Source organism: Malus domestica, chromosome 01 (genome assembly GCF_042453785.1).
Source record: "Malus domestica chromosome 01, GDT2T_hap1".
Lineage (NCBI taxonomy): Eukaryota > Viridiplantae > Streptophyta > Magnoliopsida > Rosales > Rosaceae > Malus > Malus domestica.
The window spans coordinates 14,282,509-14,354,597 of record NC_091661.1 but is presented as its reverse complement, the minus strand read 5'-3'; the positions used below and the strand labels follow the sequence as shown (position 1 = coordinate 14,354,597).

Here is a 72,089-nt window from a genome sequence, read left to right as displayed (position 1 = left end):
GGTAACTATTAAAGCGATCTCACTAAGATTGTTCAAGAACTAGATCAACCAAGTCCTAGACGTACTCCTAGCAACATAAAGGATCCAGATGATATCTGAACCACACAAATCTCATATTGCTGGAATCTATATTACACATATCAAGCTTTGTTTTTGTTTTCCAAACACTTATAGGTTTTTGGGGCTTGCGTATTCAAAGTGTAAATAAATTGAGACTTGTTATTATAATTTACATATGCAGTGTCCTAAACATCTGACTTAAAGCTTTTGGAACTTTAACGAAAAGCACCCGGTACTGTTCACTTTAACGAAAAACCACATTTTTACACTAAAAAGTCAATCCTGGTACTATTCACTTTACTCTTTATTTTGTCCTTATTATTAAAACTCAAAGTTTTCAAGCCCTTTTCATTAGTTTTCCTTTTATTGTAAGCTGAATATCTATTTATCCCTTCCCCTAGTTGACAAAGCTAATTTGCCAAACTCAGGTAAAAAAACATTGCTAAACTTAACATCAATTGGGAATCAATAGATGGGTGTTGGAACTTGAATTTTGATGGATCTGTTAAACATTCTAGTCTCACAGCTGCCGGATTTGTTATCCATGTTTCCAACAGTGTTGTTAAAATTGCAGGAGCTATTCCTATAGGTTTTTCTTCAGTTCTTAAACCTGAGCCTATGTGATTAAAGTTTGGTCTTATGTGCACTAAACGGCTTCGATTAAATAATATTTTTGCTGAAAGATATTCTAGACTTTTTATTGTATGATTAAAGGCTCGCATCAATCTGTGGAGAATTTTTTCTATAATGATACATGTTTGATCCCTTCTCAGAGAATTCAATGTTCAAGGAGTTCAACATATTTACCGAGAATCAAATTTTGATGCGGATGCTCTAGCTATCCATGAACATACTATTCCGAATATTTTCATATGTTCATCCATATAATGTAGAAATTACTAGAAAATGTGCCCGCACGTTGTTGCGGGACTTGAATGCATCACATTGAACTCCATAAATATGATACATTTTACCTGAATAATTCAATACAATTATGAATGAAGTGAGGGATAGATGAGTAAATGGGTTGGTAAGATATGTAGCTTTATTTTTATATACATGCAACTGAGCTGGTTTAGAAAGACAGTGTACGATGAATAGGATGAAAAAAAAAAAGTTTTGGTTTCCTAATAAAAAGAAGTAACATGTAGTTAACACAAATCTTTCCCCTGTAGTCAAGGTGAGAAAATATATATCTTGTAGGTTAGGCACATGTTTGAACAATTGACAAAAAACATAAAAACTGTTTTGTTCTTAGTTTAGCATCTAAGTTTTCAACGACAAACGTGCAAAGCTAAAAACATACAGGACACCAGTTTCCGTAATAAACATATGTAACATGCAGTCGATACATATTTTCCCTTGCAGTTAAGATGGCAAAATATATGACTTGCAGGTGAGTTATTTGTTTCAGCAGTGAACAAAAAAAAAAAAAAAAAAACCTAGTGTTTCGTTCTTGTTCAAACAGCTAAGTCTTGAAGCAAAAATGTTGGAAGCTAAAAACATGAACTACGCCCTGCAGCAATCGATCACGGAGATTGTGGCGTTAACTTTTTGTGAGAGAGGACATCTTCCGCACTATAGCAAAGAATATAAATAATAGTTTAAAAATTGCTAGTATGATGTTTGTTATGTAGGTGTATGCGTGAAAAACATATAGTAATTTACCTTTCTTTGGTTTTTTTTGGTTTGAGATTTTGTTCTGAGTGTGGCTATCGGCACTTTGTCTGCTATTTCAATTTTGGGGACAACCAGATTGTGAAATTCTCTAGCGATTCTAGCAGAATTGGTCGTCTCTATTTGGTCGTTGCGAGGCTTTTTGTTGTGAATCAAGGTATAAATTTATAAGGTTAGAGAGGAATGTAAGAGTGACAAAAGAGTGCGAAATAGTGGTGTGAAGGTTTTTAATGAGTAGCAATACATTCTTGTATACCCAAGAGAAGCATAGTTTGTAAGATTTACACATGAGATCATTAAGCAAGCGGAAAACTTTACTTGTCAGATTTGTTTGCTTGATCAGGAAACAACGCTCTCTTTGAAGTATTTGTGGGTGTAACTGAATGGGGTTGTTGATATAGTCGCTGGGAAAGTGTCAATGGGTTGGGGTTGCTTCAGTCATAATTTGTTTTCCTGCGGTGGTAGCAGGTTTTTGTGGTGTGACTAAGGCAATTGTTGGGCTTGAGAGCGGTTGGTTTTGGAGTAGTCCATGAACGATGAAGTCAGTGTTTTGATTTCCGAAAGAGAGCTAGAATTGTTTTGTCTCGCCGATCAAATTATTCAGAGTTGGCGGAACTACGAAAGGATCGTTATATCCATCTTCTATCACCAGAGTGTGGCAAGAAACACCAAGTATTTTTTTAGCATACCTTCCTATCATGAGGAAGTTGTGTGATTCGTGCTATCTTCCACAATAAGATCTATTTTGAACCTAGGTAAGATGAGGATATTTGGTTGTTAGTTAAACATTACTACCAATATCAATCTTGTGAGCAATCTAACAAATGTACTAGAATCACAGTAATGTAGGGTATGCATGTATAAAATCGACAGAAAGACACAAATTATTTAGAAATAATTTACTTTGCATCAACATATTGTGCAGGAAAAACAGTGTATGTTTCCAAGTTTGAGTTAATGAATTATGGAACAATATAATAAACTGATTTAAGCCCCCAGTTCTATAAAATAGAAGAACAGATGGAAATGATGGTTCCCAAACTTTGGAAGGCATACTTTAACAATTAATATGATGTTCTAAAGTTGTGGACTGGAAATTTAATTTCAAACTATTAAACACGTGTAAATATGAATTACTACGGATGTACACCATAGGAGTATCATTTGCATACATGAAGGATCATTTATGTATTATCATTATGGTTGTTCTGGAAACTCTTTAGTTTCTTCTTTAAAGGTGTGAAAAAACAGTATAGGTGCAGACTACTGTAACACATTATAGCATGTACATGAGGAGACGATCTTTATTTGCCATAATCGTAATATAATAAAGGAGTCAGCAAGTTAATATAACGATTAGATGTAAAAAAAAAAAAAGGAAAAAGGTGAGGGTTCTTTATAGGGACAGAAATCTAACCGTTGTAGAGACGAAAGCGTAGCTGCGTATTAATGCGACAAAGAACAATGCAGGACTCCAAAGATCAAAACAGAACCTAGAGAAATAAGAAGACAAAATATAAACAGATATATAATTAGAGAGAAGCCAAAAACAGAACGAACATCCAACTATAAAAACTAATGCATGGCTCAACGGCATTAATATTGGAAGACATGCATTTATAAATCTGATAGAAACAAACAAATTATTTAGGTTTGATTCACTTTAGACCAGTAGATTGTGCAAGATGAAAAGTGTATATTTAAGAGTGTAAGCCCTTAATTTCGAACAATCAATATATTTTAACAATCCAAGACGGAGTTGCACCTCACGTACTTAATCAATAACATACCTAGAAAACATTTGTGATTCATCATAAAGGATATGCATCAGTTGAGAGTTCGAAGATTAAAGCTTGCATTGATGTGATTCTATCGTTCCGTTTCACAAAGTTTGCAGGTTGGACTCTTATTAAACTTTGAGTTTGATACAAATTATTAATGATAGAAATACTCCCGCATGTTTTGAGCTTAAGCTCCACCACTTAAACAAGTCAATGCATCGATAAGTTGACTGGAACAATTTTATTTATAAGAAAAAAAAATTGAAAAGAATCATGAAAAATCTGCGATGGTGGAAAAAATGGATTGACGTGACTCTAAGGTAAGTAAGTTTACGAAACATTTTGTCATGGTGATAATTCAACTTGAAATTCCTCTCTAACGTGATGAACAACTTTTTATCCACAGTTGAAGACCCTAAAAATGTCAACCCCTAATCCATACTTTAAATTGACACCCTCTAATAAAATCATATCCAACTTTATGAATCACTTTGAAATAATTAAAAACCATTAAGTTTAGAAGTCATTAAAGATCCAAACACTTAAATAATTGTAGAGGAACAGTGAGGCGACCAATGTCGGCAGTTTTCACGGCCATCAACACAACACAACTATGAAACCATGAGCATTAATCTTGCGACCTAGGCAAACTTCACCATCTCTAAACCCACCCTTTGCACACCGCAGGGACCCTTCTATTACAATTGTTACATTGTTTGCATGATACCATGCCTTCCATATTCAAATGGTTACATACCAACCGAGAATAACAATATAAATTCGTCACTCACTCCGTTTTCCCCATTTAAAAAACCACCTGAAAAACCACATTAATTACCATAGTTTTTAAGAATTCAGATATGGCTACAAAGAAGGAACTAACACAGCATAAACACCCACACAAATATATTTTTTGGAGGAACCAATTAAAAATTGTTGAGGAACCAAGTAAAATTTTCAAAGTTAAAAATGAGAATAGAATGTTCATAAAAACCAACTAAAGTTACAATTTATAAACAAATCCTCTCAATTTCACCATGAGACAACATAAGGAAAGAAACAATTTCTTTTTGAGAACGGCCCACTCACAAATAATATCAAAACATTAATGCAACAACTGTTTTAAAAGTGCATAACCAGCAAAGAAGCATGAGTCAAAGGATCCTATCAATAAAAAGAGAAATGCAAAAAATATATAAGTAGAGAAACATAATCCCAGCACGCCAACACTTTATCCTTGAAAATGTAAAAGGGTTAATTGTTTACATTATTGATGTTATGACCGAACAAAAAAGGTTTACACGGCGTTTATCTTATGTAACACCCGTCTCATCTCTATACATTGAAAACCCGGAAGGATGTTACGGTGGAGGCCAGGAAGAGCAACAAAATTCCAAACTTATTGCAGCAACCAAACTTGTAGATCCCACCAAACCCCCCCCCCCAAACAAAATGCTAAACATCTTCATTCAATGGAACTTGTTCTTTCGATGAATTACTACGATTTTCAGGTGAATGGATAGTGTGGACCACCAATTTGTTTAAGTTTGCACCCTTACCATAGACACGCAAACCCATCCTTGTTTTTTGTATTTTGATTGCTTTCTTTGTATTGGGTCCTAGGGCAGTTTCTCTATATATCTGTATCGTTCTTCGAATCTTTTCATTGTTTCGAGCCTCAATCTGTTCCTTTAAATTTTTAACCAAAACTCCTCCTAGAATTTGTTGTTCACTTCGATCAATCTCTTTCACCATTTTATCTACCCTGAATCTCTAAGTGAGTATTTGACTAGTCAGGGATATGTGAACAACGAATTATGCCCTTGTGTGTTCATTAAGAAGTCACATTCCGGATTTACGATTGTTGCAGTATATGTCGATGACATGAATCTTATCGAAACTCCTGAAGAGCTCGCGAGAATTTCTGCGCACCTGAAGTCGGAATTTGAGATGAATGATCTAGGTAAGACTCGATATTGTCTTGGTCTCAAGATAGAGCATTGTTCTGATGGAATCATAGTACATCGATCGAACTACACTTAAAAGGTGTTACGCCGCTTTAATAAGGATAAAGCGAAGCCTTCGAGTACTCCTATGGTCATTCGTTCGCTAGATGCAAAACAAGATCCTTTATGTCTGAAGGAGGATGATGAAGAGATGTTGGAGCCTGAAGTTCCTTATCTATGTGCAATATGTGCTTTATTGTACTTAGCTTAATGCACTAGACCCGACATCTCCTTTGCTGTTAATCTTTTGGCAAGATACAGTAATGCACCAACACGTAGACACTGAACTGGCGTGAAAGACATCTTCCACTACCTTATGGGTACTACGAATTTGGGCTTGTTCTATCCTTACAGATCCTCGAGTGATGCCGCACCCTTGGCTTCTCGAGTCAATTCTCGCCTTGTTGGTTATGCCGATGCAGGATACTTATCTGATCCGCACCAGTCACATTCTCAAACATCTTATGTCTTTACCTTTGGAGGCACCGCGCAATATCTTGGAGGTCAACTAAACAAACCTTAGTTGCCACATCGTTTAACCATGCTGAAATTCTTACCTTACATGAAGTAACTCGGGAATGCTTTTGGTTGAAAAGCTCTTGTATCTTTATCCCACCGTTGATGTCCCGACGATGATTTTTTAAGACAACGCAACATGCATCGAACAACTCAAGAAGGGTTACATCAAAAGAGACAACACCAAGCACATTGTGCTGAAGTTCTTCTTTTCACATCAACAACAAGAGCATCAGAAGATTGAAGTCACGCAAATCCGTTCACAAGACAATCTGGCCAACCTCTTCACCAAATCACTGCTGAAGACGACGTTTCAGAATCTTGTTCATGGAATTGGCATGTGTAAACTTTCTGAGTTGTAACATTGCTATTTCTCTTTGGAACTGTGTTAAACTCAAAGGGAGTATCCTGAAGATACTTGCTTGATCTTAATGTACTCTTTTTCCCTACGATTAGGAGCATTTTCCCACTGGGTTTTTGCTACCTAACTAGGTTTTAACGAGGCACCCACCTTGGGCTGGTCATATCCCTGATGATGTCTCGTAGACATTTCTTTTGACTTTGCATTTCTCACACATTTTTCCTTAGACTATGGATTTTGTCCCTCCTCGGGTTTTTACCATAGCTTTAGGGTTTTTAGTGAGACTCATTTACTTATGCAAGTTCCTACCTTATTGAGAATAAGCGGTGTTCCTTAAAATCAGTGCTGACGAGTCGACTTCGTCAACTTCTGCATGACGCTGAATCTACCTTGAGTATTTACACACTCAAGGGGGAGTGTTGTAAAATTTCCTAGTTTAAGTGTGATTATGTAAATCCTAGATAGATTTGATTCTAGTTATCCTTTCCTATTACAATTTGTATTACTTAGGGAAGAAGGAATATCTTCTCTCTTTTTACTACTATAAATAAAGGCACAATGTAGGAGGGATAACAACACACATTCTCCTACAATTCTACAAACACATCTCTTTCTATTTCTCTTCTCCTTCATGCCGGCCCTATTCCTTTTGACAGATAAAATAGGCTACAACATTAATAGTATTATTACATATATATTTTCACATCTATATAAAATACAAAGTTATCAAACCCTAAAAGTATATATTATATATACTTGAATAAACCATAAGTGTTGGATTCGATTGAGATTAGCGTTGGATTCGGTTGACATTAAATCTCAACCGTTGGCTAAAAGACCTCACACTCTCTCTTATCTCTCAAATGACTCTGTGTTTTCTCTCTCACACACTCAGACAGACTCTCTCTGCATTCTCTCATCTCCTCCTCTGCATACCACATTCTTCCAGATTGCTTCAAACCGTAGAATGAATGTCTCAGCCGAATTGAGAGCGTGTTCCGGGTTTGGAAATATTTGAACCAGTCAATGTAAGTCCTTTGGGAACTTTCATATAGATTTTCATATCAAGATCCCCATAGAGATACGCGCTTACAACGTCCATCAGCTACATATCCAGTTTTTCAAAAACTACCAAACTGATAAGGTAGCGAAAAGTAATCACATCCATAACAGGTGAATAAGTTTTGTCATAGTCAATCCCGAGGCGTTGTGAGAAGCCTTGTGCAACAAGACGAGCTTTATAACGCACAATTTCCTTCTTCTCATTACCCTTCCAAACTAAAACCCATTTGTACCCAACGGGCTTCACATGTGGAAGAGTATGAGCTACGGGTCCAAACACTTTACGTTTCACAAGCGAATCAAGTTCAACTTGGATTACTTGTTTCCAGTTTGACCAATCAGTTTTACATCGACATTCATCAACGGAACGCGGTTCAATGTCATCGCTTAACATGATCACAGTAGCTACTACAAATGCTAATGCATCGTCAACAATCATCTCATTTCTACACCACGCATCATCTAAGCTAGCATAATAGACCGAAATCTCACTATTCTCGAGAGGAGGATTCGTTTTTTCAAGGACGCCTTCATAAACTAGAATTTCGTCATGAGTTAGATAGAAAGAGTAAGCGATAGTCAGATTCATGGTAGGCTCTTCGAGACCTTGTGTCGTGGGTTTCCTCTTGAAAATGTGTGAATCCTTTGAACCAAGGGGCCTGCCACACTTTTGTGTAAGGGTAGATGATTGGCTAGTCACTAATGTACGTGGATCACCAATATTGGCGTCCCAGGTCTCCAGGAAGGAAGTCCCTCGTACATTTGGTACATCCATCTTTGCAGGAGTATTCGCAGCTGGAATATGTGATCTTGTCATGAGCGTTAGATAGGCGAAAGCATCTGACATGCTCTAAGATATGCTCTGGAGATCTAATATGCGTTGCACTTCAATTTCATATTGAGCGGTGCGGGGATCTAAATGACACAAAGTGGGAGTCGTGCATGATAATTCGTGTTGTTCTTCAGGAACATTTTTATCTCCCCCTAACGTTGGGAAAACTGTGTCATAAAAGTGACAATTCGTGAAATGAGAGGTAAACAGATCTCATGTCAAAGGTTCTAAGTAACGAATAATCGAAAGAGAATCATATCCGACATAGATTCTCATCCTTCACTGAGGCCCCATTTTTGTATGTAAGGGCGGCAAGATGGGCACATATACCGCACAACCAAATATGTGCAGATGCGATATGTTATGTTCGTATTTGGTAACGGATTGAAGGGCACTAAATGGTTGTGTTGCAACAGGCCTCAGACGGACTAACTTCGCTGCGTGCAATATTGCATGGCCCCAAGTAACGATCAAAAGCTTGGTACGTATGACCAACGATCGAGCAATCATTTGTAAGCGCTTAATGAAAGCCTCTGCCAGGCTGTTATAGGTGTGAACATGGGGTACATGATGTTCAACTTCAACCCTAACTGTCATGCAATAGTTATTAAAAGTTTTACATGTGAATTCTCCAGCATTATCCAATCGAATAGATTTGATTGGGTAATCAAGGTGGTGAACACTGAGCTTAATAACCTGAGCCAACAGTTTGGAGAATGCAGCGTTCCTTGTGGACAACAAGCACACGAGTGACCCACATGTAGAAGCATCAACCAAAACCATAAAGTATCTAAATAGTCCGCAGGGAGGGTGAATTGTGGTCCATAAATGTCCCCCTGAATACATTGTAGAAAAATGGGAGGATTCGAACAAATCTTGTCATAAGAAGGCTTAGTAATAAGCTTTTCCATTGAACATGTTTGACATGTGATTCCTTGGATCGAACCTAAACTTCGGGTTAGTGGATGTCCGTGTGAAGATTTGAGGATACGGCGCATCGCTATTCGTCATGTCCCAAAAGACCATGCCAAAGTGTAATTTCATGCGCAGTCCCAGTAGTAGGGCCAACCACATAGTGGCATTCGATGGGGTGTATGGTTGTAGTATACAAACCACTTAGGATACGCTCTATCTTCTCTAGAATATGCTCTATCTTCTCTAGAATACGCTTCTGGCTGCATTCGTAGGAAGTTATGCATAAAAATTCAACTCTATTTTCTACGTGGGTTTCAACGTGGTATTTGTTATCTTTAATGTCCTTGAAACTCAACAACGTTCTTTCAGAAAGTGGAGAATAGAGTGCCTCGGAAATGGTCAAGATTGTACCATTGGACAACATTATATGTGTCTTATCGTATCCTTCAATCAGGTTGAATGGGCCTGAGAGGGTTGTCAGAGGTGCATTCTTAGGTATGAAGTTAGTGAAATAGATGAGTTCACGTAAAACTGTGTGCGTGGTTGCACTATTTACCAGACAACTAACTTCCCCACTAGTCATACCTAGAATGAAAAATTAATTTGAACTGGTCACATGCATAAAAGTTCTAAAAACAATATCAATTCAAAATTATTTCATTTATTCAAGGATGGTAATTAATTAAAACTTAATATCCAAAAACAAATCACCAACAAATAATCCAAATATAAAAGGAAAATTGTTCAAAAAGTAACCAAAAACAAAGAATGGGTTCCCCAACAGGTGGAATTCGGCCCCATTGTCTTAATTCAACTGAAAAATAAGTCTATGTCTAAGATTCTAATCTTCCATAGTGGTGGTATGGTCTTGAAAGTTAGAAACCTCCATCTTTGTAGTCTCCGGTTTTTCCACTTACACGAAATTTGATTCAAACTTCTTGCGACGAGAATGATATTCATCTACAACCTTCTTGGGAGCTCAGCAAACACGGGACTAATGGTCATTTGAACCACATCGATAGCACATGTCTGCATCTATGGTTTCAGCTGCTTTACCCTTATTCTTGAAGTTTGGGGCCTTGGGAGCAAGGTTTGGGCACTTCTAGGCTTTGTTTCTTCCCTTGGATGGGCATTGACTCTGTTGACCTTGGTGGGATGGCATCTGGCCACCCCTACCATGCCTCTTTTGGAGTTTTGCATGTTGGTTTGTGTTATAATGTGCTTTAGGCACAACAGTCACCCCAGTAGGTCGAGCTTGATGATTCTTCATCAACAGCTATGTCATATCCCAATCTCTATTCCGCCGTAACACGATATTGTCCACTTTGGGCCATGTCCATGCCCTCATGGTTTTGTTTCTGGGAACTCATACGAGAACTTCCTAGTGGGTCACCCATCCTAGGAATGCTCTCGTCCAATCTCGCTTAACTTCGGAGTTCCGATGGAATCCGAAACCAGTGAGTTCCCAAAAGACCTCGTGCTATAAGAGGTGGGCATGTACATATAAGGCACATCACCCCCTCTCCGTTGGTCAATGTGGGATGTTACAAGCTGGTTCTGTTTTTCAGCGAGAAGTAAAACACAGATCAAATCCGAGAACTTGGTGAACTTTTGAGCTCTATATTTTTGCTGCAGAACAATATTAGAAGCAGAGAATGTTGAATAGGTCTTCTGCAGGAGATCCTCTTCGGTCAAAGTTTCGTTACAAAACTTGAGAAGTGATCAGATTCGACAAACTTCATAATTATATTCATTCACAGACTTAAAGTTTTGGAAGTGCAAATGTTACCAGTCATGTCTTGCTTCAGGTAAGAATATGTGCTTTTGGTGATCAAAATGATCAGCCAAAGTGACCTATAGTGCACGTGGATCTTCCTTAGCAAGATACTCAGTTTGCAAGGTGTCATGGATATGTCTTCAGATGAAGATCATAGCAGTGGCTTTTTCAGCTTCAACAACAAGGTTGTTAGTCTCTTCTTCAATAGCGGGACGCAAGTTCTTTACAGTGAGGTAGAGCTTCACATCTTAGACCCACTTGAGGTAGTTCCTTCCAGAGACCTCTAAAGTGGTGAAGTCGAGTTTGTTCAAATTCGACATGTTCCTATCACAAAATAGATGGACACGATGTGGCTAGTGTAATGGAGAAAAATCAATTCATTCACATAGAAGTAGAACATCTAGGTTTTCAAACAAGGCATGTTTATAAGAAACTTTAGGTTTCAAAATAATTATGAACTTCAGGTTCATATATTTCTGTAGGAAAACAAAAATATGCAAGGAATAGAACTTTAGGTCTATAATTAGAATTGAATTAATTATTTGGACTTCGGGCCAAATTAAAGTGTGGGTGAAAAAATATAAAACCCATTTAGGCCTAAAATAATTAGGAGAATAAAACTCATGGCCCAAAAGAAAAAAACTAAGCCCACGGGTGGCTTAAGAAAAATGGTGCCTTGCATCCTAGGCCCTAGGGTGGGCTGGGTTTTGTCTCGGGTAGGATTGTAGGCCCACGGTGAGAGGAAAAAGGGGTCGAGCAGCTAAAAGTGAGCCCTCCAAAAAATTGCACACAACCCGCTTCAGGCTGAGAGAAGGGATTGTAGCGGGCTTTGGCATACAAACCCAAAACCAAGTTTTGGTTTTAGATTGGTTCGTGAAGAACCAAAGCCCAAAGGGCTATGTTGTTGGACCAAAAGCACAGCCTAGCGCGTGCTGGGTGTGCTTTGCCGGGGAATAATGCCGGAATTAGTTGAAGGCGCTATGTCAGACGACATTTCCAAGTCTAGGGAAGCCATGGTTCATCGGAGAACCAAGTATTTGTCAATGGAGATGAAATCTCAACATCGAGGGAGAGAAAACCGAATGAATTCAATTGAATTCGAAAAAAAAAAACAAAATTCTTCTAGAATTTCGAGAAATCGTTATGAAAAACGATGGGTGTTGTCCAATTTTCACAAATGCCAGTTGTGTTTCGTTGGAAAACCGACATAGGAGACCTGGGCTTTAGGCCGTGGGTCGGGACGGTGGTGCCTCAAGCGCATCGTTTCAGTTCAAGGCTTGCGACTAGTGTTCAGTATTGGGCTGGGCTTGCATGGTCTGGCCCATCGCCATGGATGAGATATTGTAGGGCACGGGTTCAAAGAACCCTAGCTTTCCTAATCAATTTTTTTTTTCAATTTATATAATTCAATTCAAAGCATATTCGATTCAATAGTAAAAGGCATGTACATATATTTGATGCAATTCATGGCAAATATCAAATTCACATAATTCAATAATTATGAATATAATGTATACACAATTTATGTAGAATCTAAAATTCTAAAAACATAAAATTAGGTCATGGATTATGGTGAATGTTCATGCTATCAAGGCTGCAAAAATATCGAGATAAAAACCGTTGTTTTGAAAGAACCTGATTGCATGATGATATGGATGAACTGGTTTGATGCAGAAAATATTCTTCAACGTCAAATTCCTAATCGCAGAGGTAGGAGCGTGCTGATAACGTGTTGTAGCCTATTTAAAGGGAATAGGGCCGGCGACAATGAGAAGAGAAATAGAAGGAGATGTGTTTATAGAATTCTAGGGGAATGTGTGTTATTATCCCTCTTACATTGTGCCTTTATTTATAGTAGTAAAAGGAGAGAATATATTCCTTCTTCCCCAAGTAATACAAGTTGTAATAGGAAAGGATAACTAGAATAAAATCTAATATAGGATTTACACAATCATACTTAAACTAGGAAAGTTTACAACTATTAAATGAATATAAAACTATTTTTGACAAAAAATAGGAGAGCAAAACTGAATCCTAAGTTAAAAAACCAAACAATATGACTTTGGTGTCAAAATTTTTACAGTTGACACCAATGAATGGTGTTAAAAAGGTTTAAGGCACCAAATTCAAACAATAGTGACACATACATTTACAAAGCCACTGATAGAGAATGGTGCCCTCAAATCGGTGCCCTATAGCACATTTTCTAGTAGTGATACAAATGTTGTAGCCTGTGCAAAGTATGATGAACTTGCACCGTTGCAGCAAAGAATGATGGATTTGAGCTGATACAACAATGATTGATGGACTCTGAGCCGGTAATGAGGCCACCTAGAAATTGCAAATAGATAACGAAGAAGTTTGTTTTCCTATTATATGACTTGGGCTATACACATGACATCTTAGAAAAGCACGTGACCCTCTCTTTTAATAATCCCAATCAAATTTTCTTTACACACCCCCCAATGGGTAATTAATAATTCCCAATCCCCCATTCACTTTTGCCTCTCCCAACAGGATCCTCTCCGAATCCTTTTAGTGAGAATCTGAAGGATCCATCAATCGTGTCCGTTTATCGTATATCGTGCGATCATTTTTTGTCAGGTCTGTTTATGTTTAATTTTAAATGAAAATATTTAAAATGATTTCTAACCGCATGATGTACAATGAATGGACACGATTCACGGGTCCCGGGACCCTCACAAAGAAGATTTGGCAAGGATCCAGATTCTTACCTCCCAATCCCCATTCACTTTTACCTTATATCACTAGACCTGACATTCGTGTCGTGTTTCTAGTGTTCGTGTTATATTCGATAGCTTAACGGATCGTGTCATGTAATTCCCGTTAAAGTAAATGGGTAAAATGACCCAACCCGAAATCGACTTGTTAATATTGTCAAATAATATGACCTGACCTGTTACCCGTTAAGAAAAATATATTTTATTAAAACTGACATGAGGGAGGGAGGAAATTCCCTAGATTTTCAGCAAGAACTCGTGACCAAGCCACTTTCATATCATCTTTCCAGCCAACGCCGACGATAACTCGACCTAACTTTGGTATCGTTTTGTTCCCTACATTCCTAACTTTAAAATGGCATTTGAATCATTGATTTTGGTGGTGAATTGAGCTAGATATTAGCTCTAGAAGTTGGCCCAAAAACTAGGCCGAACCTGTGCTTCGTAAAGATGGCAAGTACCTTCGTACTTGTAGGCGCGTGGGCGCGCGTGGACACGTGAGGGTGATCGGCGCATGGTTGCCTATACAGCTACTTATGGCGGCTCATGTGGCGGGTTCGACTCGTTTATTAGCCGTACTTTGTACGAAAATGTGTTTATACATTAGTACGTTACGTATTTATATAAAAGGTTCTATTTCTAGGCGAAACACATCCTAAGGACTCTTGATACTTTGAGGCGGGTTCAACTCGACGCCATGAATTATGAGTGTGTCTTTTCTGTGATATATACATATATTTATTTAGTTTCCATATTCCATCTAGTAATTAATTCTCTATGTGATTGCCATAATTAAATTAATGTTCGTAAGAAATGCCTTATTGTTGAGAAAGTATGAAATAATCCTTTGGGATGCTCAAGTAAGCTTACAGTTATGGGATGCCTTAATTATATTTATTTTCATGAATAATGTAATGTTGACTAGAGTTATCGAATCACTGTGGCATGACTAAATTTATGTTATTTGCTCATCGTTTGTTGCACCGGTGTTAGTACTCGCCTAAGCCAGGGTCAAGCTTTCACGTGTATGTGCACATCACACCGTATGCTCACTTTGGATTGATTGTAGGTGCCAATCCCGTCCTAGATTGCTATAGGCAATTAGGACTCGTATGTGCTGCGCTTAGCACCAATCTTCACATGATTGTAGTACTAGAACGTATGTCATTGTTACACCCAGTCCTGTTAATGCTAAAATATCTCTGCATGAACTCGTGTGTCAGAATGTGTCAATTAGCATTCGTTATAATTTGTTTGCTTATGCGATATTATGCGCTAACAGACGTCATGTGTTTATTTACGAAAGTTTATGACGTATTGCATTCTTGAGATACTGCTAACTATGGTAAATATTTTCATACTATATGTAGTATGTATATTTTGGAAACTATACTTATTTTATGGCAAAGGGTTATTATGTTTTCAAAAAGATTTTTACAAAGCTTTATTTTCAGGCCTACTCACCCTTGTTTTTTGCCCCTCCAGGTTTTAGTGGCTGAGCTTTCGTGTTGACGAGGATTCTTGGCAAATCTTGGTATAAATGGTTACCTTCGATGGTACGATTATCATCCTACATTACTGTACTTTACTTATGTTCTGACATCACGTGTGAAATGGGTTTATTCCCGCTCACAATGCACTCTTATATTTAGGCACTTTTAGGTTTAAGTTTATACACATTTTTCACATCACTACACTTTATGGCTTCGTCACCTTCCAGGTCGGCCAACACAGCTTGATTCGGAGTCCTAGTGGACATTTCGGGTCAGGGTGTGTCAGTTTGGTATCAAACCATAAGTTTAGGAAGTATTGCGTTCATCACACACATGATGTAAGCATTGTCGGCTCTTGAGCCTAATTTACGAATCTTGCCACCTCGTCGAGCACGAAAAATGTGTTAAGTTTTTCTAAGTTTTGAGTGACTTAAACGACTTATCGACATTCTAAAATATCGTTTTGGTGAACGCCTCTAGATTTAAACAAAGAACCTCTCTGCCAAGGAAAAATCCTGAATAGAGACAAGTTGATGACCCTAAAGCAGCGCTAATGTATCAATAGTTTTGTATCACTAGAGACTTACCACTCAATCCTACCATTATTCTCACTCCATCATTACCAAACCTTTTGAGATTTGAAATAAAAAACGGTTTTGATTCCTTGGCAGTATCCATTAGAATACCACATATTAGAATTTCTACGAAATTTGCTTTCGTCGAGATTCCACAAATGTTTTGAGCGACAACTTGGTGCTAAAGTGGTAGCACTCGACAGAAGAACATTTAGGGGAACAACCACTTTTGGCTCTCAATAACATTAATCTTCTCAAACGCACTAGTTATAATTCTAGATCTTTTGAAGGAAGATCGAATCTTTTAGACACATTCTAAAGTAAGTGATTAGCAATTTATTTTCCGGCCTTAGGGCGTCTCAACCAATACTAGTTCCCATAATTCATTTGATGTTGTACTCGTCATTTCGATGAGTATAGGCATGATAGTACGAGTTGTTATACCTACAGTTAGTAGAAATCCCCGTTTAGCAAGTATTTTCCCTAGAATAAAAAAAACCAACTCATAGGATCATTTCCTTACCAATCATCCGAAACTAATCACATTAACAGGCTTTAATCTGTAGTCAGCCTATTGTGGCGCTACTAATTGATGATACTGTCCGATATCCAGGAATTGTCAACCAGTGTTCAGGCGGTATGATTTCTGATACCGAACACATGTATTAGTATCTGGGAGTGATACCTTTATGTCAGAACCCCGGTTTGCAATTTCAGGGTAACGAATAATATCAAAAATATCAAAAGTATCATATATGCATTAATTAGTGATGCGACTGATAAACTGATTAACAGTGACTACCTGAGCCAAAGAAAATAAATCTTGGAAACATAGGAGTAAGCCTTGTAGAAGGATTGTAAACTCGCACTGGTGTTAACCATTTTTACCCATTTAAGTAACTAGAACCTTCTCGACCAATCATCTTTCTAATCACCTCCATAGACAAACATTATAAGTGAGCACAAGTTGAATTTCCACTGTAAGAGCGAATTGAGTATAGAGAAAGCTGTGAAGACCTATTATCACGTGGCACATTGAAAGGAAGTAGTATGGTACGTATCAAGGACGTACATCTCTAGCGTCATTTCTCATAATTCTACTTGGGGTCTCACTAAATGGTGAAGTGAAGTACACCATCGACCTATTTTCTAATACAACACCTATTCTCCTTGCATCTTACCGAGCGACTCCTGCATCTTTGAGATGACTTAGTTACAAAGGCTTACCGATTAGGAATTCACCCAACTAAATAGCTTCTCTTGGGAACCTCAAACTCATCCATGAAGGCGAAAGGCCGACCCTTAGGATCGTATCTAGATTTTAGTGACTCAATCAGGTGATGACAAAAAACCGTTAGCCCTACTTTGAGTTGACGGTCTCTTCAACCAACTTTTGGAACCTGAGTTTTCTTACATAACTTAATAAATTTGTAGTAGCCTTGTCCACAACCTTCTTACCTACTCCAGCAACGAAATATATTCTCTATATACCGGTAGACAACTTTATACCAAATTCCTCAAATGTTACCTTTGTTTAGATTGATACTTTTCTTGGGAGACGTAATCTCGGTAAACAATAATCTTTTCTTTTTCCCAAAAGATTGTAGCAGAAGGAAGTTGGAATATTTCACAAAGTGTTGTGAAATGAGAGACATTCTTATTCTTGTCGATTCTATCGACAATTTGTTATAGTGTTTTTCTTCGCATATAAATCGAGGAAAGTTAGTTTAGTTGTGATGTTGATTATGAATAAAGGTTCTGACAACTGAACTGTTGTCTCACCTCACCTTTGTTTTATACCTTTCGATGACATTGATCATTTTGGAAATCCACGATGACGTTTTTCCCTGGATGTTTCGACTGTGCATAGGCAACATGACGGAGTATCACTTATATTATCCAACGGTTAGAACCGTTCGAAATGAACCATCATATACATGACCTAAAATCAATAGTTATCCTCTTCCTTAGGAAACCGTATGACACTTCTCTATGGAGAAACATGTCCAAAATCTTCACCAACCTCATAAACTTCTCAAATATACTTTCTTTTGGAAATAGCTAAATTTCTGACAGCGACGATGGAAAAACTAAACTAATGTCTACGATCGCACTATCGTGTATTACCCCGATCGTGCAAACGTAATTACTGTTACATCAACAAAAGACATATCTACCCTTGAACATCTTTAGCCTTTCTTATCCTATTCCAATTAGAGTTCACGAGCATCGATTTGACGTTATTTCTTAATCATCAAGGAATCGTTCGAGTGGTTATGACCACTTCCTATATCCAAATGGAGATGAGGGAATATCACCATAAGCTTTATGTATGAGGCATCTTGTACATGTGGAGATTATGATGATGTTTTGGTGTTTATCGACCGACTTGACAAGTCTACTCACTTTTCGTTGGTCCAGAGTGACCACATTTCAGACCACTCGGTAAAATTCTTCTTTCTTGAATTTATTAGATTTTCTAATGTTTCGATCCGCACCTATTCTGATTGTGATTCTATATTCACCCCTTGTGTTAGAAGGCATTCCAGTCAACCTTGGGTACATGCCTACCCTACTGAACTTTGTATTGTTTCTAAAGCAGACATACTGTCTAGGAGAATCGTTCGAAGCTTAAATTTTAGTGTTATCATTAATTCCTCAATCACCCAACGAATGTTCTGCTGAACGAATCTTGACCATTGGTGATTGATTATCCGAAAGCTACCGTTGTAGCGAGATGTCATGCATTCACTCCAGTTACTTTGTTTTTGCTAAATCCAAGGGAAATTCAATATGAAACCACTCGTTAAGGCATTGTTAACTACATTGTTCGATTTCATGGTATGCATGTCACTGTTGTACCTCATCGTGATATGTGTTTCACTTCCAAGCCTAAGGAAGTCTTCTTGAAGGCTATGAGTACAAAGTTGTTATCCAGTACCACATTTCATCCTTAGACTAATGGTTAGTCTTAATGAACTACTCAGACCTTAGTGTACATATTGCGTTTATTCGTTCTACAATCTTAGTTTGTTTAACACTGACACCTATCTCTGTTAGAGTTATGTGTAACTACGGTTAGAATTTTCAATTTTGGGTATGGCATTGTTTGAAACGTTGTATGGAGACTTTATGCACAATACATGTTTGACAGGTGAGTATTGCGAACAAGTAGTTGAATGATCGAGATTACGATATAGAAAATTTTATAATATTGATGATGTTGCCCGATAGGGTAGTACGTGAGCACGATCGAGACTTTGATAAGACATTGTATGTGTATTTCCCAATAGGGGGCATAATGGTAATATTGGACCCTCAGGAATTTGGTACTTGCTTATCGAGACAACAGTGAGTCGTCGGTATTGTGGGCCGCAGACCGTAATACCAATAACTTATTCGTTGAGTTCGTTAAGCAAGTGGACATGTAAGTCCTTTTACGTTTGCACTTTTAGTTATTTTTTTATTGTTTTGGCTTGACCTAAGGATACTACACACTTACCTTCGGAGTATGTGACGCAATGAGTGCGTAGGTGAAAAATATTCTATTTTCATTTTTAATTTCAGTACAATTACTTTAAATTTACATTATTATATATGTATTTTGACGGGATATTATTATACATATATAAATATTTTTGATTTTATGTTTTTATAAAAGCAGTATGTTATAGTATTGTACTAAAGGAGAATAAAAGTTTGAGTTTGGAGGCATGAAAGAGGAATCATTGCAATCTGACCGCGACAGTATGACATTCTATTTTATGCAATCGCTCTAGCTTGATTCCTTCCTTATATATACTTTCTTCCTACCTTTTGGAATATATTATGTATAGCAAATGATTTCAAATTTCGGCGACAATTTCTTTTAAGATGGGTAGATTGTGACAACCCGTCCCTAATTTTATAAATTTTAAAGTGTGAATTGACGAAAATGCCCTTAGAGGTGAGGGCATTGACTTTCATTGACCATCTTTTCATGACGCTTATGGGCTATTAATTTACATATTCTTGAAGTACTTGACGGCATGAACACATAGGCTTGAGCATAATCGAAATTGGAGTTATGATGAAGGTTTTACTGACTACGAATCCGAAAAATACTTTTTGTAAATATTACTATTGTATATTTTATTTATTTATTCAAATTTATATTATTATATATTTATTTTATTATTAGATTTTTAAAGCTTGTGGGGCCTATATTGACTCCCAACCTCTCCCGTATGTTCTTTTCCCCACAATTCCGAGAGATTTTTCAGTGTGACCGTCACACAAGATGGTACACCACGTGTTCTTATATAAATGATGAGTTATGTGTGTTAAAAGGTTAATAACTTAAAAATTAAAATTTTCCACCACTTGCATAAAAACAAGTGGTGTACCATCCATGTTCCTGTCACAACTAAAAATTTCTCCACAATCCGGAACCTCTCTCTCTTCACTCCTTTCCCTTTTATCTCTCATCTCTCTCACCTAACTCTCTCTAACTTCCTCATCTTTGTCAGCTTTCCCCCTCATCACCATATTCATCTCTGAAAACAGAGAGGCCAAAAGATCAGGAGCAATCTCACCACCCTTCCAGACCACCACCTCTACTTATATTTTCCCTTTTTTATTCCTTATTTTCTTTCTTTGAAACACTCTCATCTCACTTCATTTCCTTCTCTGTAAACACAGAGAACTAGCGGTCATAAACCACTTGCCATCAAACTCACCATCCTGAAAAGATTTACAGATCCTCAAACCTAGAAAGCCATATTCATGGATGTCTAACTCAACCCAGCCATGGGACACAAAACTGCACTATTGCATCGTCATTATTCAAGGGATTTTCCAGCGAGTTTCGCCTTTTTTGACATAGGTAAGCCACGAGACTCTCTCTAACCTTCATTTTAGATCGATCAGAACCTAGTTACGACCCATCTCAGGCGTTTTGGTGAAGGTTTATAACGAAACTGACACGGGGGAAGAAATTCCCCAGATTTTTAGCAAGACCCCGTCACCATTTGGCCACTTTTAGATCATCTTTCTAGCCAACGCCGACAATAACTCGGCCTCACTTTGTATGGTTTTATTCCCTACATTCCTAACTTCAAAATGGCTTTTGAATCATTAATTTTAGTGGTGAATTGAGCTAGATATTAGCTCTAAAAGTTGGCCCAAAAACAAGGCCGAACCTGTGCTTCGCGAAAAAGGCGAGTACGTTCGTACTCGCAGGCGCGTAGACGCATGAGGGTGGTCGGCGCGTGTGGCGCATAGCTGCATGTGCAGCCGCTTTTGGCGGCCTGTGCGGCGGTGCATGGAGGAACCCGAGGTCCTTCCTTAGGTTTCTCGACGTAATGAACCCGAATCCGCTGTCCATTTTCCGAAATTCAATCATTTTAAAATAGTTCATTTATTTGCCGTACTTTGTACAAAAATGCGTTTATACATTAGTACGTTAAGTATTTACATAAATGGTTTCGTTTCTAGGCGAAACGAATTGCAAGGACTCTTGATACTACGAGGCGAGTTCAACTCGACAACATGAATTGTGAGTGGGTCTTTTTTTTTATATATACATATATTTCTTTAGTTTCCATCTATACATCTAGTAATGAATTATCTATGTGATTGCCATAATTAAATTAACGTTCATAAGAAATGCCTCATTGTTGGGAAAGTATGAAATAATCCTATGGGATGCTTAGGTAAGCTTACAATTAGGGGATGCCTTAATTATATTTATGTTCATGAATAATATAATCTTGACTGGAGTTATCGAATCACTGTGGCATGACTACATGTATGTTATTTGCTCATCGTTTGCTGCACTAGTGTCAGTACTCGCCCGGGCCAGGGCCAAACTTTTACGTGTATATGCACATCGCACTGTACACTCACTTTGGATGCATTGTAGGTGCCAGTCCTGTCCTAGATTGCTATACGTAAGTAGGACTCATATGTGTTGCGCATAGTGCCTGTCTTCACATGATTGTAGTACAAGAGCATATGTCATTGTTACACCCAGTCTTGTTCATGTCAGAATATCTCTACATGAATTTGTGTGTCAGCATGTGTCGATTTGCATTCGTTATGATATGTTTTCTTATGCGAGATTATGCACTTACGGACGTCCTGCATTTATTTACGAAAGTTTATGATGTATTGCATTCTTGAGATACTGCTGACTTTGGTAAGTATTTTCATACTATATGTAGTATGTATATTTTGGAAACTATACTTGTTTTATGGCGAGGGATTATTATGTTTTCAAAAAGGTTTTCACAAAGCTTTATTTTCAAGCCCACATACTCTTGTTTTTCGCCCCTCCAGGTTTTAGTGGCTGAACTTTCGTGTCGACGAGGATTCTTAGCAAATCTTGGTATAGATGGTTACCTTCAATGGTACGATTCTCATCCTACTTTACTGTACTTTACTTATGCTCTGATATTACGTGTGAAATGGGTTTATTCTCGCTCACATCGCACTCTTGTATTTAGGCACTTTTAGGTTTAAGTTTATACACATTTTCCACATCACTACACTTTATGGCTTCATCACCTTCCAGGTGTCGGCAAACACAGCTCGATTCGAAGTCCAAGTCGACATTCCGGGCCGGGGTGTGTCATAAACGATCATGTAACCATCATTTAAGCGTAGAGGATGCAATTACGAGCATTTATATATGCTTTCACATTTTTCATACTTATACATTAATATTAATTTTATTTATTTTGAAGTGCCCTCTGTGTGTTCTTCGAGTTCAGTCGTGCAAGACCTAGACAATTACAAAACAATCCAAAGTTGTTTTAAATATTACTACCACTAATATATTGTGAGGCAAAGCATAATCGGTAATTAATTTCGTTGCATACCTGTGTTTGGACGTGGACAATTCTACTTACCACTGGTGTGTCTTTAATATTGACTTAGCTTCTCTTTTGTACTTGTTTTCGACGCTCATTTCCTTTTAACTTGAATTGGATCTTTAAGCACATCAATTTGAGAACTCCTACCTCCCTCTTCGTTTTCTTTTTCTCTTTTCGACCACAGTTATCACTAACCAAAGAGTCCAGCTTTATATCGAAGAATTTCAACGGTCCTCCACTGTCCATCAAGAATGAAAAATGCTAACTAGCCACTTGTGGTAATAATCATTGATTCACTTTTTGATATCTACTTAAGAGGGAATAGAATAATTTATCTAGAAATTAATTTGGTAAATCCAAATTAAAAAGTACCCATAAAAGCAGCAAATTTAGGGGAAATGGATTATGCATAATGCTGCCACCAGGAGTTCCACATTCCTCAACATACTATTGTGGAAGGATAGGCTCTTTGCATGATGACTTTATTATTATTATTATTATTATTATTATTATTCTTTTAATATAGAAAGTCTTACCGTGTTTTAGTAATGGATTGATTTCTTCTTTTATATATTTTCGGTACAACATAAGATGACAGATAATTTTTACTTCTCAAGTCGAATAACACGTCAAAATATATTCGATGATCCCAAACTATTCAACGGATTTCGAACTCAAATTGAAGATTTCAAACATTTGATTAGGGGTCAGGCAAATTTTAAATGGAGATCGGCATCAGGGTAAGCCATTACGCAATGCAATGGGATGACGTCAGCAAACCATGTGGAAAGTTCAGAAAGAAATGGAATATTTAGAAGACCCGCTTTTGACTTACGATTTCGCTCATCCGGTACGTCATCCCAGCCAAACTCCATATACATATAAATAGCACCCAGCCCCTCCCCAAATCTAGCAATTCCCACTCTCTCCCTCTCAGTCGTTCTACTGGCCAAAGCTCAGATACAAATTAATCAAGGGAAAAATGGTGATGTCTGCAGAAAGAGAACATCCCAAGAAAGCCTTTGGTTGGGCTGCCAGGGATTCATCTGGCATTTTCTCTCCCTTCAAATTCTCAAGAAGGTCAATATTAATCCAAACTTCCTCATCAAATTCTTGTTTAATCAATGCTTTTATATGTTCTCTAAAAATTGCATTCTTTTGGTTGCAGAGAAACGGGCGAGAAAGATGTGATGTTCAAAGTGTTATACTGTGGGATATGTCATTCGGACCTTCACATGGCCAAGAACGACTGGGGAATTTCTACCTATCCATTGGTTCCCGGGTACATACTAAACTTTCATTTTAAATGCTACAAGTACTGATGTCAAATAGTACATTGTAGAATGAACACATGTAAGTATCTGAATTTGGATTTGGTATCCAAAACTAATGGAATGTGAACTGGACAATGCAGACATGAAATTGTTGGTGTAGTGACAGATGTAGGGAGCAAAGTACAAAAATTCAATGTCGGAGACAAGGTAGGTGTTGGAAGCATGGTGGGATCATGTACATCTTGTGAAAATTGTACCAACAATCTTGAAAATTACTGCCCCGAATGGATAATCACTTTTGGTGCCAAGTACTACGACGGAACCCCCACATATGGAGGTTACTCTGACATCATGGTCGCCAATGAGCACTTTGTAGTCCGTATCCCAGAAACCCTTCCCCTTGATGGAGCGGCTCCTCTCCTATGTGCGGGGATTACAACTTACAGCCCTTTGAGATATTTCGGACTTGACAAACCCGGTATGCATGTGGGTGTGGTGGGTTTAGGCGGTCTAGGCCATGTGGCTGTCAAGTTTGCTAAGGCTATGGGGGTTAAGGTGACTGTCATCAGTACCTCCCCTAATAAGAAGGATGAAGCAATTGAACATCTCTGTGCTGATTCGTTTTTGGTCAGCCACGATGAAGATCAAATGCAGGTAAGATGATTATTAATTTAAACAAGTTTGTGTAGTGATTCAAGTTGATTTGAAGTGTGTAGGGGTGACTGACCGTTTTCTTGTTTTTATTTTTATTTTTTGTGTGGATTTTTTAGGCTGCCATGGGCACATTGGATGGTATCATTGACACGGTTTCTGCAGTCCACCCTCTATTGCCTTTGATTGGTTTGTTGAAGTCTCACGGAAAGCTAGTGATGGTTGGAGCACAAGAGAAGCCTCTTGAGCTTCCAGTTTTTCCTTTGCTCGTGGGTAAGCATGCATAAAAAATAATGCATCGACATGTTTACTTTTGTTTCCTGTATACAACTATATATTTCCACTGCGGGATGTAGGATTTGTGGTATGAAGTGTATACTTTTTAAACTGTATAATGTCTTGGGCGGCAACTTCTTTACAAGAGTGCATTTTGCAATTGCAGGAAGGAAGATAGTAGCTGGGAGTGGCATTGGGGGCATGAAGGAGACGCAAGAGATGATTGATTTCGCAGCCAAGCACAGCATAACAGCTGATATTGAGGTTATCCCAATGGATTATGTGAACATTGCCATGGAGCGCCTTCTTAAAGGAGATGTCAGATATCGATTTGTCATCGATATTGGAAACACATTGAAGTCTACCTTGTAGATTTTTCATCGATGCATGGTAGAACTGATGCCCCTTGGGAGATCGAATGGAAATTGAGTTCGCATTCAAGCTGTAGCTTTTTCGGGTTTTTTCCCCTTTCTTTACTGAAGAATGGTTCTGGTTTTCTTATGTTGCGGAATGTATTGATGTATTTTGAATTAATGAATAAACAAGATTATGATCTTTGCAAACGGTCAGTCACCAGGAAGCAAAATGGAGCTCGTGTTGGTGACTATTGTAGTGATCTCACTTAGATTCTTCAAGAACTTGATCAACCAAGTCCTAGACGTACTCCTAGCAAACAACAGACTTAAGTGTCTTCGAGTTTATATTTTCCTTGCGGGTTTAGGACTTAATTCAAGTGATCCGTTCCGTTTGTTTGACACAAGTGAGTAAAATGAGAATTAATATATTCAGTGCCACCATCATTTTTTTTTTTTGGATTTTCAACGACACAATTTGTTTGCTATGGCACCATATTGATTCGTAAGTATGACTTTTGGCGGCTCACGTGATATAACCTTAAGAAATTCTTTCAACCACTACTCAAAGCTCTTGGTCTTTTCCGTTTTTTCAGGAATCCACAACCCAATATCGTTGTTTGATTGATTATTCACTCCTAACAAAGGAGCAAACATCAACCCCTACACATTGGTGTTGGATGCAGTGTCAAACACAATCACATCACCAAAATGGTCATAACCACGTCTTGACTTAGCATCCGCCTAAAAGAAATTGTCAAGTATTCCACATTCGTCAATCTCCATCTTGAAATAGTATGACTCGATTTTATCTTTCTCGTCCTCAAAATGCTGCCAAGCAACATAACAAAATAAACCCCACCTTGCCAACAGAAGAGTCGCCAGGCCTAGACGAGGACATCCATTCAAAGACAACCGCTGCAAAGGCACCCGTCAAAATGGAATGAATCAGACCCCGACCAGGCACTGGGACTTCTATGGGGCGGGTGGGCGACATGGGAGGCCGTCTCTGGAGAGAATGTTGATCAAAGAAGATGGGTGTTTTAGCAAATACTAATACATCCATTGAACTAAGTAGACACAAACTTGTAAAACAAGACCTGTTGAAACATTGATCAGAGAAATAAACAATTCCAAAATTCTAATTCTTGCGACTGCTTCGCTAAAACAAAACATTTTGTAGAAACACAAGGAGCTATTTGCCATCATGGTTGATGGCTGACTCTTAGAGTTGAGTTTACAAGCTGAAATTTTTTTATCAGTGACATCTCAAAAGAGGAATATAAGTTGGGTGTTAAAAATCAAGAGCCCCAGTTTTGGAGGAGACAGAACAACTACCCGAAGTGCCATACGAACTCCCACTTGAATCATCGATTGGGGCTTGGTTTAGACATTCTAAAACCATAAACCTCCGCCTTTTCAACTTCATTGAGTACGTTGTTGCCTCAAGGATCACAGGAACCTGCTGACACAGTAGAAACCATGAATAATAATCAAACTAAATCACATAAGCAAAAGCAACAGAACAGGAAAGGAAGTTGATTTCCAAATCAGTTATTCCCTTTGAACCCCTTCTATTCTAGTTTTAACCTCGAGTTTTCATAACATCTTAAATCCAACATAGATTGGCTACTCTAAGTGAAACAATGTGACTGCAAGATGAAGAAAAAGCCATGATACGGGGATAAAAGGTTGCTTCGTAGTGGTAACAAGGAGTGGGCTACAACAGCGAGGCACAACGCCAGACGGTGGTGTTGTAAGAGGGGAGTGCAAAGGCCCCCTATAATATGGGCGTGCGTGCGTTTAATCTAAGTTAACTGGAAGAGCTATAGTACCAAAGCAATTCTAAGGATGACTGGGTGGTGGGTCATGCAGGTGCATGTTTACAAATTCATGGCAAGTGCATAAATGCTATTCATTTTTGCAACAAAAAAAAAAAAAAAAAAAGGAGAGACAGAAATTGATTCATACAGTTTTAGATCTTGGTAGAAGTATAGTCTTGCAGTACCTGTGTATTATTCTGTGCTACTTTGTGCACATTGAGAAGCCCTACCATGTCCTGGTAACCAGTAAGGAGCTTTTCCAATTCCTTGTCCTCGTCTGAATGGATGATTCATGTGGATTATTATTGGAGAAATATTTGACAGTGCAAAAACAAGTGTGAACGCAGATATTAACCTGGAATTGCTTTGACCGATAGCAAGGTGTCTGCCATGTGCTGCCATCTTATAGAGAAGGATGGCAAAAGAAGACTAGGTGGAAATGTCACAACAGCAACTGCATTTGAAGATCTGACCATGGCTCTTAGAGATCTAAGAAAGGAAAGCATGTCCCATTCCTGCAATGCGACATTACTACGCTCAACTTAAGTAGTATATTCATCATGCTTCCAGCATAAAATTCCAAAGACTTTGATATAACAAGGAAATGTCGTTATCTATCATATTATTCTAATAAAAGTTTTCAAAAAGGAGAAGGCATACAAACTCCTAACAACAAAACTGCAGGGCAAAGGAACCAAGAAGCGGGTGTAAATCAGAGGCCCAATGCAATTAAAACGGTAAGAGCAAATAGCAGCGCCACAAACCATGTCGGTATATTCACACTGTGGAGCACAGAATGATTGAATTGCAATACGACCAACAGAAGAAATGCTGCCATCACGTCTGCATATTCAGCCAAAAGAAGGGAGAAAATGTTAAGATCAAGTATAAAAACAAATTGAATAAAATATAAACACATACAACCATGACCATCCGAAAAGCCTTACAGATGGCATCATTACAAGCCAATTAGCAAGGTTTTAATGAGAACTCTTAAGGACTCGTATTAAAAAAATTATACAAGTAGCCTTTAAAAATAAATAAGAAACTAATGAATCACAAAATCAGGTTGCGAACTCATGTGCTTTTAAGATAAGAGAGGTCATAACTTATAAACATAGTCGGTAACTAAATAAAGGTATGCAATAATTTCTTTACTTGTATAAGCTACCAAAATCAGCCACCAAAGCCATTTATATTTAAAGAATTTATATCAGACACAAGGTGGCTGCATATGTTTTATCCTCCCCACCCAAACCATCGAACCAAATTACACATGCACAAGCACACAAAAAAGAACGTAGACTCACTAAATATTTGTGTCCACTATGAACAAAGCTAGTTTGACATTGTGAGAAACCAACTTATATGCATTTAATTTCACCAAGCTATAAGTAACCTTTAGGCAGGAAAGCATAAGAGTACAGTACTCCACCTTGAAAATTGAGATAAAAAGGTTGCACAACGGTCATGAAGGGTAATCAGATTTGGAGAATCCTGAATGCTAACGCAATCTATACGCTTGCCGCTTAAAAATTGCCTTTCCAAGGGCTTCCGCAAGTCAAACTCATTGCAGAACTCATGTTTTCCATCTGGACAACAACATAACAAACTGCTCTTGAAATCTAAACCAGCCATGAGCCAACAAGACATATTTTGTACTAGATAAAATAAGAACAAACTTGCAACCTCTATCAAAACTCTGTTGATTTTCACCAAAATACTTCTTATATTGCCAAGCTATCCTCAACCCTTTCTCCTGAAATTTTAGAAGAATATAGGAGAATTAATTTCTTAATGTTCACCCAACAAACCAAACTATTGAACAAATACGTGTACAGAAGAGCTGAAGAAGAGAACAACCTCATCAGGATCTCGATGACTAGACTTGTCATCTTTGGGTACTGCTGGGCTAGGCAAAGTACCAAGAAATTGCCGGGGTTCCTTGGATGGGCTTGCATAGAGAAGGGGTTGGTTGTGGACGAGTCCTTGAGACATAAAACTCCTAAGCAAAAGCATATGATGGGGTGCTTCTGCATCTTCCATCACCATAACCAGGCTTCCTAGAGAAAACCCACCACCTAAAATCTCTACAGACCAAAGACAGCAGTATAAAAAATTTCTAAATAAGATTATACTAATACAAAAAGAAATAATATCCTACCTAATCACTCCATCTCAGTTTAACAAATTCCAATTTGATGTTATAGATAGAAGATTACTGTCAAGGTCTGGTATCCCGGATGAAATAAACATTGTGCCATTGGGACCATGCTTTAGTCCAGGGATTTGGTGTGAGTTTGCAGCCAGAAAGTTCCGAGAGAAGCTACTTGTCCGTGTCTTGGTTGCAGACATGGCTGCAGAAACACTATCTACTGCTCTCAATTAACAGCTCCCAAATATCAGGAGATGAGGATTGTAGCCTGTCCTGATTACCTGCAGCTAAGATTTGCAGGAAGCAAAAATTTTCAGAAATGTTGTCAGATGTATAATAAACGTCACTGAATGACATAAGTAACAGCTACATGAACATAGAGTTTCGTGTTGAATCTTTACAAGAGGACTTACAACCACATAGAGACCATTCTCATCAAGAAAGTTGGAACTCTGATATTTGATAACTCAGAGCATTAACCCAGGTACTACAATGGGATTCCATCCAAAGGTCTTACATTCCACCTATAGGCTAATACTAAAAGTTTATGGACTCATTTGATGTTTAGGATTGGGTTGGCTCGGACAATCCACTAGATTCAATGAATGCTGAAGAGAAATATGGATGTCAAATTGCATATTTTGTCCAAGACTCCAAATGAAGGTACAAGATGGAGAAGCCATGATGAAAACTTGTCCCTCTCAATCCTACCATTTTTGTGAGGATTAGGAGAATAGTTTTCTTAATGACGTCTCCATCTTCTTCGTTCATTTGGACAAAACATGCAAGTTGGAATCCAAAATTTCATTCTGACATTCACTGAATTTTGTGGCTTGTGCAAGCCAAGCCAATCCTCAAACAAGGCCTATAAGAAAAGCTCAGATTTCATCTCTTCAGGTATTGCTCTAATGCTAAAGCTATCAGGGATTCTGTGTCTAGTGCTACAACCACGTAGAGAGACCATTTTTTCAACAAGAACAACCACCAGCCAACCGCATAAGTAAAAACCAAAGGGACATAGAGTACCATGTCAAACCCTACCGACAAAAGGGCATACAACCACCCCGAGACCCTTTTCGAGAAGAATGCTGGAGTTCTAGTATTTCTACTTCTAGTATAACTTAGAGCATTACAATTTGATTCCAACCTAAAGGGTTTAACAAAAGGAATCCCTATTTCCAGAATAAGGTACGCCTAATCTATCAAGTTCCTTCTATCAAACAGTTGGTGTGCATCGCAATCTAAACCCAGACTCGGATACACATACACCCAGAGACACAGATATACATACATATATATATGGATAGCTATCTGTGGTAAATTAAACTTCAGGAGTCTCACCCGGCTTTCTGTTCTTGGGGACTTCAATTCGACGTCCACTCCGATCAGTTGGTTGATGCCTTCGCTTTGCTTTCGCTTCTCGCTCTCGAAACAGAAGTCAGCAAAACCCCACGGTGTTGAACTGCGCATCGTCCCTGTGGGATATTACTGACTTTTGAGACCGTTCAAGAAGCCCAACATTGTATCAGCCCATGTACTCCGGCCCTTTCGTATTCCCTACTTTTTCTTATTTATTTATTGTTATTCAAGTTTTTGATAAAAATTAATTTTTAATTCAAGTGGCTTCGTAAGAGTAACTCCAGCGTTGCAAAGGCCCCTTAGGGCAACTTACTATTGAATCTCCCCAGTGAACAGTAACTGCCTTTAATGAACAGTAACTGTCTTTTGCATCTTCACCCCTAAACTGAATAGTCATGACAATAGGCAATAAAATAATACAAAATAATTTTATTTGTAATTTCGAGTAAGATTTTTAATCGTTCTCGTTGCGCCACATGTCATTATCCGAAAAGACAATTTTTAGTGATAAATTTCGATAAGATTTTTATCCAATGTCGTCATGTCACATGTTACCTTTTCAGAATCGTTAAGGATAGATTTTCGATAAGATTTTTAACTAATCACGTCGCGCCACGTGTCACAATTTGTTTACAATCTTTGATAATATATTTCGATCAGGTTTTTAACTAATGACAGCATGCCACATGACATTATCTAACCTAATTCTTTCTTTTTCCTCCATATAACCCACCATCCATCCTAAGAAATCACACACCAAAATCAAAATCTCTATCACTATTCATAGTTTCTGCTTTTTTCTTACAATGTCTTCTTCAAGGATGTTGTGGGAAATCGATGAGCAAGAGAAATAATTGTTTAAGCAAGGGGAAGAAATGTTCAATCTCCAGGTGGGTGAAAATAATATGGAAGAGGATGAGGATAAGAAGCGTAGAAGGAGAGATGATGAAGCAAGAAGCCAAATAGCCTCACATTCCCGTCGAGTAATCCAAGTTGTTGCTCAGATCTCCAGGCCCAGCCGTTCCGCAAACATTGATAGAAGCAGGCAACGACGAAGTATGAATCTCTTGGATGATTATTTTGTTCGTAACAATGCATTCCCTGATACGTACTTTAGACGTCGTTTTAGAATGGAACGACATTTGTTCAACAAAATCATAATTGTTGTTTGCAACCATGATTTTTACTTTGTGCAAAAGAATAATGTTTTTGGTGTTATGGGTCTTCTTCCTGAGCAAAAAATTATTGTTGTCTTGTGGATGCTTACATATGGAGCATCTACAAACCAAGTGGATGAGATAGCGAGGATGGGGAAATCAACCATTCTTGAGTCCTTGATGAGGTTTTGCTCCACAATCGAATCTATCTACACAACACAGTACCTCTGGATACCTACTGAGATGGACTTGCAAAGGCTTCTGAAGAAGGGCGAGATGCGAGGTTTTCTTAGGATGATTGGAAGCATCGACTGTATGCATTGGACCTGGAAAAACTGTTCAAGTGCATGGCAAGAAGCTTATGGGGACATAAAATGAGCAAAAAGTATCATTTTGGTGGCGGTGGCATCATTTGATACATGGATTTGACATGTTTTTTTTCAGTGTTCCGGGAGCTCAAAATGACCTCAATGTTCTTGCTCAATCCAGTGTTCAACAATGTCCTGCAAGGAAAGGTACCAAGAGTCACGTACTGGGTCAATGAACATAAGTACCACGGGCCATACTACCTAGCAGATGACATTTACCCAAGGTGGTCATCGTTTGTCAAAACAGTGCCACGTCCACGAAGTGTAAAGGAAAAGCACTTTGCAAGTTGTCAAGAGGAGTGTAAGAACGATGTGGAGCGTTGTTTTGGTATCCTCTAAGCTTGTTGGGCGATTGTCAGGGGTTTTGCCAGAATGTTTGATTTAGAGTTGCTTTGATCCATTATGATGACGTGCATCATTCTTCACAACATGATTGTGGAAGATGAGTACGATTATGATGCCGTTGATGAATATGATGAGCCAGACACATTGAACAATTCCAGAACACAAATATATTGTGCTAATGATGCCACCGAATAACCCGTGCAACATGAGCCATTACAAAGGGATGAACATTACAATGAAATGCTCATTCAACGATATACTGCACTTCATGACCCATATATGCATAATGCCCGGCAAATTGACAGTGGACGTTTCCGACACTTCTTCTGTGTCGGTTTCATGAACATGCGAGGCATGATCGGGCGTAGAGTGTAAAGGGGTGCTGTTCATGACAACTTCTGGATCGACAAGCACAACTCTGAATTTTGGACAATCTTTAACAATATTCCAACATTCCCACGAGGTGAATGATTTGTTTTTGTTTTTGGTTTTAGCATTATACCAAGATTGTGCTTGAAGTGTCTACACAATGCGAGAGAAGAAATAATTATAATCAAAGTAGCTAATGTAAATTTGGGTATAGTATAAACAAATAAATAATATATTGTTACCTGATCTACTAAATTTTCCCCATTTTGAAGATTACTACTAGCTTGTGCCAATGCATCTCTCAAAAAACTAAACGATTGGCTGAGTATTCTCTAACGACTGGACATTTATTCTTTGGTTTTTTTCCACCAATTTTCTCAAGAAAATTGGTATGAATAAGACTCCACATTTCTCGCCACTGCATCTCATTACCCATAATTGGATCATGAGTAACTTTAACCCAACTAGAACACAAAGTAACATCTTTAATAAGCGTCCAATTCGTACATGCATCATTAGTCATTTTGTTGGAAACCAATTGGATTGAAACTTTGAGAGAAAGATTGGAATGTGGTTGAAAGTATTTGAGAAAATATGAAATTGTGGTGTAAGGTAGAAGATAATGAAAAGGTATTTATAGAAAAGTAAATTTTTTTTTTTTAATTTTTTAAATTTTTTTTGGATTTTTTATTAATTTTTTAGTAACTTAATTAATTTCTGCCATTGGATTTGAAAACAAAATTCAAATCCAACCCTCTAGATTGTGCCACGTGGCACAATAGTAACATTTCTGAATTTTATTTTTTAATTTTTAAAGGTGAATAACGTGGACCGTTGATCTGAAATTCAACGGCTGCTATTGTGCCACGTCATCTAGTCGTTGGGGGGATGTTTGAATTTTTTTTTACCATTGGAAATCCAAAGGTCCAAAAAATTTATCCATTGAAATCTAACCGACGACGTCGCGCCACGTGCCCCACCAACAGTAAGATTTTAGAACTCTGCGCTGCGGGCCCCACCAACCGAAAAGCTGTCGGTGACGCGCCCCCACACACCTGACACAAATTTTTTATTATCGTGGCTGACGTCAGCCATGCATCACCTGGCCCTTAGGCTCTCGAGCTATGGATTCGCGCTTAGCATGTCCAACGGAACTCTCCCGAGCCCAATCGCCCGCATGGGTTGGAGCAAGGGATGGAGGCTATTAGGTGTTTTGGGTCGCCTGTCCACCGAGCTAAAGCCTCTAGTGGAGTTGCTCTAAGAGTCCATTTTTGGTCACCCCCTTCTGACCCAAAGTAACCTTACCCCCACTTCAACAATTGCACCATGTGTCTAAAACAGCAACCATAATTATTCTATACTCTAATTATTTCTATGACGTACAAGGCAAAATCCTAGTAGCTGTTCTCCCCCCTTCTCTCTCTCGCGCAAGCCCAGTTCCATCACCTCGCCATCGACAATGGCAACCCACTGTTATTGCTGTTCTCTCATTTTGTTGTCTTTTTCTAGTAGTGATGCCCATGGCCTTTTCTTTTGGTGTCTCTGGTCGTTGGTTTCAAAGGTCTTGGCTTGTTTTCCCAGCGTTCATCGCTGTTTGCCGGCATTCTTTGCCATTTTGGCTTCTTCTCTTCTAATCCCAATCCTGCGGGCCTCTTTTTTCAACCCTAAACACTCATACTCTTCCATCTTCTTCATTTACTCCCCCTTACATGCCTTTCCTTCCACAGCCTTTGCTCAAAACTTGGAGCGGCTCACCTATTTTGGCCATCAAATCTAAACCTTCCCTTCACAGCTCCGCCCCCGACTGGCATGCCGAAAAATCAGGGTCAAGCGTGCTGCGGCTTAGTCCAAAGCGAGGGTATTTTAGATGCCCCTTTAGCCCCAATCCCTTTCCATTTGTTTCGTTTTTTATTCTCCTTTCTGGGGCTTGTGTTAGGGGTTCAAAAATGGTGATTCTTTTCTGGTGTGGCGGTTTTGGTGGCAAAATTTGGTTAAGGAGTTCTCTTTGTTGTGGGTTGGAAATTTTTGTGATGTGATGCCTTCATCGAATTCAATGCCGAGTTGATTTTCTTCGGACTGCTACCCTTATGGTTGCTGGCAGGGTGGTTGTCTCGACAGCTGTGAAGGATTTATGAATGTGCAGGATAGGATTTAGGGTTTTTTTTTTTTTTTTTTTGATATTTTGCCCTTTTGTTGTTTGGGGCTTTGGCGATCCCCAATTGTATTGGGCTTATTTTTTTTTATTTTTTTCTTGGCAAACGTATTAGGCTTATTTGTTGTACTTGGTTTTGTGTCATTGTCTTTCAATGAAAATGTTTGGTTTTTAACAAAAAAAAGTTAAATAAAAAAACACTTAAAGTTTGTACTTTCTATAATATATCCTTGTTAAATATTTGATTGAATTCTTAGATATATAATTTTTCCTCTTCCTCCTCCATCGGCTATACCATCAACAACTCAACCATATAAGAAACAAAACAAAAAAACCAAAAAGAACTGCAGCTTCGCAAAATTCAAAGAAACAGCAGCGCATCATCAAAGTTACAGAATTTTCTCACTAGGAAAAACGTATTATATGTTGTTCGCATCAGGAATTTCCGTCGGGGATGTTTCCTGGCCGACGAGCACACAGCTCCTCTAGAGGTTGGCGCCGGTTGAGGGCTTCTGTCGGGCTTCTGCTTCACTGTCGGGCGTTGTCGGGCAAGTCTCGTCGGGCAAGTCTTGTCGGGCAAGACTCTTCGGGCAAGGCTCGTCGGGCAAGGCTGAAAGAGAAGGACAACGTTAACTTTGAGAAGTGCCTTTGTGGGGCCTTAAGGACAACGTTAACTTTGAGAAGTGCCTTTGTGGGGCCTTAGGTGTAGGCCTTGAGGCTCACAATCAAGGTTAACATTTAGGTGCTCAGGCGTGCCACTGCCATCTTTAGCATGGCAGATGTAAAATGGATGTCGCGTTTTAGTTGTATATATGTATGTATCCAAGAAACCGTGTTAGTTATAACAGGTGCCTTTGTGGGGCCTTAGGTGTAGGCCTTGAGGCTTCCCGTCAATAACTAAACCAGTGCTTGAACACATCACATTTGTTCTCGTGATTGCCGGAGTTTTCTAACTATTATACTTCTGATTACCCGAGTCCAAGGAGTAGAATGAACCCAAATAGGTGCCTTTGTGGGGCCTTAGGTGTAGGCCTTGAGGCTTCCCATCAGAGTTCATTCTTATACGTAGACTCTTTAGATCGCAGAACGGAATGAATCCAAATGGATGCCTTTGTGGGGCCTTAGGTGTAGGCCTTGAGGCTTTCCATCAGAATCCATTCCATGCTCAAGCGTTCTATGGTAATCATAATATAATAGAAATAAAACTAGAGGGTAGGTCGATTACTTGCGCCCCAAGTAACTTCGGACTTCTCGTTTATCAAGGACTGTCGTGGATGGGTTAAGTCCACATAAGGTTCTTTTTTATGCCTTGAGGCCAATGACTTTTAACTGATCAGATTTACATGCCCGAGGGCTTAGGACTTGGATCTAGTTTGAACACTGACGATATATTCAAATCGGATTCAAGTACTGAGAAAGCCTTTTAATAGTCATATTGCTAGAAATAACTTGCATATAACTGGAAGTATACAACATATTGAAAAGATAAAAACAAGACAAAGAAGGTCGGGCAAGGTTAAACCTTATCAAGTAAGGTTGCTCGTCTTGTAGGTTCCTATCTTTGTAGTTTTGTCAAAGGTCTGAAAGCTTAGAGGGATAGAGAGAGAGAGATTACAAAAGATGAATCGATACTACAGCAAGGTTGAACAAGGTAGCAGAGCTATTACAAAGGTTTGAAGGGAGGGTTATCCCGCGAAGGATGAAGGCTTGTCCCAAGAGGGATGAAGGCTGACTACAGCTTTGTTTTGAAGGCAAATCTGGCTTTGAGCAGAGTTTGTGCTTGCATTTGTTTGTTTGATTGAGTGTCCTTATTCCTGATTTTTCTTTCTTCTTATATAGATAACTCGGCTTGGCCTTCTGTAGCAGCAGCCTTGCCCGAATGCGGTTTGAGGGTGATGACTCATCAGATTTTTTACATGTACTGCCATCATAAAGTACTTTATGGGCTGTGTAGCTGATCAGTCTATACCACTTGGCCCTTGGGTAGGTAAGCAAGTGGTCTTCATGAGCTGCACCAAGTCAGAAAAGGCCCTTTCTGCCTTCTGGGCTTTGACTGGGCTTCGGCTGTCTTCCCTTTCGGGCCTCCTTTTGGGCCAACTCCTTTCTTGAGCCCAAAGTTAACTTTTAATCCAAACATATGTCATATACTAATCAGCAAAAGAGTCGTCCAATTGATTTGGTCAACTTGTGGTCTTTATTCTTTGGCTTGAGGAAGGGTGAATAGGAGAACAAAATCAGAAATGTCCACCGACCTGAATCAGCCGTCACTGCTAACTCACAAATTCGGAAGCATGTATATTTTCGTTCACTGTTGCATTTCTTGCATGTCACCCAACCACACAGTATAAATACGTTCGCAAACCCCCAACAAAGACACACCACAAAACTCTAACGCAGCTAAACTGAACAAACTCTTCGTGATTTCAATACTTTTCGATCACTCGATCTCCCTTGACATTAGCTCTCAAATACAGAGATACACAATATCTTAAACATAATGTCTCAAGAAATATCAGTTGCAGAAGAGCAAGCAGTGAAAGCCTATGGATGGGCTGCTAGAGATTCCACACAAGTTCTCTCTCCGTTCCACTTCACCAGGAGGTACTCGATTATCTACATTGGTGATCAAATTTTGTTCACCAACTAATATCATAGTTTTTCATCTTTACTGTTCATTTATGACGATGTGTACTGGCATATCATTTGGTGACAAGTTTGACAACTCTAGTATTATTGATGCATAAGATATACAACTTTCATTAGTAGTAACGAATTTTCTTCATGTGTGTTTCTTTTTACATTGTAGAACTGCTGGTAATAATGACATCAACATCAAGATACTATATTGTGGAATTTGCCACTCGGACCTTCACTTTGCTAAGGACGAAGTTGGAATGACCAGTACTTTTTCTTTTTGTTATTAATATTTACATCATAATTTTTTGTAGGCATGAGATTGTAGGCGAAGCGACAAAGGTTGGGTGCAATGTCACAAAGTTCAAAGTAGGAGACATGGCTGGAGTTGGGTGCATGGTGGGTTCATGTCGCTCATGTGACAACTGCACACAGGACTCGGAAAATTACTGCCCCAAAATGGTGTGGATGTACAACAATCCTAACAAAGACCGACCAAGAACATTTGGTGGATACTCCAACAAGTTAGTAGTTGATGAACACTTTGCGGTCCAAATCCCAGAAAACTTGTCGTTGCAAGGTACTGCTCCCATGCTCTGTGCCAGGATCACAGTGTACGGCCCGATGAGATACATTGGACTCATAGAGCCTGGTAAGCACTTGGGGGTTGTAGGGCTTGGTGGCCTTGGTCATATATATGGCCGTGAAGTTTGCAAAAGCTGTAGGAGCAAAGGTGACTGTAATAAGTACTTCTCCGAATAAGAAGAAGGAAGCCATGGAACAGCTTGGTGTGGATGAATTTCTGATTAGTCATGACCAGGAGCAATTGAAGGTTATATATAACATTTGACATTTTGCATTTAACCAGCAGAATCCACTTCCTTTTTTTGGGTTAATTGAATATTTGATAACAAAGTCCAAATAAGGCGGTGTTTATTACATACATGCGATTACATGAAATTAGGCTGCCATGGATACAATGGACGGTACCATCGATACAGTTTCGGTTCCTCACCCTCTCTTGTCATTGATTCAGTTGTTGAAGACCAATGGAAAACTAATTCTGCTGGGTGCTCCAGTTCAACCTCCTGAACTTTCCAGTTTTCCCCTTAAAATTGGGTAAGTTCATTTTATTTTCCCCCATGCTAGTTTTGCTAACAATTTTTCTTCTAATTTATCCAAACTCCATATCAATATTTACATATCTAAGAGAAAAATTATCTGATGAATCTCTGATAGGGAGGAAGCTTATTGCTGGTAGTGCGACTGGGGGAATGAAAGAAACACAAGAGATGATAGATTTTGCCGCAAAGCATAATATCACAGCGGACGTCGAAGTTATTCCGATGGATTACGTCAACACCGCACTTGAAAGAGTTGCCAAGGCTGATTTTAAGTACCGCTTTGTCATTGATGTGGCAAACACTTTGAATTCTCCATATTGAACAATCAACAGATTGGAGTTCTTTGCACCTCCGCAGCCCACCATTTGGAAATAGACCACCAAGTTATGTAGAATTGGAAATAAGGATTAATTGTAGGGAGTTTTAACGAAAAACCCGCGGTACTATTCACTTTAACAAAAAACCACATTTTTACACTAAAAAGTCAAACATGGTACTATTTACTTTACCCTTTATTTTATCCTTATCGTTAAAACTCAAAGTTTTCAAGTCATTTTCTTTAGTTTTTCTTTAATTTTATGAACATTGCTAGAGTGTTTTGATCTTAAGTTCATACTTCACAGATGAATGTATTTTTAAGTGTTTGAGTGAAAGTATTGGAATGATTTCTGTTTGGTTTCACGCTGGAAAATTCACGATATGAGCCGAACTAAACTAAGTATCACTCTACTTAAGCTTTACTTGTGTAATTTATTTATTTATTTTAGTAAAAATATGACTTTAACCCTTGAAACTCAATTTTTCTCTCTAAAATCCGACATTTTTTTAGTCAAACAAGACTCAGTGACTAGACTCCTCATAAGATTTTCAACCTATATTTGTAGTTTGATGATTCCTTACCAAGGAATCTCTAGTTTGGACTTGTTTCTTCCTCTCCTTTCTCCCTAGTTCACTTGTTACTCCTATTTTTGTTTGAGGATGCTAGACTCTAAACTTGCAGTATATGTCTTCTTCCATAAGCATAGCTTTCCCGGGTCAGCTTTTTGCAAGTGCTACTTTTAGTAGTGTGCATCATGGCTTTCGCTCGTTAAACTTCTACGTAAGATGGGAAGGGAAAGTCAGCATTAAATGCCTGTTTTGATGGGCTTTCATGTGAACTTAGAGCTGGAATCTAGTTTAGTTATAACTGAACTAGTTAGCTTGCTAAGGAAAGAGGTAAACTACGCTAATTCTCTCTCAATACCTACCTATGTGGACTTCAAAGGTTATGGGCTAAGATCTTGGGGCCGCCAAGTAACCCAAAGTCTTCCGTAACCTTGATTCCACACAAGCCCGATGAATTTCCGTAACCAACCTCACCACAATTGACTTGACAAGCTTCGAGAATGTGACTTGGGCTTATTTTAGCGTGACAAATAGGCATGGCCTGACTTATAAATATCCGGTCTAGTTATCATAGCATGTCATACTTGTAAATATATTTCTTCCCCAATCTCACACCTTTGCATGTATTTGGACTCAAATATAGGTTTGCATGACAATTGGGCTTTGAGACTTGTTTGGGCTTGCTCATTACATTTTTGGGCCCCAACATGAGTAATGTCCTAAGCAAGGTTAGAGCAGGGACAATTGCATTCCATAGTCACTTAGTCCTTAAATGTTCCTAACTATTTGGAAAAGCTTAAACATATGGATGCTTACCACATGTCAAATGTTACAAAGCTTCAAGTTGTTCTCAAACACAAGGCATCATTAGATATCTTGTGCTTATAGATATGGACTCTGACTTCACCACAAAGCACTCACCACTTCACAAGGACTGATAGTGTGTTGCTTGGGTTTATGTGTATGAGTATGGAGATATACGAATGCACCACAAAGCACTCACTACTTCACAAGGACTGATAGTGTGTTGCTTGAGTTTATATGTATGAGTATGGAGATATACGAATGCATGACACAAAATCTATCATCTTTTGGTAATCGTTCAATAAATGAAAATATCCCTTGAAGCCACTTGAAGATTCATTTTAGAAATCCTCGGCCCAAGTACATGTTGGTCAAGCTAAGTTTGTAAGAACTGCTTCAACATGAGATGCATCATGGTGATAAAAGATATTTACATGTGATTTGACATTATTCTATATCACATAAATCTTGATCGGGATATGGATGATAAAAGAACCGAGTTGTATTTGATTAGTTTACATATACTTTTATCTAATTCGAGTAGCCATGAAATGTTGTTAGGTGTCACTCATGATTTGTGGAATTACATTAATTTATCAATTAATTTCTCTAACGGCATAGATGATCAGATATAATCAATTGTTAATTATTTTGGATAGATTATTTGGGCTTATTGGAAAAGGTTTTAATTAAAATAAGTTTTGAGCTTTAGTCCAAGCCACAAGTTAAGTGATGGACTTGGCGCAAGGAATAATGACTACTTGGCATCAAGCCCACCAAAGGATACGGCTAGTGTAATATAAGTACCTATGTGTTCTCTTATATATGTTCATACCATCAGTTTTTCCCTCAAAGAACACCCTAACTAAAAACACCCTAGTATGCCGCACCAAATTATTCTAAGAGAGAGATATTGCTAAGACAATCAAATCTCTCACTTGATCATCCATCTTTGGTGTATCAGATTCAGTGTGGATACTCCTAGAGGCTCAACACTTGGAGAGCTTAATGTGATCAACCATGAAGAGGAAGAATACAAGCACAAGGATGAGCACAAGCATGGTTAAAGAATCATGTAAGTAATTTTCTTTGCCATATATTTCTTTGTTGCTTTATCAATTACAACCAACGAGATATATAATTGGGATAACATATTGTATGTTATTTATTATTCGAATTAAATTTATTCTAATAATATGTCCAGAAACCCAACAAATTTAACGATTCAGATTATCTCAACCATATACACAAATATATTATATAATAACAAATAGTAATAATAATATACTTTAGTTCGATTTTGGAATTTTGCTTTTGATTTGATTTCGGCATTCGATTCAGAAAATGTCAGCTCTATCTCTAGCGATGGTCCTAGGTAGGGATGGGCAATGGTTATGCGGGAGGGTAACCGCGGTTAATTTATCCATAACCGTTTATGCTCATACCCACATAACCGTTTACCCGTTGGGTAATTGCCTAAACGGTTATATCCATAACCATAACCATTTATAAACGGTTAACCATACCCATAACCGCATACCCATTTAACCGTAACCGTTTAATACCCGTTTACCCATTTACCCTTTTTAACCCATTTATCCTTTTTTTTTTTTTACCATAACCCATTTTTCACCCGTCTACATGTTTTTTAACAACTTAAAAATTAAAAAAAAAATTGTCATAATATTAATCCCTCCAAGGATTTTCTAGCTTCTGATTGTTGTTTGCCTTGTGTTGGCTTTCTGTTTGGTTGGCTTCTTAGCCCAGGTTCTGTTGTTCCAGTTTTCAAAAAAAAAAAAAAAAAAAGTAGAAAGATGCAGTATTCAAATTGAAGAGAGATGATTGTTGGGTTAATAACCCAACTTTCCATCCCCTGTCAAACAGCCCCGTATGTGTTTGTGTGTGTGTATATATATATATATATATATATATTCTCATCCCTTGTCAAACAGCCCCGTATGTGTTTGTGTGTGTGTATATATATATATATATATATATATATATATTCTCATCCCTTGTCAAACAGCCCCGTATGTGTGTGTCTATATATATCTATATATATATATATTTATTTATTTATTTATTTATTTATTTTAAATATTCAACATTACATATATAAAATAAATGGATAAATGGTTACCCGTTTATAACCACGGTTAATACCCATAACCATCCATTTAAATTTCACGGGTAAACGGTTATATCCATAACCGTTTAATTATCTAAACGGTTACCCATAACCGTAACCGTGAAATTTAAATGAGCGGGTAACCACGGTTATCCATAACCGCGGGTATTTTGCCCATCCCTAGTCTTAGGTAAATTGGAAATCACTCAAGTAGATAGATTCCCTCTTAGACTCTCTCAGGCAAATGAATAGCGTTTGGAATGAATGAAATATAGTTGATTGCAAACCTATATATAGACTGGCAAAGGTTACCACCATGTAGGTATAAATCTTGTGGAATGGTTGTAACTCTTTATTCAGGGGTTTCACCTTCTTCTACATTCATTGTATTTGGTTCATATGTTGAAGCGACGTTCTCTTTATTATGAACCAATTAATGCCTCTTTTCTTAAAGTCACGCCACCTGGTCGATAAGTGTATTTTCCCTTGTGAAAGACCCACTACATGAATTATTTATTCCTTCATATTAGCTTATCCCTCTTTCCCTTAATGTAGATAATATTGTTTGTTCAAAAAAAAAAAAAAAAACAATTGATTTAACTGTTGCCATTCACATTTTGCTTCACGCAACAATGTCCATCCTTTACTGTCGAACTTCTTCTATACGCATGAACATATGCTTGACAAACAACAACAAGAATTACCCATTTTAGCATTAGATATTTTTTTAAAACAATAATACTAGAATTACCCCTTCTGTACCATTTTTTTATACATGGAAATTATTTACTTTCTTCTTTAAAACCAATTCTAAAGTCATAAACACTTCTTGTAAAAGCGCTTCTATAAAAAGCACATTGGAATTTTTAATAAAATGCAAGTGCTCCCTAGAAGGACTTTTAACTTTTTCTGCCAAACTCGAACATAAGCATTTCCAATTATTTAAAAGCACTTCCAAACAGGCTCGTACGTGTCACAATATTAATTTTTTTTTCCAAAACATGTCACACTATTAATGTAATAACCCGTCCCTAATTTTACGGCTTTATTAACTTTAAATGTGTGATTTGATGAGAATGCCCCTAGAGGAGAGATTATTGACTTTCGTTAACCATTATTTCTTGACGCGTATGAGCTATTATTTTACCTTATTCTTGAAGTACTTGACAGTATGAACATGTAAGCACAAGCGGAACTGAATTCGAAGTTACAACGAAGATTTTATGAATTTCGGAGTGTGAAGGGCATTTTGGTAAATTCACGTTTACGGGAGATATTTTTCTGTATTGTCTTTGCGACTTTGTGTTGTGTGCCAAGTGGGGCCCACACCACTCTTCCCCTCATTCTCGTGTCTTTTCTCACTATCTCAACCTCTCATTTTCTCTCATACTCTCTTGGATCCCTCTCTCACTAACTCTCATCTTTCTCACTTTCTCATTTCCCCTTATTGTTTTCTATATCTCTTAGATTCTCCCTTCCCTCTTAACTCTCATCTCTCTCTTTACAAGTGAAAATTACCACCCCAACACCATCAATCCTCACCATACTCTCCGGCTAACCATAACAAGTTGCCATCTTCACTTCTTCTTTGTGAAAACACTGAGGAATCCAAGACCACACACTGGACCCTTTGCCTCAGCTCTTTATCTATATCACTGCGTAGACGCAGGTAGGGTGACATAATCGCCCTTTTACACGGCAACATTCTACAGTGCACAATTAAGTTAATCCTTGGGACCCTCAACCTTAAATCCTACTTAGCTTGAACCTTTAGTGATGTTTTTAACCTTAACTATGAGATTTGGAGGTGATCTAATGCATAAAGCATCTAGGGGAAGGATTTCCCTAGATTTTTGGAAAATGAACCGTGGCCGTCAAGCCATATTCAGGCCATTTTTCCGGCTAACTCCGGCCATGTCACGACCTTAAAGGTATAGATCTATTCTTAACATTTCTAACTTCATTTAGGTTTTTGAATCATCGATTTTGGTTAAGTATCAAGCTCGGAATGAGCTCTAGAAGTTAGAGAAAAACCTGCAAAAATCTGGAAACTCGTAAGGAAAGAGAGTAAAATTGTACTCATAGGCGTGTGGACGCGTGAGGGTGGTCGGCGCATGCGGTGCTTGGCTGGCTATACAGCCACATTGTGGTGATGCATGGCAGCGGATGCGGCGGCGCGTAAAGGAACCCGAGGTTCCTCCTTAGGTTTCTCGATGTGCTGAATCTGCTCGCCATTTTTTGAAATTCGCTTGTTTTAAAATAGTTCCTTTATTAACTGTAATTTGTACGAAAATACGTATTTACGTTAATTTGTTATATATGTATGTGAATGGTTTCGTTTCTAGGAGAAACACATTGCAAAGATCTTCGATGCTTACGAGGTGGGGTTGACCTGATGGCATGATTTCCATATATGCTTAATAAAGAAGTTCCTGCAATATATCTTGATTAGACCAACGCTTTAAGAATTAGCATATTGACGAAATTTATGAAATTCTCATGAATTTTACGGGATGGATGTTTATGCATATTTTGACGTGATGCCATAAATATATTTACGGTCATGAATATTATTATTTTATTGTTGTGAATGAAGAAATTTCCGTATTATGATCATATTTATATTACCACTCATCATGCATGCTACATTGGTGTTTGTACTCGCCTTGGCCAGAGCTAGGCTTCACATGTATGTTCACATCACACCGCAAGCTCACTTTGGATCCATTATAGGTGCCAATTGTGTCCTAGATTGCTATAGGCAATTAGGACTCGTACTAGAGCTTAAATCATTGTTACACCCAGTCCTGTTCATATCATAATATCTCTACATGGACTCTTGTGTCAACATATGTTGATGAGCACTCGATATGATATGTTTGTTTATGCAAGATTATGTGATACCATATGTTATGTGTTTATTCACGAAATATTGGGATGTATTGTATTCTTGAGATATTGTTGGTTGCAGTAAGTATTTTCATACTATGCGTAATATGTTATATTTGGAAACTATACTTGTTTTACGACGATAGGTTATTACGTTTTCGAAAAGGTTTTTCAAACTTTAATTTTAGGCCCACTTACCCTTGTTTTTCGCCCCTCAACATTTTAATGGCAGTGCTTTTGTGTCAACGAGGATTCATGTCAAAAACTTAGTATATGAGACTATTTCCAGTGGTAGAATTCTTATCCTGCTTTTACTGTACTTTACTTATGCTCTGACATCACGTGTGAAATACGTTCAATCCCTCTCACATGCGCACTCTTGTATTTAGTCACTTATATGTTTAAATTTACTCACATTTTCCACATCATTACGCTTTATGCCTTTGTCACCATCTTGGTGTCGACCAGAACAGCTCGATTCAGAGTTTAGATGGACATTCAGGATCGGGGTGTGTCAGTTTGGTATCAGAGCATAAGTTTGGGCAGTATTGCTTTCATCACACACATGATGTAACCATTTTCAGTTCTTGAAGATAATTTGCGAATCTTGCCACCTCGTCGAGCACGAAAAACGTGTTAGCTTTTCCTAAATTTTAGGCAATTTAGACGACTGATCGACATTCTAGAAGATCATTTTGGTAAGCGCCTTTAGACTTTAAGTGAAGAATTTTGTTGCCAAGGAAAGATTTAGATTAGAGACAAGTTGATGCCCCTGAAGTAGGGCTATCCGGTCATCATTACCAACCCGTCTGAGATAGGAAACCGTAAATAGTTTTGATTTCGTGGCAGTACCTGTTAGAACATTTTCGACCAATTATCCCTAAGGTCACTTCTACAGACGAACATTAGAACTAAAGCACGTGTTTAATTCCCGATGTAAGAGCGAATTGAGTATCGAGAAAGCTGTGAAGACATTTTAGTAAATGTCGTAGAGAGAGGAAGTAGTATTGTACATTTCGAGACATTTCGAGGATGCATATCTCTAGCTTCACTTCTTAAAATTTACCTGGGATACTACCAATGCGGGGAGTAAAGTACACCATCGACCTACTTTCTAATACAACACCTATTCTGCTTGCATCTTATCGAACGACTCCTACATCATTGAGAAAACTTAGTTACAAAAGCAGACCAATTAAGGATTGATGCAACCCAACCCTTTATCTAGGGAACCTTAAACCAAACCGCGAAGGCGAAAGACTGAACCTTAAGATCGTACCTAGATTTTAGCAACTCCATCAGGTGACGATTAAAATCGTTAACCCATACTTCGAATTGATGGTCTCTCCAACCAACTTTTAGAACCGAGTTTTCTTCCGTAGCCTTACGAATTCATAGTAGTCTTGCTGATGACTTTCTCACCTACTCCAACAACGAGATCAAATTTTCTAAACACCAGCAATCACCATCATACCAAGTTCTTTCCAATGTTAACTTTGTTTAGATCAGGTACTTTCCTGGAAACATGATCTTAGCTGAGGATATTCTTTTCATTTTCCTAAAAGGTTGTAGTTGAAGAAAATTGAAATCCTCACAAAGTGTTGTGAAATATGAAATATCATTTGTTTTGACGATTGCTATCGGCTGTTTGTTAACGATTTTTCAGCTATATCGTTTTTCCTCATGAGTCGACTGAGGAAAGTTAGTTTTGTTTAAGACGTTGAATGTGAATAAAGTTTTTGACAACTCTAGTGTTGTCTCACTCGACCATTATTCTTACATTTTCTGATGACATTGATAATTTTAAGCTCTACAGTGATGTTTCATTGAATGTTTTGGATGCGTGCTGATGTAGTGTGACATGTATCGCTTATATCTCCCGATTGTTGGAACGCATGAAGTGAACTACGTTACTCCCAACCTATAGTCAATGATTACCTTCTTTACTTGAAAATCCGATGACACTTCTCCTTGGAGAAATGTGTCAAAATCTTTATCAACCTCACAAACTTCTCAAATACATCTTCATTTAAAAGGAACTAAATTTCTGACAGTGACGATGGAATAACCAAATCAACGCCTACGTTTGCACCATCGTGTATTACGTAGTTTGTGCAAATGTAATTATTGATGACATCAATAAACGACACATATACGCTTGATCACTTTCAGCCTATCTTATCCCTATTCAGTTGGAATTCACGAGCATTGATATGATATTACTTACAAATCATCAAGAAATCGCTCGAGTGGTTATAATCACTTCCTGTATCCGAAATGGAGATTGGGAAATATCACCACCCGGTACCAGGTATCTTGTACATGTGGAGATTATGATGATGTTTCAGCGATTATCGACCGACTCGATAAGTCATCTTATTTTCTGTTGGTCCAGAGGGACTACATTTTAGACCACTTAGTAAAATTTCTCATTCTTGAATTTTTCGGATTTTCTAGCGTTTCAACCGACATCTACTTTGACCACGATTCCACAGTCACCTCTTTGTGTTGGAAGGCATTCCAGTCAACCTTGGGAATGTGTTTACCCTATTGTACTTCGTTTTTTTTAAGCAGACGTCTAGGAGAATTGCTTGGACATTGAATTTTGTAGTTGTGACCATTAATTCCTCAATCACCCAACAAATACTCTAAACGAATCTTTACCGTTGGTGATTGAATATCCAAAAAGCTACCATTGTAGCGAGATGCCCCTACTACAAATTTTTACATACATGATGCAGTTTATGGGTCATGTTAAAAGTTTAATGACACAAGGGTTTAGCATCATCTTTGTGGGTGTCATTCAAGATTTCTATGATGTTGAAAGAGTGTCATGTATTACTTCTAAGGACGCCTAACAAGCGTCATTGAATTAAGAACTTGTGTCATCTATTACCATTTAAAACGCGTCATAAGTGTCATAAACAGATGAATGAGCGTCATGGTATACTAAACATGACATACGCATAGTGTCATGTACAACTTCTAATGACATCTAACAAGCTTCATTGAATTAAGAAAGCGTGTCATCCATTTCAATTTGAGACGCGGAATATGTGTCACAAACAAAGGAATGAGTGTCATGGTATACTAAACATGACATCTACATAGCGTCATGTACTGTAGCATTGAAATCATTTGCAGCGTCATTGAATATTTATTGGGATGAAGTCATCAACATGCTCAGCCCACTCTATTCTTAATGTATCAATTTTTTGTTGAGTGTATGTAGCTTTTTCTTTGAACTGCAACAAATCACAACAAAGGAAATGTGTCACGACAAAAACTAATAAGAAGGCGAAACTACATCGAAAAACCACCGTCATTACATTCTACAATTTCTTCTTGCAAAAGGCACTGCATATAGAAATAAAAACGTATACAATGTAACTTAATTAGATTAATTTAAAGTGAAAACACAATGTTTCTTACCTTAACTACTTTCCAATTGATATTTTTTTCGACCCTTTATTCCTTTTTGAGCTTTAAATATCATCAATGCGCTGCACATAAAGGATATGAACACATGAAATATATACAAAACCAACATAAGCACCAAATTTGATGAAGACGGAGGAGATAAGCACCATAAGAAAGCCTAATCTATCAATTGATTTATTTGATATGTTAAGAGAAGAAAAACCTGCAGAAAAGAAAAACCACAATCAAACCACTACAATTAACGTGCAATGGAAGCCTCCTATGAACCTAATATTTGTACACGCGCTCATGCGCATGCGAGAACGTTTTTTACATCAACCACAACCAAACCACTACTGGTGTCCCTGTACGAATTCCTTAAAGTCCAAACCTGCAGAGGCACTAAACAACCATTACGGTAAACCACTACGAATCCATCTATGATGAAATAATGAGAAATGTGAAAACATATAAAGAAGCCAAAATAAATCATGCGTACATGAAAGTGAATCTGAATGCTTTGCAGGACATGTTTATAAATTAAATGGAACTAACTACCAGAGATGGAACATTTAACATTCTGACTATACTTAAACACAAACTACGCAGCAAATTACTGCAAAGCTGCTTCTAATAAACTAAAATGGCAGAAACTGACAACATTAGAAGAAGCTCCTCTTCCTCCATTTCCAATTCAGCCTCTTCACTAATCTCATGATCAACCCTAGTGAATGTAACCACCCATGTATCTGCAAGAGGGTTCAGTGATTAAAGTCATCAAACTACACTAAAAAGCATCGCTCTGAATTAATCGGGAGAGTCACACTGAACAGCTCATTTTCAGGTTTTCAATTTCAGTGCTGGGAGAGTCATTCATAAATATTCTTTGACAGTGAGATTACCTCCTTGGATTATGCTCACACTGGACAACTCATTTTCCGTGGTGATGCGACTGTATTTTTCAGTCATCTGCCATTCAATCAATTCAAACCGAGGAACATGCAACATCAAGAAGAGAATTTGCCATGTCAGGATCACTGTCGTCCAATTAAGACAAAAAATCGAGATAACTATAACAGCCCAATTTCATTTTCTCAGCAACCAAGCCAAAGAAAATACCTATCCGTTAAACAATCGATTTGGGGGTAAATGTTGCAAAAACTGGGCTTCAATGCCTCAACCGCAACAACCGAATCGAAGTGTCCAAGCCATTGAAAAACTCACCCAAGATTTTTCATATACTAGGGGATTTCACTTGCAAAAGAAAATGTTCCATACTCATGGATTCGGGTCCATAACCATGGGTTCCAATGTACGAGATCTTGTAGCACTTACCAATGAGGCCCTATCGATTAGTATTACACACGGAATGGATCTGGAAGTACTATTTCCATATCTCCTTGACCAAATCCACCCAAATTAGGATTACTCGTTAATGGTTGATCAAGTTTGACGGATTCGCCCTCTGAAACAAGAAGTTTTAGTCCTTGAGGGATAATATCAACCACTTGACATCCATCGGATAGGCGGTCGAAACTACCAAGCTGGAGTATGGTAGGGTTAGAGGGAATTTCCCGTGGAGCGGTGAAATGCATAGAGATCGGAAAGACAACACCAACGGCAAAAGCACTCTGCTAGGCCGACATTGACACTGATAGACGAAAGCTAGAGAGTTCTGCATTATGAACTATGTACCACACACATCACTTAATTGGGCTATAGAAAGTAACATAGGAGGTAATGAAGAAATAGGATATGAAAAAAAATATAGAAGGAAATGAAAGATGATCATATTCTATTTGTACTGTATCTGAAATGAACTTTGTCTATACCCATCCCTCAACTCCTCTAGACTATACTTTTTCTCTTTCAACTAACTAATTTAGCCTTTCGAATATGTATAAATTATTAATGTTCTTTTTGAACAAGAGGAGACATAGTATGGACAAATAAAAAAACAAGAGGAATCAAAATGGAATTCTTTTGTATACTTTATATACATATGATATATATAAGGGGTATATCTCTGACATTTAGCTGGATAAATATGTATCATGATTTATACTATTAATGAATATGTATATCGACCCATATCAATTAATTTTTAGAATATATACTCATACAAATTATTCATGTGCCAGGAACTTGATTTGAACCGGTTTCTATCGATTAGTATTACACAGAAGAAATCAATTATAGACACTAATATAATTAGATATGCTCTTCATAGACAAACTTGGGATTTGCGATCCCAAGTAAGATCGGTTCAGGATCATGGGATCCTTTTCTATCAACTAGGAAGGGTTGTTGCACATTTTGTTCTTGAGGATAATTGTATTTTATTTATTTTGATTGAGTTATTAATAAATTGAGTTTTTTAGTATTTTATTATTATAAATATGTTATTATTCATAGAAAAGAAAATTGAATAAAAAGAAAATAAGATAGACCAAAAAACTTTCTTTGATTTGAACTCACCCAATAAAAAATCCTTCAATTCTCAAATCAAAAGAGAACATAATAAAAACCATACTTTCATACAATATCTTAGTTGAATTATATGTAATGATGAATAAAATCTGTTTAATTTTACGTCTACATGTATAAAAATTCTAGTAATATATTTTTATAGATAATAAATATTTATACTTGAGTTGATGAACAACCAGTACACTGAAGAAATGTTAGGGTAGAACTTCGTTCAAAACAATGTGGTAGAAAGTAACGTGCGACTTGAAGGACTTGATCAGCTGTGGATTTTTACATCCACCACTTTTTTTATATTATATAGGAACGAAAGTGCTCTTGGCTCAACATCATTTGTTCTGTTCCACTGGAACCCTCATTTTTTAGAGTGTTGCCATGTAAATAATACATGATGAAGCTCGAGTAGAAAAAAGAAGGCGTTAAGACCTTCTTGGCCTAACCCTAGACACTCTAAGATCCTTTTTCAAACCTGCTCCCATTTTGTGTGGCAACTTGGGGGTGTGAAAAAGGAAAGAGAGGGATGGGGTTTCTCTCGCTTTTGGCATAACGGGCCCCCAATGGGAGGCCCGCAAGGCGGGCTATTAGCTTGGTGGTAGAGCGCACCCTTGATAATTGCATCATTGTGCCTGGGCTGTGAGGGCTCTCAGCCATATGGATAGTTCATTGTGCTCATCAGCGAACGAACTACTTTTTTTGCCATTGTAAGTTTGAAAATAAACGTTTAAATGTCCTTCAAAAGCAAGTAAAAAGAGGGCTTCTAGTTGTAAGATATCTAATGAATCCTTCACTGGAATTGAGATCTGATTCAAAGAGAAAGATATGAAATATCTAGAGTTTCTTTTTGTATGTTATATGGACGATCCAATCCGCAAAGACCATGATTGGGAATCGTATGATATTCTTTCTCCAAGCAAAAGGCAAAACATAATCAACCAATTCACTCTTGATATGTTCCTAAAAAAATCCAATTCGTGCGGATTCTTCTCCTAACTAAAGAAGAGATATTGGCAGAATTGCCGCATACGAAAATTTAGCACAATTTTGCCTAGCCCACTTGTTTAATTCATGAATCCAGTTACCATAGAGAACATATTTGTGCGGATTCATATATATATATATATATATATGAATAGTTTTAAGTTTGTTTATTTCTCTTGTTTGAGACACGTGAATATAGAATGTTACTTTACAACGAATGTTTATAATGCTACAGCAGCAGGTATAGTAAGCAAAATAATACAAAAAGAAAAAGGGGTGGGGTATGAAATAACCATAATGGATGCATCAGATGGATATATTTACATCCCAGAGGGGCTATAATTGAAGATGCCATTGTTTCTGGTATAGAAGTTCCTATAAAAATGGGAAATGCCCTACCTTTGAGTGTGGTTTGAACTATTGATGTATGTATTTGGAAGTAACCAATTAGGTTTATGACGAAACCTAGAGATTGATCATTGATCCAATTTGAGTAGCTCTACAAGATAGACCTCAACATAAAACTGAAGAGTAACGGCAGCAAGTGATTTAGTTTAGTAGTTTCTCGTATAAAATTATTGACTCTAGAGATATAGTAATAGATAAATTCATTACATTTCTATATGAAAAATCTAGATCCGGTGATATAACGTAAGGCCTTCCAAAAGTTGAACAGGTTTTACAGGTGCGTTCGATTGATTCAATATCGATGAACCTAGAAAAGAGAGTTGAGTGTTGTAAAGCAACATATTATGGGTTGTAAAGCAATATTAAATATACAGATAAATGGAAGGGTGAGAGAAAGATAGAAAAATAATATTAATGATATATAATTCCAATATGTAAGGTCTATGAGTCATCTCATATAAAGGTAATGTAATAAAGCATCAATATTGATTGATCCATAATTAGACAAATCCGTGCATTAAACAAAAAATCAAGAGCCCCGAGCCAATAAGGAATGAGAAGGTTGACTCAAGAATAAATTTAATTGGAGGCTCCGCTGTAAAATTCAAACCTAATCATTAATTGAGAAGTGGTGGAAATGACAGAACCTATGAATGCATAAGATTCTATTGAAAACGAACCCTAATGATTCATTGAGTGTGCCTGGGCTGTGAAGGCTCTAAACTACATGGATAGTTCAATGTGCTCATCAGTGCTTGTCCCTGAGATGTGGATCATCCAAGGAATATTAGCATGGTGTGCTTCTTATGTTCAAACCGGGGTTTGAACTATTTATTAATGTTGATCCAACTTTCTATTCACTTATGGGATTCAGGCGGTCCAAGAAGGACCACCACGGCTCCTCTCTAAATTATCCACCCAGAAATGGAGTACCAAAATCACACACAGATTTGCAACACAACCTAAATTTGAAGCCTTACTTTTCGGGTAGGTTCTTTGGGCGGCTAACAAGAGTCTCATTCAGGGTTTCGTCCATCCATGGATCCATCTGGTCTGTCCATCACTTATGGGTCGTACAATCTTAAGCTATGCAAAAAAAATTAAAGAATCAATTTTTACGATGGAAAAGCCAAAAGTGCTACAAAACTCTAAATTGCTAAGCACTAAAGTGGAGTAACACTAATAGAGTCACAAGAGGAGATGACCCAACAATCGATGAGAGAAAGGAGACGGCGGCAAGAAGAAGGATACGATGGAGGCGAGACCACCTATGTCGTTCTTGTGGGGTTTACGAGATCGATGAGGAAAGGACGGTTTGAGAAAAAAATGGAAAAAGCCGGTTTTCAGGAATTTGTGGCATAAATCTTTTGCGGGAGTTGGCTAGGTAGTGAAATGGGGTAGACGTGAGGGTTTAGGAAGGTTTGAGCTAGGAATTCACGAGATAATCTTCCTTTTTTCTTTGCGGCATAAATCTTTTGCGGGAGTTGGCTAGGTAGATTGTAAAAAATTGTTCCAAAATTTATGACTTTATTAATTTTAAATGTGTGATTTGATGAGAATGCCCCTAGATGTGAGATTGTTAACTTTTGTTGACTATTATGTCTTAACGCATATAAGCTATTATTTTAGCATATTCTTGAAGTACTCGACGATATGAACGCGTAGGCATAAGCAGAATTGAATTCGAAGTTACGATGAAGATTTTACGAATTTCAGAGCGTGAATGGCATTTTGGTAAATTCACGTTTACTGGAGATATTTTTCTGTATTGTCTTTTGTGACTTTGTGCTATGTGCCAAGTGGGGCCCACATCACTCCTTCCCCTCATAGCCGTGTCTTCTCTCACTGTCTTAACCTCTCATTTTCTCTCAAACTTTCTTGGATCCCTCTCTCACTAACTCTCATCTTTCTCACTTTCTCATTTCCCCTCATTGTTTTCTGTCATCTCCCACACTCTCCTTTCCCTCTCAACTCTCGTATCGCTCTTTGTAAGTGCAGATTACCACCCCAACACCATCAATCCTTACCATACTCTATAGCCAACCATAACAAGTCTCCATCTTCACTTCTTCTATGTGAAAACACAGAGGAATCCAAGGCCACACATTGGACCCTCTATTTCAACTCTTTATCTCATTCACTATGCACACGCAGGTACGGTGACACCATCACCCTTTTACACGGCAACATTTTACAGTGCAAAATCAAGGTAATCCTCGGGACCCCAAACCTCAAATCCTTCTTAGTTTGAACTCTTGGTGGTGTTTTTAACCTTAAATATGACATTTGGGGGGTGATCTAATGCCTTATTATACATCTTGGAAAAGGACTTACCCAAATTTTTGAAAAATGAACTGTGGTTATCAAGCCATCTTCAGGCCATTTTTCCAGCCAATCCGACAATGTTACGACCTCAAATGGGTATAGATCTCTATTCCCTACATTTCTAACTTCATTTAGGATTTTGAATCATTGATTTTGGTTAAGTATCAAGCTCGAAATGAGTTTTGGAAGTTAGAGAAAAACCTGCAAAAATCTGGAAAACGTACTTGCGGGCGCGTAGATGCGTGAGGGTGGTCGGCGGGTGGTGGCACGTGAAGGAACCCAAGGTCCCTCCTTAGGTTTCTTGACGTGCTGAATCCGAATCCGCCCTCCGTTTTCCAAAATTTGATCGTTTTAAAATAGTTCATTTATTAACCGACGACATGATTTGTGAGTGGGTCTTTGCTTTTAAATATATATATATATATATATATATATATATATATATATTTAGTTTCCATATATGCTTAATAAAGAATTCTCTACAATATATCTTGATTAGACCAACGCTTTAAGAATTAGCATTAGGCCTGGCAAACGGGTCGTGTCTGTCGTGTTCGTGTCGTTTTCATGTAACACCTGTTATCTTAACGGGTCGTGTCGTGTCACACCCGTTATCTTAACGGGTCCTTAACAGGTCGTGTCACTTTACCCAACGGGTAAAGTGACCCGACCCGTTATGACCCGTTAAGAAAAAAATATATATTTTTTAATTTGCACATACCACATATTGCCACATAAATATTACTTCAAAACATTAAAACATTTGTCATTTAAGTACTATAACTACACTCGAAAATAAGAGCCTAATAAAAAAATAATACATACACTACTAATCTATTACAAATATTAAATGTGCAAGGATATGCAAAATGAAAGAGTTTTTGTTTTCAAGGTTGTAAGTCTTTCTCAAAAGATTAAATCTCAGCCGATCCAAATGGTCATCAATTTTTTAAATTTAATTTAATATATATAATTATATTATATAATTACTATAGTTTTTAGGGGTATACAATTGTTAAATTAATATATATAATTATTATAGTTGATTCATACTTTTATTAAGTATATAACATAAGATTTTGTGATATCCACATCCACTAGTGTAAATCTTTTAAATTGAAGATCAAATTCATTCTTTGTATTCATATATGGTCAAGGACTGTAGCTGTAAAAAATCATCAAAATCGGAGTTAAAATAACCGTTAAATCGTGATTTTTCGTTTATAACCGTCGAAAAGTTTTGTCCCGTTACTTGATCTCTGAATGTTTGTTTTTTGTGATTTTTTGCTTATGTGATCTCGAAGCATATACAAACAAGTTTAACGGTTGGGATCGTTGAAATTAGTTTCGGATAATTCGTATCCCATCAAAACAATAGATTGACTAACACTTAAAGTTTATTTATACTTTCATTAAGTATAACATAAGATTTTGTGTTATCTACTTGTGTAAATATTTTAAATTGAAGATCGAATTCATTCTTTGTATTCATATAGGGTCAAGGAGTGTAGCTGTAAAAAATCATCAAAATCGGAGTTAAAATAACCGTTAAATCATGATTTTTCGTTTATAACCGTCGGAAAGTTTTGTCCCGTTACTTGATCTCTAAATGTTTGTTTTTTGTGATTTTTTGGTGATGTGATCTCGAAGCATATACAAACAAGTTTGACGGTTGGGATCGTTGAAATTAGTTTCGGAGAATTCGTATCCCATCAAAACAATAGATTGACTAACACTTAGAGTTTATTTCTACTTTCATTAAGTATAACATAAGATTTTGTGGTATCCACTTGTGTAAATATTTTAAATTGAAGATCGAATTCATTCATTGTATTCATATAGGGTCAAGGAGTGTAGCTGTAAAAAATTATCAAAATCGGAGTTAAAATAACCGTTAAATCGTGATTTTTTGTTGATAACCGTCGAAATGTTTTGTCCCGTTACTTGATCTCTAAATGTTTGTTTTTTGTGATTTTTTGGTGATGTGATCTCGAAGCATATACAAACAAGTTTGACGGTTGAGATCGTTGAAATTAGTTTCAGAGAATTTGTATCCCATCAAAACAACTAACACTTAGAGTTTATTTATACTTTCATTAAGTATAACATAAGATTTTGTGGTATCCACTTGTGTAAATATTTTAAATTGAAGATCGAATTTATTCTTTGTATTCATATAGGGTCAAGGAGTGTAGCTGTAAAAAATCATCAAAATCGGAGTTAAAATAACCGTTAAATCGTGATTTTTCGTTTATAATCGTCAAAAAGATTTGTCCCGTTACTTGATCTATGAATGTTTGTTTTTTGTGATTTTTTGGTGATGTGATCTCAAAGCATTTACAAACAAGTTTTACGGTTGTGATCGTTGAAATTTGTTTTGGAGAATTCATATCCCATCAAGTTCAATGGTGTATGTGTGTGTGTGTGTGTGTGTGTGTGTATATATATATATATTAAGTAGATTTAAATCTATTTATTTTGTATGTATAATTGACCGGTACACAGAGTAGTACATCACGTCTCATTATAAAAATAGTGGGATATATCATGTGCGATAAAAAGTCAATAACTTAAAAAAAAAATATTCTCACCACTGCACTTCTATTAATTTTCATTTTTCCATCTCTTTTTTGTTTCCTTTTCAACTTTTCATATAATTTTCACTTTTCCCTCCACCCTATCCATCCATCTTTCCCTAATTCCCTCTCTTTTTTGTTTCCTTTTCAACTTTTCTTATCATTTTCATTTTCCCTCCCTTTTTCTTCAAAAAGGGCGTCACTGTAGCAGGGAATGGAATGGATCAATTATGGAATCAAAATTCAAATCAATGGATGCATACATATTAATTAATAATCATTATAGTTTTTATAATTAAAAATTTAATATATATATATATATATATATATAATTATTATAGATAGTTAATATTTTGGGGTATAATTATTATAGTATATATAATTATTATAATTATTATAGTTAATTTAATATATATATATATATATATATATATATAGATATTTATTATAGTTTTTAGGGGTATAAAATTGTTAAATTAATATATATAATTATTACAATATTTTTTTAGGGTTATAAAATTATAAAATTAATATTCTGTTTATCGTGTATCGTATTACCCACGTGTATACCCGAATCAACCCGTTATCTTAATAGGTGTTTATCGGGTTACCCGATAACGACCCGATTCGTTATCGTGTCGACCCGAACACCTGTTAATTTCGTGTCGTGTCGTGTCGGGTTATCGTGTCGTGTCAGGAATTGCCAGGCCTAATTAGCATATTGACGAAATTTTTGAAATTCTCATGAATTCTACGGGATGCACGTTTATGTATATTTTGACATGGCGCCATAAATATATTTTCAGTCATGAATATTATTATTTTATAATTGTGAATGAAGAAATTTCTGTAGTATGATCATATTTATATTACTACTCATCATGCATGCTACACTGGTGTTTGTACTCATCCGCGCCAGTGCCAGGCTTTATGTGTATGTTCACATCGCACTACACACTCACTTTGGATCTATTGTAGGTGCTAGTCTTGTCCTAAATTGCTATAGGCAATTAGGACTCATATGTGAAGTGCATAACGTGAGTCTTCACGTGATTGTAAGACTAGAGAGTAAATCATTATTACACCCAGTCCCGTTCATCTCAGGATATCTCTACATGAACTTGTATGTCAGCATATGTCAATGAGCACTCGATGTGATATGTTTGTTTATGAGAGATTATGTGATACCAGGCGTTATGTGTTTATTTGCGAAATATTGTGATGTATTACATTCTTGAGATATTGCTGGCTACGGTAAATATTTTCATACTATACATAATATGTTATATTTGGAATCAATACTTGTTTTACGACGAGGGGTTATTATGTTTTCAAAAAGTTTTTCAAACTTTATTTTCAGACCCATTCACCTTGTTTTTCACCCCTCCAGGTTTTAGTGGCAGTGCTCTTGTGTCGACGAGGATTCATGGCAAAAACTTAGTATAGGAGACAACTTTCGATGGTATAATTCTTATCCTACTTTTATTGTACTTTACTTTACTTATGCTTTGACATCACGTGTAAATAGGTTAAATCCCGCTCACATGTGCACTCTTGTATTTAGTCATTTATAGATTTAAATTTACTCACATTTTCCACAACACTACACTTTATGGCTTCGTCACCCTCTTGATGTCGGCCAACACTACTCGATTCGAAGTCTAGGTGGACATTCGAGGTTGGGGTGTGTCAATTAATGAGTCCACTCTCTTTTTATCTTTTACTTTTTGTTTTAATTTTTTTTTGTATATTTTTTAAACAACAATATTCCGCACAATGGGTGTTAGACTTGGGCTAGGCCATACAATGATCATTCGCAATAGTTAGGTATATCAAACTCATCATCTAAGGGTTTGTTTGATAATCATTTTATTTTCAGTTTTAGCTTTTTTTCTTCAATTTATTGAGAATTGAAAACTGAAAACATGCTTTGTAACTACTTTTAATTAAAAAAAAAACGACAAGTGAAATTGAAATCCAAAAAGTGGAAACTATTTTCTTGAGTTTTCAAAATTTGGCTTTCAATTTTTTATTTTAAAACTGAAAATTGAATGTAGTTTCCAAACAAATTTTTCAGTTTTTAGTTTAGTGCAATCACTAAGTAAGCAAGCTCCCTCTCCCTATGGTCAAGCAAGTAAACTACCTTCTTCATCAATTGGAAATCAAGACAAATTAGGCACTACGGTGAGACTAAAAAACACCTGATCCCATTCCGACCTTGATATGTGGAATCGTCTTGCGCCATATGTACTGAGATTGTTTGTATAATCTCCACCTCCAAGAGAATAATTTCCTATACATTAATTTAATAATTCTTAGTAGGATCTGAAGAAGAGACGGTCAGGGACAAAGAGAACAAGCCATGCATTTTTTGGGTCTCACTTTAAATTAGACCTTATATTTTTTTCAGACCCATATAATCCGTAATATCAAATAAATCATTTTCGTCTTTGGTAAATTTACCAAGGGCTATAGTGATCATTGTATTCAACTACTTCAACCATTTTCGGACACCTCATAGCATATATGAACGTTCGAGGCTTTTATCATTTCTATATGATTTGATTTCTCGCAGACTGCTCCTTTTTTTGACTTTTAAATGGGTTCCAAATAGAAAAATCATTTATTAATTTGTAACCCGACCTAGTTTAATCCATGAACTCAACTTGGTTATCTTATCCCTTATTATTCTTAATAACTGTCGGAATCATTAATTGTTCTTCTGACCCAACAATCAAATATATGAATTTTAGAATTGTTCAAGAAACAAGTGATCGCTTTTCTTCATACCAATAAATCCCGGACATATTCTTCTCGTTTCATCAATTAATCTTAGTCTTGAATCCCGTTGAAGAGGAAAAATTAATAAATATGTTTATGTATTCTTCTAATATATATATTAATATTTTCATCATCATTGTATTCTTTCTCTTTCACCCACCTCAAATTTCTGGTACCTAGACCTAGTACACAACCAAAAACAATTGTTGTTGTTTTTTTTTTTCTTTTGTCAACGGAAAAAAAAAACATTTATAAGGCTTGTTTCTTCGTCTCTCGTTTACTCTTGTCTCTGTCAACTTATGGTCTTTACGTTGAGGAGGGAGAAATGAAAATAAAATGTCCACCAACCTGAATATACGTCACTGATGACACAATTTCATATATATTAACGCTTGCATTCGTTGAATGTTAACGGACCAACCATATAATATGTATGCATACGTAGACCCCCAATAAAGACTCCACAACCAACAAAGTCGACCCAACCAACCATATAGTATATATGTACACTTAGACCCCCAACAAGGTCACCAGAAATCACAAAGACGACCCAACCAACATAGTATAGATGTAATTATGTATACGTAGACCCCCAACAGACACCACAACCCACAAAGTGAAGGCAATTGAACAGAACAAACTCTTTGTGATTTCAAAATTTTTTTGATCACTCGATCACTTCTCATATTAGCTCATACACTAACACACAAATATACAATGTCTCAAGAAATACCAGTTGCAGAAGAGCAAGCAGGGAAAGCCTATGGACGGGCCGCTAGAGATTCCTCAGGAATTCTCTCTCCGTTCCACTTCACTAGGAGGTATTTGACTTACTTTTTTATGTCAACTTTACATTGATGATCAAATTTGTTCACCTAATAATATCGTAGTTTTTATCGTCGTCGACTTTGGAGTTCATTTTTGGCAATAGGTACTGGCATAATATTTGGTGGAAAATTTGGTGACTCTAGCATTAAGTAGTGCATCATATACAAGTTCACCGGTAGCACGTTTGTGTGTGCGCGTGTGTTTTTACTTGCAAAAGTATTGGTAGTAATGATATCAGCATGAAGATACTCTATTGCGGTATTTGCCACTCAGATCTTCTCTTCGCTAAGAATGAAATTGGAATGACTATCTATCCCATTGTCCCAGGGTACGTAGTTCCGTTACTTATTTTATTTTCTTAATCAATTTATTACTCATTACTTTTTACTTAACTAGTTAATATATGCATTTTTATCATACTTTTTTTAGGCATGAGATTGTAGGCGAAGTGACGAAGGTTGGGTGCAATGTCACAAAATTCAAAGTAGGAAACATAGCTGGAGTTGGGTGCATGGTGGGTTCATGTCGCTCATGCGATAACTGCACACAGGACTTTGAAAATTACTGCTCTAAAATTGTGTGGACCTACAATGAACACTATGAAGACGGCTCGAGAACCTTTGGTGGATACTCGGACAAACTAGTAGTCGATGAACACTTTGCCGTCCGAATCCCAGATAACTAGTCGTTGCAAGGTACTGCTCCCATGCTCTGTGCCGGGATCACAGTGTACAGCCCAATGAAATACTTTGGACTCATGGAACCTGGTAAACACTTGGGGGTTGTAGGGCTTGGTGGCCTTGGTCATATGATCGTGAAGTTTGCAAAAGCTGTAGGAGCAAAGGTGACTGTAATAAATACTTCTCCGAATAAGAAGAAGGAATCCATGGAACACCTTGGTGTGGATGAATTTCTGATTAGTCATGACTCATGACCAGGAGCAATTGCAGGTGTACATTTGACTTTTTTCATCTAACCAGAATTCACTTTTTTTTTTGTTTGATAGTAAAACCAACTAAGCCGGTACGTAAAACTGCGAACTTTCATTAACCGTGTTTAATTAAAGTCTAACAACATAACATGTTTAACTCCACAGCAAGATTCTTTTTTTTCTTTATACATGTGTCGTACAAATTTGTGTTTATTACATACTTACAAGTAATTACATGAAATTAGGCTGACATGGGTACGATGGACGGTATCATCGATACAGTTTCGGCTCCTCACTCTCTCTCGTCATTGACTTAGTTGTTGAAGACCAATGGAAAACTAATTCTGGTGGGTCTTATCGTACAACCTCCTGAACTTCCAGTTTTCCTCTTAATCTTGGGTAAGTTCTGTTTGGGTTACAACTTGAACTTTGGGCTCAAAAGGAAGTTAGTCCAAAAGGAGGTCTAGAAGGAAGGAAGCCCAAGGTTCAGCCGAAGCCTAGAAGGCAGAAGAAGCCCTTTTCCCGACTAAGTGCAGATCACTTAAGCCACTTGCTCACCTACCTAGAAGTCAAGTGGTGTAGACTAGCCAGCTAATCAGCCCCAAAGTACTTTACAATGGCAGTACAAGTAAAAAGCTGATGAGTCACTACCCTTCAGCAGCATTCGGGCAAGATTGGAACTGAAGGCAGCCAAGCCAAATCGTCTATAAAAGGGGAAAGAGAAATCAAAGATAAGGACACTCAATCAAACAAACAAGTACACAAACTCTGCTTAAGTCAGATTTGCATATGAAGCTGTAGTCAGCACCAAGCCTTCATCCTTTTCAGGATCAACCTTTACCAAAAGCCTTTATAAAAGCTCTGCTACCTTGTCTGAATCTTGCTATAGTATCGATTCCTTGCTATAAACTCATTTACCAATTCCCCCTTTTAGCTTTCAAACCCTTTGTAAATCACGAAGAGAGGAAGCTGTAAGACGATCAGCCTTGCCCAACAAGGTGAAATCTTGCCCGACCCTCTTCGTTTCTGTCTTTTCATTCATAAATCTAGTAGTATGATGTATACTTCCATCTGGATTCAAGTTATTTCTAGCAAGTTTATGATTAAAAGGCGTCTTGGTTCTTGAATCTGGTTGGTTCAATGGTGCCCGACCATGTAAAAGTAAAGTTGGAATCTGCACTCATAGCTTGACTAGATCTAATTTCTAACCTTTCGGGCATACAAGATTGATCAATCAAAAGTCCTTGGTCTCAAGGCATAAAAAAAGAACTCTATGTGGACTTAACCCATCCATGACAGTCCTTGATAACAAGAAGTCCGAAGTTAGTTGGGGCGCAAGTAATCAAGCCTATTTCTTAGTTTTACTTCTGTTATATTATGATAGCCACAGAATGTTTGAGTATAGAATTAATTCTGATGGGAAGCCTCAAGGCCTATACCTAAGGCTCTACAAAGGCACCTATCTGGGTTTATTCTGCTCTTCGGGCTTGGGTGATTAAAATATAATAGTTATAATACTTCCGCAACAATGAAACAACCACTATATGTTCGAATACTAAGTTAGTTTTGATTGTGAACCTCAAGGCCTACACCTAAGACCCTACAAAGGCACCTTTCATAGCTCACTTGGTCTCTCGGGCATATACAAATAAACTAAACATACATTTGTCATGCTAAAGATGGCAGTGGCATGCTTGAACACTTAAAGTTAATTTTGATTGTGAGCCTCAAGGCCTACACCTAAGGCCCCACAAAGGCACCTTTCAAAATTAACTCTGTCCTTCTCTTATAGCACGCCAATAAGCAGAAGCCCGACAGACAATATCAACTGGCGCCAACCTCCTGGGGAGCTATGTGCTCGTTGGCCAGGAAATGTCCCCAGTGGAAATTCCTCCAGTCGAACAAGTTCATTTTATTTTGAGAGACTTTGGATGCGGTCCTTAACTATCAATATCCTTGTTGGTTTTCAGTTTTTTTTATCAAAGTTCTAACATTAATGTGATAATGTATTTTTATGTAGGTTACTATATTTTTAAATTAAACTTTGAAAATTTTAGTTGTGGGAATAAAAATATTGGGATTAAGTACCTTTTTAGTGTCATTCCAAATTGGTCTCAATCTTTTTAAACATTCAAAACAAGTACCCAACCTATTGAAAAAGTTACACCCATTAAGCCCCAGTTAAAAATTTGTTAAATTAACTAGGTTACTTTGTCTTCAAAATAATAGAAGGTTATGAAAGCATAGACTCCATCAACTAACGGTCACCACCACTCCATCATGCCATCACCTCCAAACCCAACGCAAAACCCCAAACTCCACCCTACAACTGAAGTCGCCAACATTGAGAAGAAGGTCATGAAGGTTGCTAAAATGGTATGAACCTGTGAACACGAAAATTTCCTGAAAGGAAAGAGACAAGAACAACGTGCACAAAATAATATTTGTATTTGATGATTTTGGGTTACAATCTCTCTTAAAGGGCCGTGGACTTGATCTTGAAGGTGGATTTGAGCGGATCTTCAAGGAGCCGTTGGGGCTTGATCTTGAGGATGAGCGTTTCTTCAAGGGCCGTTGAGGCTTGATCTTGAATAACGGTGATGAACGGATCTTCAAGGGGCTTTTGGGCTTGATCTTTGAAGAACAGTGATGAACAGATCTTCAAGGGCTTTTGGGGTTTGATCTTGAATTGGTGGAAGTTCTTCAAGGGTCTTTGGGGCTTGATCTTGAAGGTGTATGATTGTTAATCCAAGGGCCGTCGGGGCTTGATTTTGGAAGAACGATGAACCAAGAACAAAGAACGAAGAACGAAGAAGACTTTCTTGATTCTTCGGGATGAATGGATGATGAACAATGAACACTTTCTTCAAGGGCCGTCGGGGCTTGATCTTGAATTGGTGGAAGTTCTTCAAGGGCCTTTGGGGCTTGATCTTGAAGGTGGATGATTGTTGATCCAAGGTCCGTCGGGGCTTGATCTTGGGAAGAACGATAAGCGAAGAACGAAGATGGCTTTCTTGATTCTCCGGGAACCTGGATGCTTGAGAGCTTCGGAGTTTCAAAGCTTCAGAGCTTCAAGAATTTTGCCTAATGATTTTTGTTCCCTCTAAAATGAATGAAATTGGCTTCTATTTATAGAATTCCAAAACTTGATTTTTAGGATTAAATAATCAGATGAAATAAATCATTTCTGCTGGGCGTTGACACATGTCCTGTTTGATGACTTTTCCAACTTATTTCGATTTTTTGTTTAGACACACGCTACGTGTAAAATTTATGTAATACATGAGCATTGAAACTTTGATTTATCGGTCAACATTTATTTACCGAAATTTCGATGTCTACAAATGCCCCCACTTCAAGGCACGTCGTATACATGTGTTTGTCACGTGTAGGAGATGCGTTTTGAAGTTCCTTAATGTAGATGTCGATCCAAGGGCCGTTGGGGCTTGATCTTGAATTTGGCTGGAAATTTCTTCAAGGGCCGTTGAGGCTTGTTTTTGGACTTTGTTTGAAATTTCTTCAAGGGTCGTCGAGGCTTAATCTTGAAGGTTGAAATTGGACCACAAGGAGCTTCAGGTGGTAGATGATCTTTGGCTTTGGTAGTGGATGAATCGGCATGTATTTGTTTTTGCACTTTGTTGACTTTCCACAGCTTTGATCTTGAACTGGGTTGGAGGATTTTCTGGATTCCTCCAATTGTTGATTTTCCACAGCTTATTCTTGAACTGGATTTGATTCAAATATGGTGGACGCTTGATCTTGAATCGAACTTGTGATTTCCTCAAGGGCCGTCGAGGCTTGATCTTGAATTTGGCTGGAAGCTTCTTCAAGGGCCGTTAAGGCTTGATTCTTGAAGGTTGACTAGAACACATGGCAAGCAGGCACGAGGTGAAGGTGACGACTTGTTGCTTTGTTCAATCTTTCTAATTCACACCTGAGCAGTTTGGTCAACGGTATGATCTTCAAGATTGATGGGCTTTTCTTCCAGTTGGTGACTTGATCTTTAAGGATTTGGTTCAAGGGTGGTGAATCGGCACGTGCAGCCCATAACGCCTAGCGAGTCGACCCAAGAATTTGAGGGTCAAAACGAGTCCTCCACCCATAGTGATTGCAACCCTGATGATATGAGATACTTTGATTTTGAAGAAGTAGCGGATGAATCGGCACGTGCTTTGTTGTGCTTGTCTCCACATGCTTCAATGTATCATTTTCCCTTGCCTTATCTGTTCTTATGGCAGATGTGGTATCTTCTCTGGAAGCATAAGATGTTGAGATAATGGGTACTTCGAGAGCAGTGCTAGGTAAGCAATCAGGGAAAGGTTCCAAGCAGTCGGTTCCAGATCGGAAGATTGATACCAAGTGCTGGCTGATTGCTTTCTTTCTCCTTGTCTCGCAGGTAAGAACAAAGACAAAGAAAATGACAGGGAGAAAGCATGATATGAAATACTCTTGCTTTCGAAGAAGTGGTGGCGATTTGACAGCGTTGCACAGCGAGGCTTTGCTTTTCGGCGATGGTGCCGTCAATATGTTGTTAAAGCTTCTCGAGCTCTTAGATTCAACTCAGACCCCTTCTTCTCTCTAATTCTTCAACTCGGACTCATTATGCTGAGTTGATTGTGCATGCCGCATTTCTTTATTTGTTCTCCAAGTATATGTGGCAGCTTCTTGAGTTCCTCAACTTAGACTCCTTCTGCTGAGTTGACTATGCAGGCTGCATTCTTCTCTGCTTGTTTCTTCTGCACGTTGTCTCCACATGCTGCAAGGTATCATTTTCACTTGCCTTATCTGTTCTCCAGGTAAATGTGGCATCTTCTTTGGAAGTACATCAGCAGCTGAAGATGAGTACTAGAGAGCAATGCCAGGTAAGCAACCAGGCAAAGGTTCCAGGTAGTCGATTCCTTACCCGAGTTTGAGTGGAGGTTCCGGCATATTGTTTTCTTTATCCTTGTCTTTGTAGGTAAGAACAAGGACAAAGGAAAGGATAGGGAGAAAGCATGATATGAGATACTTTTGCTTTCTACCTTAGTGATATAAGATACTTTTGCTTTGGTGTCATTTGTTTGCAGAGGTACCCCAAGGAGTAAGGAACACTGAGTGACTCGAAAGGTTTCGTTGGGAAGGCATTCTCGGAGATGAAGAAAGGTTTTGTATGTCTGCCTTGCTATGGAGGGTGAAGGTGGACAGTTATAAGAAGTTCTTTAATACCTATAGAGGTACTATTCTTTCACTCGTGTCGGCAACCATTGCGTGATTGATTAGTATGGCTTCACGTGATTTGTTCTTTATTAGAAATCTTCGACAAATTGTCCGTAATTTCCGCCAAGCTGAGTGTGCATGTGACAGGTGTTGACAAAGCTAAAAAATACTGGCGCCTCTTCGATATCTGGGATCGGCGCTTCGACAAATTGCCCTTGATTTCCGCAAAGCTGAGTTTGCGTGTGACGAATGCTGATGCGTCTGGAAAAGCAAGATGCCTCTCCGATTTCTGAGCTTGTCTCTTCGATTTTTTGAATTGGCCTCTTCGATTTTTGAGCTCCGTCGAGTGCAGAGGTTACATGTGACAAGTGCGGACAAGTCTGGAAATGAAGATTGGCCTGTGGTTTCCGAGCAAGGCCAACTTTTGAGAAAGCTAGCACCTCTTCGATTTTTTTGAATTGGCCTCTTCGAAGATTGATGGAGGCAATTACGGAGTGCAAGTTCAGTGCAAATGGAGGCCAAAACGAGTTAGGGGTGAGGATCAGAGATCAAGAAATACCAAAGAGCGACCGTTTTCGTTACCTAGGATCTATCTTGCAAAAGAACGGAGAATTAGATGGAGATCTCAACCATAGAATACAAGCTGGATGGATGAAGTGGAAGAGTGCATCCGGCGTGTTGTGTGACCGCCGTATGCCACTGAAGCTCAAGGGAAAATTTTATAGGACGGCAATAAGGCCGGCGATGCTGTATGGCACAGAATGTTGGGCGGTGAAGCATCAACACGTACACAAAATGGGTGTAGCGGAGATGAGGATGCTTCGTTGGATGTGTGGGCACACGAGAAAGGATAAGATTAGGAATGAGGATATCCGGGGTAAAGTAGGAGTAGCCGAAATTGAAGGAAAGATGAGAGAAAATCGGTTACGGTGGTTTGGACATGTGCAAAGAAGGCCTACTGACGCTCCGATTAGAAGATGCGACTATGGGACAGAGGTTCAGGGCCGAAGGGGTAGAGGAAGACCTAGGAAAACTTTGGAAGAGACCCTAAGAAAAGACTTAGAGTACTTGGATCTAACGGAGGACATGACACAGGACAGAACACAATGGCGTTCTAAGATTCATATAGCCGATCCCACTCAGTGACTTGGATTTTCCAAGTCTCCAACCGAGAAGTTTTCCTCACTCGGGAAATTAAGGGAACACTACCTCAACCTACATGCTCCACTCACAAAGCTTCAACATACAAGCTCCAACAAAAGAAAATTCAAAGAACTTAGCGAAGAAGGCTTTGGTGTATTTAACACAATACGTTGAAATGAAGGAAAGCTTATTTATTGATATCCCCGATAAGTTACAAATATGTACATATACTTGAGTCAAAATAAACAAACAAGAGGGAGCCTTCACAAAGGTTGCTTAGGAGAAGTCTCAGCAGTCGGTAGAGCCCCATAAAGAGAAGGCACCGGAGGGGGATCATTCGGAGCCTCAGTACTGGACAGAACCCTAGAAGGAGGAGGCATCAGAGGTTGATCATTTGGAGCTTCATTACGCGGTACAGCCCCAGAAGACGAAGGCAATAAATGCCTTTGGAACAAACCCACAAATCTCTGATGATCAAGTAAAACCTGACCATCAGATTCCTTCATCTGGTCAAGCTTCCTCTTCATGTTTGTAGCATAGTCATGTGCGAGCCGGTGCAACTGTTTATTCTCATGCTTGAGCCCTCTAATCTCCTGTTTGAGACTCATCACTTCAGCCGCCAATGATTCAACTTGGCGGGTTCGAGCAAATAGGCGTTGGGCCATATTAGATACAGAACCTACACACTGAACACTAAGAGCCAGAGAATCCTTAACAGCCAACTCATCAGACCGTTTGGAAAGTAGTCTGTTATCTTTGGGAGTGAGAAGGTTCCTGGCCACTACCGCAGCGGTCATATCATTCTTCATCATAGAATCCCCAACGGTAAGAGGACCAGTAGGGGAGACGAAGGATGGGCGCCATATGTTGTCTGGAGAAGGCGGGGCTGCCTCTTCAACAAGGTTCAAGTCAAAACGACGGTCGAAGGGGCCAGACATTTTCAAAGGTGTTGAAGAGAGAAGAGGTCGGACAAATCAAGATCTTAGAAGTGCAAGAATGGAGCTTCTACTGGTGGATATTCAAGTGTGCTTTGGAACTTAATGTCAGCCCCTATAAAAATCTGCACTCGATGAAGCTTCAGAAATCGAAGAGGCGCCTGCTCAGAAATCGAAGAGGCATTTACTTTCTCAAAAGCTGGGCTGCTCAGAGACCACGAGGGTCGATCTCAGAAATCGAAGAGTCGTGTGCTTTCTCAAAAGCTGGGCTGCTCAAAGACCACGAAGGCCGATCTCAGAAATCGAAGAGGCTTGCTTTCTCAAAAGCTGGGCTGCTCAGAGACCACGAGGGCCGATCTCAGAAATCGAAGAGGCACCTACTTTTCCAACCCTGTCAGCACCTGTCACACGCACACTCAGCTTTGCCGAAATTATGGGCATTCTGTCGAAGATTTCTGGCGAAGTAGAAAGCACATGAATCGTACTGTTCAATCACCCACTCCCCACACGCAACAGTAGCTCATGGGTACCACATATAACTCTGCCAAAGTTCTCTGACAAAGTTCTCTGACAAAGTTGAGACACGTGAAGCTTGCAGCTCCCACTACATCACTCTGACCAAGAAGGGTAAAAGATTAGCAAAGAAACAACACTAACAAAGTTTAGACACATAAATTTTGAAGGTCTAGCTACCATATTATTACCCACAAGGGTAAAAGAACAGTACCACTGCTGGATAATTGGAAAGTCCCGGTGTGTCAACCTCTGTGCTTCGTGGCAAGGTAGATTAGCAAACATGCCAAACCTTTACTCACATTCGAGAAAACACTCCCAACAAGATTGCTTGCTCCAAAATCGAAGAGGCACCGCCCTCCGAATCTCGAGAGCCAGACTCCTAACATGATTACTTTCTCAAAAATCGAAGAGAGGGTAAAGGAACAGTACCACTGCTGGATAATTGGAAAGTCCCTGTGTGTCAACCTCTATGCTTTGTGGCAAGGTAGACTAGCAAACATGCCCAACCTTTACTCACATTCGAGGAAACACTCCCAACAAGATTGCTTGCTCCAAAATCGAAGAGGCACCGCCTTCCGAATCTCGAGAGCCAGACTCCCAACATGATTACTTTCTCAAAAATCGAAGACACCGCTCTCCGAATCTCGAGAGCCAGACCCCCAGTAGGATTGCTTTCTCAAAAATCGAAGAGGCATCGTTCTCCGAATCTCGAGAGCCAGATCCCCGACAGGATTGCTTGTTCGAAAACCGAAGAGGCACCACTTTCCCAACTTCAAGAGCTGGATCTCCTTGGATAAAGTTTGTCTGTAATCTTCACACGCAACATCAGCTTTCCAGATACCACAGACCACTTTTTCAAAGTGCTCTGACAGAGTTAAAACTTGTGAAGCTGGCAGCTCCCACTACCGTGCTATGACCAAGCAGGGTAAAGGAATAGCATTATTACTTGATGTTAGGGAGACTCCTATATATGTCGACCTCCATCCCCAACGGACATGCAGACCTGCAAAAATGCTCAACCCTTCCTCTTATCTGAGAGGGCACTCCCAACGAAGCCTTTCGAAATATTCAGCTTTCTTTCCCCCCGATAATACCTCTGTAAACAAGCTATACTAGAGCAACAATATCTCATATCATCAGGGTTAAAAGCAAGAGTATCCCATATCATGATTTTTCCCTGTCTTTTCCTTTGGCCTTGTTCTTACCTGCAAGACAAGGAGAAAGAGAGCAATCAGTCAGCACTTGGAATCAAGCTTCCAGCCAGGAACTGACTGCCTGGAACCCCTTACCTGATTACTTACCTGGCATTGCTCTCGAGTACTCATCTTCAACATCTTATGCTTCCAGGGAAGATCCCGCATCTGCCTGAGGAACAGATAGGGCAAGTGAGAAGGATACAAGGAAGCATGTGGAGACAAGCGTAACAGCACACGTGCCGATACATCCATTACTCTGTCAAAAGCAAAAGTATCCCATATCAGCAGAGTCGAACGTACTCTAGATTTGATGGACTTGTTTTGACCCTCAAATTCTTCAGTCGGCCTTATCTCTGGAGGAAACCAAAAAACCCTCCAGCCCAGTTCAAGAATAAGCCTGTGGAAAGTTACTTCTTCAAAAGCAAAAGTATCCCATATTATCTCTTCTCATTTTTCTTCTCTTTATCCTTCATGCTGCCTGCAAGATAGGGAGAATGTGAACAATCAGCCGGAGCTCTGATTGCTTACCTTGTCTGTCACATCTTTCAGCAGATCCCCTAGCTCGGCGACTTGGGGGACTCCTACCACATGGTTTGTATCGCGCTTGACCAAGCCTGAAACTACAAGTAAGCTTCAAGTGACATTGATACATTACCTTGTGCATCTCCACCAGTTACAGATACCACCCCTGGATGGAGGAAGAGTACTTCCAGAGAAGATGCCATATCTACCTATGAGACAGATAAGGAAAGTCAAGACGATACCACACTCCAGTACTTAGAAGTTTCGTGGTTACGAGATCATTCTCCCACAATATTTCCTAATGTCATTTGTACTAAATCATTCACTTGTACTCACTAAAGGAGAGCTTGAACCTATGTACTTGTGTAAACCCTTCACAATTAATGAGAACTCCTCTATTCCGTGGACGTAGCCAATCTGGGTGAACCACGTACATCTTGTGATTGCTTTC

General features: G+C 38.2%; 3 protein-coding genes and 2 pseudogenes across 4 annotated transcripts; 4 read left to right on the top strand and 1 right to left on the bottom strand.

Annotated features, from left to right (window-relative positions):
- Positions 1–23,525: 23,525 nt before the first annotated feature.
- LOC103415151 (probable mannitol dehydrogenase) lies at positions 23,526–25,414 on the top strand. The gene is made up of 5 exons (XM_008353504.4): positions 23,526–23,730; positions 23,819–23,932; positions 24,065–24,578; positions 24,695–24,848; positions 25,018–25,414. The coding sequence occupies exons 1-5, from the start codon at positions 23,633–23,635 to the stop codon at positions 25,221–25,223; spliced, it is 1,086 nt and encodes a 361-aa protein (XP_008351726.2). The 5' UTR covers positions 23,526–23,632; the 3' UTR covers positions 25,224–25,414.
- Positions 25,415–26,290: 876 nt separating this feature from the next.
- On the bottom strand, positions 26,291–30,811 carry LOC103446550 (elongator complex protein 4). Of its 2 annotated transcripts, none has more exons than XM_008385773.4 (9): positions 30,524–30,811; positions 29,250–29,463; positions 28,891–29,117; positions 28,717–28,786; positions 28,463–28,619; positions 27,792–27,870; positions 27,383–27,542; positions 27,213–27,304; positions 26,291–26,666 (listed from the first exon to the last, which is right to left on the bottom strand). In XM_008385773.4, the coding sequence occupies exons 2-9, from the start codon at positions 29,380–29,382 to the stop codon at positions 26,499–26,501; spliced, it is 1,086 nt and encodes a 361-aa protein (XP_008383995.2). In that variant the 5' UTR covers positions 29,383–29,463; positions 30,524–30,811; the 3' UTR covers positions 26,291–26,498. The 2 variants fall into 2 exon arrangements, with proteins under 2 accessions (XP_008383995.2, XP_008383933.2); XM_008385711.4 differs by having other exon boundaries at positions 29,250–29,469; positions 30,524–30,723.
- Positions 30,812–31,446: 635 nt separating this feature from the next.
- On the top strand, positions 31,447–32,076 carry LOC139197117 (uncharacterized). The gene has a single exon (XM_070823794.1). It carries the CDS (start codon positions 31,447–31,449, stop codon positions 32,074–32,076), a length of 630 nt encoding a protein of 209 aa, XP_070679895.1.
- A 5,353-nt stretch (positions 32,077–37,429) lies between these two features.
- On the top strand, positions 37,430–39,033 carry LOC103446462 (probable mannitol dehydrogenase; annotated as a pseudogene).
- Positions 39,034–61,088: 22,055 nt separating this feature from the next.
- Positions 61,089–63,257, top strand: LOC103415152 (probable mannitol dehydrogenase; annotated as a pseudogene).
- The last annotated feature ends 8,832 nt before the right edge of the window (positions 63,258–72,089 follow it).

Bases quoted from the DNA above. Each gene is read 5' to 3' on its own strand.
- LOC103415151 (XM_008353504.4), top strand. From the start codon at position 23,633: ATGGTGATGTCTGCAGAAAGAGAACATCCCAAGAAAGCCTTTGGTTGG. The intron at 23,731-23,818 runs GTCAATATTAAT...TTTTGGTTGCAG, and splicing joins CCCTTCAAATTCTCAAGAAG to AGAAACGGGCGAGAAAGATG. The intron at 24,849-25,017 runs GTAAGCATGCAT...TTGCAATTGCAG, and splicing joins AGTTTTTCCTTTGCTCGTGG to GAAGGAAGATAGTAGCTGGG.
- LOC103446550 (XM_008385773.4), bottom strand. From the start codon at position 29,382: ATGTCTGCAACCAAGACACGGACAAGTAGCTTCTCTCGGAACTTTCTG. The intron at 28,620-28,716 runs GTTGCAAGTTTG...GTTGTTGTCCAG, and splicing joins TCAACAGAGTTTTGATAGAG to ATGGAAAACATGAGTTCTGC. The intron at 27,871-28,462 runs GTGGAGTACTGT...CTGAATATGCAG, and splicing joins TTTTTATCTCAATTTTCAAG to ACGTGATGGCAGCATTTCTT.
- LOC139197117 (XM_070823794.1), top strand. From the start codon at position 31,447: ATGGAAGAGGATGAGGATAAGAAGCGTAGAAGGAGAGATGATGAAGCA.